General features: G+C 43.5%; 1 protein-coding gene and 2 non-coding genes across 3 annotated transcripts; 1 reads left to right on the forward strand and 2 right to left on the reverse strand.

The window, feature by feature from the left end:
• Nucleotides 1-11,652: 11,652 nt before the first annotated feature.
• Nucleotides 11,653-29,309, reverse strand: LOC116976486. Its single transcript, XM_033026380.1, has 6 exons — nucleotides 29,170-29,309; nucleotides 27,215-27,560; nucleotides 19,564-19,567; nucleotides 14,612-14,785; nucleotides 13,947-14,060; nucleotides 11,653-11,758 (listed from the first exon to the last, which is right to left on the reverse strand). Exons 1-6 carry the CDS (start codon nucleotides 29,266-29,268, stop codon nucleotides 11,653-11,655), a joined length of 843 nt encoding a protein of 280 aa, XP_032882271.1. The 5' UTR covers nucleotides 29,269-29,309.
• A 28,424-nt stretch (nucleotides 29,310-57,733) lies between these two features.
• On the forward strand, nucleotides 57,734-57,925 carry LOC116976558. The gene has a single exon (XR_004412976.1). It is a non-coding gene; the product is annotated as a U2 spliceosomal RNA (small nuclear RNA).
• Nucleotides 57,926-60,444: 2,519 nt separating this feature from the next.
• Nucleotides 60,445-60,537, reverse strand: trnai-uau. Its single transcript is given in 2 exon segments — nucleotides 60,445-60,480; nucleotides 60,500-60,537. It is a non-coding gene; the product is annotated as a tRNA-Ile (tRNA).
• Nucleotides 60,538-72,089: the final 11,552 nt, after the last annotated feature.

Genomic DNA, 72,089 nt, shown 5'->3' on the forward strand with positions numbered 1-72,089 from the left:
TAAACCTATGTCATCTAGCATTTGATATTGCCATCCTGGGAAAAAAGACCCAACCAACCTTCGCTATACCTTTCATTATTTTATATATTTCCATCTAGTTGCTCCTCAGCCTCCAACACTCCAAAAAAACAATCCAAGTTGGTTCAAACTCTCCAAATCGTCCATACACTCTACTCAAAGCACCATCCTGGTAAACCTCTTCGGCACCCTCTCCAAAAGACTCCACATCCTTCCTGTAATGGGGGGACCAGTACTGTACGCAATATTCCGTAAGTGGCCTAATCAAAGTTTAATACAGCTGCAACATGGATTCCCCACTTTTATACTCAATGCCCCGACCAATAAAGGCAAGCATGTTGCATGCTCTATGTCTTTTTTGCCACCCTATCCACTTGTGTTGTCACTTTCAGGGAGTTATGGGCATGTACCTCAAGATCCCCTTGTCCATCATTGCACCAAAGAGCTCTGTCATATACAGTGAGCTTTTCGCTTGCGTTTGACCTCCCAAAATCATAATTGTCTGGATTAAGCTCCACCTGCATCTCTCTACCCAAATTTCCAGTAATAATCTACACTTCGCCGTATGCTTGCCACCCCTTCTCGCTGTCCACATCTTTATTTTCCTGTCAACTGCAGACTTTTTAGTCGGACCTCCTGATTCATTAATTTTATATTGAAGTCACGTGAGTGACTACGTGAAGAGCCCGCCAGCCCGCATGCGCGTCAATACGTCGACGCCTGGCGCGGGAGTCGGAGCAGATCGAAACTGCTCTGGCAGGTAAATTAATTTTGTTTTCAGTGGGCCGCTGCGGTACAGCGGGCCTGGAGTAGCTAACGGGCGCAGCCTGTGCGGCTGCCGCCGTTGGAGCTCCAAACGGGAGCAGGCGACCGGATTTGGAGTCTGCCGTGGAGGCTCCATAAGGAGCTGAGATTCGATATTGCGGCTGCTGGCGCGGCCAGGTTAGCGATCGCTGCAAAAGATTAGCAGCAGCCGTTGGCTTAAAAATAGCTACGGCCAGGACAGCAACCACCAGGAAAGCTCAGCTACAGTAGCACCTAGCAATTTTAAACATAGATGCTGCCGGCTGAGGTCGGTTTAGCTTACGCTGGAGAGCAGCGTATGGTGTATGCTCTATTTATAGGGTGGCTATAAATAGAATTGGCAGGTTTTTTAATAGCAGTTGCCACTCGGTCACGTTTGGGACTATCCTAGCAGATAGGATACAAAGGTCATTTTTAATACTTGGGGAAGCGACGGAAAATGACGTCTCTCCGCACGTGCGCAGTGGGCCTGGGCGGGATCAGACTGGCATTTGTACTGCACCCATTCAGCTCGATGCCTCGCGTCTACTCCAGGTAAGTAGTTGCAGGAGGAGGAGTTGCAGGAGGGGAAGTCTGTAAGGGGGCCTAATCCGGCCTGCGGGTTGATTTAGTAACCCGTTTCTCTGGGCCCGAGGTGGGGGGGGGGTGGGGGTGTGGTGTCTGCCAGCCTGGTGACCAGGAGACCGTCCTCCCATCGCCGGGCGGGACTGGATGAATCTGAACCCAGCGGCTGTAACCCCAACACCAGATGCCGCTGCAGCGGGGCCCGCTCCCCTTGCCTCCCCCCGCCGCCAGGGCCCAAGCCATCTTCCGCCCACACCACCCCCGCTGACCCCTGCCAACCCCGCTGACACCCGCTAGGCCCACGCCACCCCCACTAACCCACGCCACCCCCACTGGGCCCACGCCAACCCCGCTGGGCCCACGCCACCCTCGCTGGGCCTACGCCACCCTGGCTGGGCCCACGCCACCCCCGCTGACCCACTTTGGGCCCACGCCAACCCCGCTGACCCCCGCTGGGTCCACGCCACCCCCGCTGACCCCTGCTGGGCCCATGCCTCCTTCATCTTCGCCCGCCCCCTCCCCCCGCCAGAAAGAGGGGGGAGAGAGAGAGGGGAAGAGAGGGGAGAGAGAGATGGGGGAGGGGAGAGGGAAAGGAGGATTATCTTTAGTGAGATTGCAAAATTAAGGTAGGTTTTAGAGCTATTATATTTTCTCCTCCATATGAATAATTTTAAACTATATCAAATAACATCAAACAATTGGAACTGCTTTCTTTTCCTTGATAACGATACTGAAAAATATGAATTCCATAGTTTGTGACATAAATATACATTTTAATGTGATCATTATATACAGATGTAACATTTCCATTTTGAGATGGGGGTGTGGAGGCAAATATGCGTCAAGCTGAAAGCCTAATCATTAAAGAGTTAAAAGATAGCCTAATCGATAAAGAGCTGAGAAGAGGAATCAGAGCTGCCAAGGAAAGGTACTCTGAGAAGTTGAGGAGCAAATTCTCAGCTAGTGACTCTTCTTCAGTTTGGAAGGGCATGCAAGAAATCACCAGCTATAAGAGGAAAGCCCCCCGCTCTTTAGACAATCGTCAGCTGACAAACGACCTGATTGAGTTTTACTGCACGTTTGAAAATCTGAAACGTAACCCTGAAACCCCCTCCCAACCAAGAGTGGAACTCGCTATCAAAACTTGGAGGGGACGGGGAACACAATATTTTGGTGGCCACGCGCGCATGCGCACACTCACACACACACGCGCGTTGCTTCAGAGGCTCAATCCAGCGCTAAATGCAGCTCAACTCTGCCTGTCCCGCCGGATCAACTACAGCCCTGTCTGGACTGATGGGATACCAGCGCTGCTTCTCCGCGCTGGCCATATTTTCCGCAAGTCCAGGGAGGCTGTAGGTTCACCTGGCGGGACAGGCAGAGTTGAGCTGGGTTTAGTGCTGTTTCTCTGTGCTGGTTGTGGGCCTGGGGGCACCGCTCCCGTGACTCCTGACCTCTCTGGCCACCCATGGGGGGGCAATCGGGACAGTGCCGGAGACCCGGCCGGGATCGATCCTGCCTGCGGATGAGGTGCAGGTCTGTGCCACGTCTCCCTCCTCCAATCACCGTGCTCTATCCTCAGTATAAAATCATGATTAGAATAGATATGATTGAGTCTTGCCCAGAGTAGGTGAATCGAGGAGCAGAGGATATATGTTTAAGGTGAAGGGCAAAAGATTTAATAGGAAACTGAGGGGTATATTTTTCACACAATGGGTGGTCAGTGTATGGAACAAGCTGCCAGAGGAGGTAGTTGAGGCAGGGACTATCGCAAAATTTAAGAAACAGTTAGACAGGTACATGGATAGGACAGGTTCGGAGGGATATGGATCAAACGTGGGCAGGTGGAACTAGTGTAAATGAGACATGCTGGGCCGAAGGGCCTGTTTCCACACTGTATCACTCTATGACTCAATTGGAGAAAAGCTAACTTCGAGGAGATGCGAAAGGATTTAAAAGGAGTGAATTGGGACATTTTGTTTTATGAGGATGTAGTACAGAAATGGAGGACATTTAAAGGTGAAATTTTACGAGTACAAAAACTTTATTGTTCTGTTCGGTTGAAAGGAAAGAGTAATAATTGGAAAGAGCCATGGTTTTCAAGGGAAATTGGACACGGTTTGGAAAAAGAGAGAGATCTACAATAATTATAGGCAGCATGGAGTAAATGAGGTGCTTGAGGAGTATAAAGAATGTAAAAAGAATCTTAAGAATAAAATTAGAAAAGCTAAAAGAAGATATGAGGTTGCTTTGGCAAGTAAGGTGAAAGTAAATCCAAAGGGTTTTACAGCTATATTAATAGAAAAAGAATAACGAGGGATAAAATTGGTCCATTAGACGATGTCAGTGTGGACAGCTATCTGCAGAGCCAAAAGAGATGGGGCAGATACAGAACAATTTCTGTTTTTCGGTATTCACCAAGGAGAAGGATATTGAATTATATGAGGTAAGGGAAACAAGTAGAGTAGCTATGGAAACTATGAGGATCAAAGAAGAGGAAGTACTGACACTTTTGAAAATAAGAGGATAAGTCTCCAGGTCCTGACAGGATATTCCCTAGGACATTGAGGGAAGTTAGTGTAGAAAAAGCAGGGGCTATGACAGAAATATTTCAAATGTCATTAGAAACGGGAATGGTGCCGGAGGATTGGCCTACTGCGCATGTTGTTCCATTGTTTAAAAAGGGTTCTAAGAGTAAACCTAGCAATGATAGACCTGTTAGTTTGACGTCAGTGGTGGGAAAATTAATGGAAAGGATACTTAGAGATAATATATATAATCATCTGGATAAACAGGGCCTGCTTAGGAACAGTCAACATGGATTTGTGCCTGGAAGGTCATGTTTGACTAATCTTTAAGTCAAGTGTTGACTTAAAGATTTATCGGGATGCTATGATGCATCCTGATAAAATGCTTTCAATGGCGCATATGTAAAGGTTGGTGAGAGTTGTTCGGGACATGTAGAACATCCTATTCTTCTAAGGAAGTAGTGTGTGCTTTCATGGCCATTGCTTCAATATGGGTGGTCCAGGAGAAGTTGTTGGTGATAGTTACTCCTCAGAATTTGATGCTTTTAACCATCTCCACTTCAACGCTGTCAATACAAACCGGAGTATGTGTACTTCTTCACTTCCTGAAGTCGATCACTATCTCCTTGGTCTTGCTGACATTGAGAGAAAGGTTGTTGTCTCGACACCAGGTCACATGGTTCTCAATCTCCTTTCTGTACGTCTCATCATGATTTGATAGCCGGCCCACAATGGTGGTGTCATCTGGGAATTTTGTAAATTGAATTAGATTTGTACATGGCTGCAGAGTCGTTGGTGTACAAGGAGTAAAGAATGGGGCTGAGAACGCATCCTTGAGGACTGGAGGGTAGCTAATGTAACCCCACTGTTTAAAAAGGGAGGGAGAGAGAAAACGGGGAATTACAGACCAGTTAGTCTAACATCGGTGGTGGGGAAAATTCTGGAGTCAGTTATTAAAGATGGGATAGCAGCACATTTGGAAAGTGGTGAGTTCATTGGACAAAGTCAGCATGGATTTACGAAAGGTAAATCATGTCTGACGAATCTTATAGAATTTTTCGAGGATGTAACTAGTAGAGTGCATAAGGGAGAACCAGTGGATGTGTTATATCTGGACTTTCAGAAGGCTTTCGACAAGGTCCCACACAAGATATTAGCATACAAACTTAAAGCACACGGTATTGGGGGTTCAGTATTGATGTGGATAGAGAACTGGCTGGCAGACAGGAAGCAAAGAGTAGGAGTAAACGGGTCCTTTTCACAATGGCAGGCAGTGACTAGTGGGGTACCGCAAGGCTCAGTGCTGGGACCCCAGCTATTTACAATATATATTAATGATTTGGATGAGGGAATTGAATGCAACATCTCCAAGTTTGCGGATTACACGAAGCTGGGGGGCAGTGTTAGCTGTGAGGAGGATGCTAGGAGGCTGCAAGGTGACTTGGATAGGTTGGGTGAGTGGGCAAAGGCATGGCAGATGCAGTATAATGTGGATAAATGTGAGGTTATCTTTGGTGGCAAAAACAGGAAAGTAGACTATTATCTGAATGGTGGCCGATTAGGAAAAGGGGAGATGCAACGAGACCTGGGTGTCATGGTACACCAGTCATTGAAAGTAGGAATGCAGGTGCAGCAGGCAGTGAAGAAAGCAAATGGTATGTTAGCATTCATAGCAAAAGGATTTGAGTATAAGAGCAGGGAGGTTCTACTGCAGTTGTACAGGGTCTTAGTGAGACCACACCTGGAGTATTGCGTACAGTTTTGGTCTCCTAATCTGAGGAAAGACATTCTTGCCATAGAGGGAGTACAGAGAAGGTTCACCAGACTGATTCCTGGGATGGCAGGACTTTCATATGAGGAAAGACTGGATAGACTCAGCTTGTACACGTTGGAATTCAGAAGACTGAGGGGGGATCTTATAGAAACTTACAAAATTCTTAAGGGGTTGGACAGGCTAGATGCAGGAAGATTATTCCCGATGTTGGGGAAGTCCAGAACTAGGGGTCACAGTTTAAGGATAAGAGGGAAGACTTTTAGGACCGAGATGAGGAAATCATTTTTTACATAGAATCTGTGGAATCTGTGGAATTCTCTGCCACAGAAGGTAGTTGAGGCCAGTTCATTGGCTATATTTAAGAGGGAGTTAGATGTGGCCCTTGTGGCTAAAGGGATCCGGGGGTATGGAGAGAAGGCAGGGATGGGATACTGAGTTGGATGATCAGCCATTATCATATCAAATGGCGGTGCAGGCTCGCAGGGCCGAATGGCCTACTCCTGCACTTATTTTCTATGTTTCTATGTATGTTTCTAAATATAAAATAAAAAAAGAAATTGCTGGAAATAGAATGATAATCTTTGACCTTATATGTTAACACTGCTGCTCTTTTTCATAGATGCTGTCTGATCTGCTGGATCATTCCAGAACTTCCTGTTTACCTTACAAAATAAACTTTATCTATGTGGGAGTTCCATAGGATTCCTCGGTCGTGAAAAATAATGGTGTGGAAGCTAACCATATGTTGTGCTCAGTAAAATTACCCTAGTCTTCATAAGGAACTACTTTGTCTTGCAACTCTCCCTCATTAACTCTCCTTAATTTGATCCTTATGGTCACTTATCATGCAATAAACACACCCATATTTGTGAGGGATGGCATTTGACTGAGATTCAAAAGATATGCTGATATTTGCCTTCCTATACTGAGATATAACTTTACTACCTCTACTTCAACAGGAAGAAGTTCTTTCCCCATATGCCTTCTACATCAGTGAAAATCTAACCACCCATCGTTCTTAGTTCAAAACTGGTACATTTAACACAAGATTTAAGAAATGCAAATTTACAATACTAATATAATTTGGGGTCGATCCAAAACATCAAAAGAACTGAGAGCTGAAGAGTGCAATGGATTTTGGATATGATCAATATTTATCTTCTCACATAAAATATTGTAAGCATATAATAGCTCATATGTCACAAAGAACATTCTGTTACATACCATTTACTAGAGTTTGTAAACAGGAATTTTATGCAATGCTAACATTTAACATACAAACTCATAGCAAGCAATGCATCTAAGCTGTATTTAATAAATAGTTGGGACTTTCTGAAGACAACAGGCTGAGTGATTGAGACATCCAGTACTATTTTAGTTATTTTTAAACTCCACACCATGAGTTCAGCATGTTTACTGCTCCAATGTGCAGATTAACAGCAAAACAATTTGGCCCCACCAAAGAACACTTGAGAATAACATTTTGTGGCATTAAACCACTGGAGGGGCTGCACCATTGAATAAGCTCTTTCATTGCAAGCTTTCGGCAGACAACTGGAAAAGTCAAACTATGATAACAAACTCAGGTCCCTTTTCGAACCAAAATTACTGAGGCTACAAAGGGTGGCACGGTGGCACAATGGTAGAATTGCTGCCTTACAGCGCCAGAGACCCGGGTTTGATTCTGACTACGAGTGCTGCCTGTACGGAGTTCGTGTTTTCTCCCCATGACCTGCATGGCTTTTCTCCGGGAGCTCTGGTTGCCTCCCACACTCCAAAGACATACAGGCTTGTAGGCTAATTGGCTTGGTAAAATTGTAAATAAGTGTGTGTAGGATAGACAATAGACAATAGGTGCAGGAGTAGGCCATTCGGCCCTTCGAGCCAGCACCGCCATTCAATGTGATCCATGGCTGATCATCCCCAATCAGTACCCCATTCCTGCCCTCTCCCCATATCCCCTGACTCCGCTATCTTTAAGAGCCCTATTTAGTTCTCTCTTGAAAGTATCCAGAGAACCGGCCTCTACCGTCCTCGAGGCAGAGAATTCCACAGACTCACAACTCTCTGTGAGAAAAAGTGTTTCCTCGTCTCCGTTCTAAAAGCCTCTCCCCTTATTCTTAAACAGTGGCCCCTGGTTCTGGACTCCCCCAACATCGGGAACATGTTTACTGCCTCTAGCATGTCCAAACCTTTAACAATCTTATATGTTTCAATAAGATCCCCTCTCAACCTTCTAAACTCCAGAGTGTACAAGCCCAGCCGCTCCATTCTCTCAGCATATGATAGTGCCGCCATCCCGGGAATTAACCTTGTAAACCTACGCTGCACTCCCTCAATAGCAATAATGTCCTTCCTCAAATTAGGGGTCCAAAACTGCACACAATACTCCAGGTGTGGTCTCACTAAGGCTCTGTACAACTGCAGAAGGACCTCTTTGCTCCTACACTCGACTCCTCTTGTTATAAGAGCCAACATGCCATTCGCTTTCTTCACTGCCTGCTGTACCTGCATGCTTACTTTCATAGACTGATGAACAAAAAAACCCAGATCCTGTTGTACTTCCCCTTTTCCCAATTTGACGCCATTTAGATAGTAATCTACCTTCCTGTTTTTGCTACCAAAGTTCACACTGCCACCCAGCTTTGTGTCATCTGCAAATTTGCTAATGTTACTTTGAATCCCTTCATGCAAATCATTGATGTATATTGTAAATAGCTGCGGTCCCAGCACCGAGCCTTGCGGTACCCCACTCGTCACTGCCTGCCATTCTGAAAGGGACCCGTTAATCCCATCTCTTTGTTTTCTGTCTGCCAACCAATTTTCTATCCATGTCAGCACTCTACCCCCAATACCATGTGCCCTAATTTTGCCCACTAATCTCCTATGTGGGACCTTACCAAATGCTTTCTGAAAGTCCAGGTACACTACATCCACTGACTCTCTCTTGTCCATTTTCCTAGTAACATCCTCAAAAAATTCCAGAAGATTAGTCAAGCATGATTTCCTCTTTGTTAATCCATGCTGATCAGACCAATCCTGTTACTGCTATCCAAATGTGTGGCTATTTCATCTTCTCCAGCATCTTCCCCACCACCGATGTCAGGCTAACTGGTCTATAAATCCCTGTTTTCTCTCTCCCGCCTTTCTTAAAAAGTGGGATAACATTAGCTACCCTCCAATCCACAGGAACTGATTCTGAGTATATAGAACATTGGGAAATTATCAATAGTGCTAGTGTACAGGTGATCGCTGATCGGTGCAGACTCCGTGGGCCGAAGAGCCTGTTTCCGTGCTGCATCTCTAAACTAAACAAAATCAAGTCAAGGTTTTCTATACAGTAATTCTCGACAGACTCAATAAATAAAATTTGCAGGAAATCCAGGAGATAGAATTAACCATTTTATAGTTCCACTGAATCATTTTGATAGAAGCCTCGAGAAAGATTTTCCATCTGTGTAAATGGGAAGAAATTACATATATATTATTTGACCTTAAAGTGAAATTATTCCAATTATCTTGAACTGAAGGAAATATTGTTGGGCTAGAATTTATTTTCCATCCCCAATTACCCTTAAAAGGGTAGTGGTGAGACACTTTCTTTAGTACTGCAGTCCTTGTAGTTAAGGAACTCCCACAGTGCTGTTGAGTAGGTATAACATATTTTCCATTGGACCTTGAAGTATGCAGCGATAATCTGAGTCCAGATATGCTCTGATCACCGTAATACTCAAAGGCACTAGGAGCTTTAAACAAAGGTAAGAACAATGGGAGACTTTGGCAGCTACATTAGCAAGAAGGTTTAATCTTACTGTGTATTGAGCTAACTACTTCCTATTGAAGTAGAGGTAGCAAGTAGAGGTAGAGATAATATAGGAAGGGGAAATGGGCATCCCTCACAAATATGGGTGGCTTTACTGCATTGTAAAAGGCCATAATTTCAATATGGATCAAATTAATGAGGGTTAACTAGAGGGAGTTGCAAGACAAACACATTCTAGTCTAACAACACATGGTGTTCGCAGCATATATATGCAAGATGATTTCATCACATTCTACAACCACATTAATTATTTATACATTCTACATAAATACACAACAATGCTTACCCTCTTTTATATATATTTATATATATATTTATATATATTTATTTATATATGTATAGTTATGTATATATATAAATGAGAGGCGTGGATAGGGTAGACAGTCACACCCATTTTCCCAGGATGGGAATATACTGGATATAGGATAGCTTTATGGGCAGAGGGGCAAAGTCTAAAGGAAATGTGTGGGGCAGGTTTTTTACACAGAGGGTGGTGAGTGCCTGGAACTTGTGCTCATGGTGGTGGAGGCAGATATGATATTGGCATTTAAGAGACATTTGGTTAGGCACATGGATATGCAGGGCATTGATGAAGTTGGATTATACGCAGGCCAATGAAAGTTAGTCATGACATTACATTGTGGGTCAATGGGCCTGTAGCTGTGCTGCACTGTTTGACATTCTGTTCTATGTTTTGTTCTATTTATTCAACGCTCGACCTCCGCAATCGCCTTTGACTTATGAGCAACTGGCAACCTCTTGGCTTAACTCACTGTGGTTCTGCGATTATTCACGTAGTCAACATCAGGAATGCATCCATCATCATGTTTCATCATAATAATCACAGGTATACTCTTCCTGCAATAATCTGACCAAAATGAACACCGCCTTACATTTAAAGACACAGAATTGTACTACCACATGGAGGTCTGGACAATGTATCGGATACCAATGTCCATTGTTGGACACTAACAACCTATACAGTATAATAACAACATTTAACATTTAAGATAGACAAAAATGCTGGAGAAACTCAGCGGGCCAGGCAGCATCTATGGAGCGAAGGAAATAGGCAACGTTTCGGGTCGAAACCCTTCTTCAGACATTTAACATTTAAGACATTTGGATGGGTACATGGATAGGAAAGAATTAGAGGGATGTGGGCCAAACGTGGGCAGTTGGAACTAGTATCCATGGGACATCTTGGTCGGTACGGGCAATTTGGGCCGAAGGATCTGTTTCTGTGCTGTGTTACTCTATGATTCTATAATCCATCATTATACATCATGTGCAGCAAAATTCCATTTCTACTCCTCAGTCATACCAGCTGCCATACAAGTACCTACATGCCTGACTTCAATCTATATTGAGTGCGAGTAGGGAAACCTGTTCTCTTTTAGACAAAAGTTGACATGGAACAGTTGAGTCACCCACTTTCCTAGTTGTAAGAGTGTCTGAGATTATATTCCTCTGCTCAGCTCCCAAACTGTACATTGACAGAAACGCATCTGAATCGTTATTGATATTTGGTTAAACTTTAGACTAGAGATACAGCTCGTTAACAGGCCAAGGGCCCACCGAGTCAAAAGGTCATAATGTCATAAGATCATAAGGTATAAGAGTAGAATTAGGCCATTCAGCCCATCAAGTCTACTCCGCCATTCAATCATGGCTGATCTATCTGTCCCTCCTAATCCCATTCTCCCCATAACCTCTGACACCTGTCCGTGCTGTTCACCAGCACTATCCTATGCACCTGGGACAATTTGCTATCTTTACCGAAGCCAATTAACCTACAAACCTGTACTTTGATGTGTGGGAGGAAACCGGAGCACCCAGAGTAAATGCACACAGTCACAGGGAGAACGTACAAACCCCCGGCAGATAGCACCCATAGTCAGGACCGTACACGGGTCGCTGCCGCTGTAAGGCAGCAATTCTACCGCTACCACTGTGCTGCGGTTAACACAAATGATCCCAGTACATTTCACATATAGTTCTTTTTAATCTGTTTCCTGAAAACATTTGAAGTGATGATTCGGTGCCCCATTTCGACTGCCTGGGTCTGTTTCCAGTTCTAACCTGTGTGTGTAGAATGATGAAAGACTTGATTTGCTACATGTTCAGACTGGTCCACTCTCTTAGAGTGCTTGTACATCAGGTTGACATCTTCCTGTATCATCTGCAGCTGTCAGTGGGGAATCCTTGTCTACAAGCTGCAACATCGACCAATATTCATTAGTACATCTGTGCAGTGAATCACAGATGTATCACAATTACATTTTGCTGTGCTGAATGATATTTCATTTTACAATCGTTATGCAGCAGTAATACTCAGCTTTGTCTTCAGAATCTACCAATGACTTTAGGCTTTAGACTTTAGAGATACAGCGCGGAAACAGGCCCTTTGCCCACCGAGTCCACACAGACCAGCGATCACCCCGTGCACGAGCATGATCCTACACATTGGGGACAATTTACAATTTTAACAAAGCCAATTAACCTACCTGTATTTAAGCTATTGGTCTAGTTAAGTGTAAATGCAAGGAACTGCAGATGCTGGTCTACAAACAAAGAACAAAGTGCTGGAGCAACTCAGCAGGTCAGGCAGCATATCTGGAGAATATAGATAGGTGGTCCTGTCTGAAGAAGGGTCTCGACCAGAAAAGTCACCTATCCATGTTCTCCAGAGGTGCTGCTTGACCCACTGAGTTACTCCAGCACTTTGTCTTTTTTTGGTCCAATTAGGAGTCTGGTCAGTGGTGATATTCAATGTATCGATGCTACTGGTGATGCTACTTAATACTACTTAAGGTCAGTAAAAATTATTATATTGTTTCCCTTGTAGGAGCAGGCCCCCTTCTTGAACGTGTACATCTTATTAAGATGCTGCTGTTACTATAGTGCTATGTAAGACTTTCTGGAGTTCCAGGTGAGTAATTATAATAATACAAACAAATCAGAATGGTGTACAAGTTTGTAGGAAGGAAGTGCAGATGCTGGTTTAAACTGAAGATAAACGCAAAAAATTGGAGTAGCTCAGCGGGACAGGCAGCATCTTAGGAGAGAAGGAATGGGTGAAGTAAAAGGTTATATTACTTCGGAGTCACGTGAGTGACTACGTGAAGACCCCGCCAGCACGCATGCATGACATATCGTCTCACGCATTGCACCAGCGACAGGCGGGGGAAGAGCTCTCCCGCGGCAAAATGGAAAAAACGGACCTACAGGTAAGAATTTTTATTCTAAGGTCGTATTTCTTGCCCTTGTTGTGCTTTGTCTTGTAGCACTATGGACAAGGGGAAGAAAAACGGGTCGCGTCTCGTATGGCTGCGGGGAACTGTGAAAGTTCCGACAGCCGGGGGCGACCAGCGGCACCTGGACCGCAGTCTTTGCGGTCCACAGTCACGTTAACTCTGCACAGCTGAGCCCAGCGCCACGAGCTGTACAGCCCGAGTCAGCGCAGCGGGCTGGAGGCAAAGCCTAGCAGAAGTCGGTCCGGCCGATAGACTCAGACGAGTCCGGCCAGGAGGATGCACTGCCCGAGTGCAGCAGAGGTGCCGCCTCACCCGCATGAAGCGGTTGATGGAGCAAATGCTCCAACGTGACTTGCTCCGGGAGATGGAGCAAGCTCACTATGGGAGTCCTCGCACTCCCATAACAGCACCTTATCCAGGGCTGTCCAATGCATCTCCCTCGACAGAGGGGAGCATTGCGGGCCAGGGCTGGTCTGGTCCTGAAGAAGGGGACGTGGCTGAAGAAAACGGCAGTGTGCTGGGGGTGCAGGATCCTAAGGAGCTACTGGAAGTGGTCACCAAATTTGCGGTACCACCGCAATCAGAAGTACCATTGCAGACCAAGCAACGGTGAAGTAAAAGGTTAATTTAGTTTAGAGATATAGCATAGAAACAGTCCCTTCAGCCCACCGAGTCTGTGCCAACCAGTAATCACCCATACACTAGTTCTATCCTATACACTAGGAACAAGTTACAGAAGCCAATTAACCTCCAAACCTGCACATCTTTGAGATGTGGAGGAAACTGGCGCGCCCAAAGGAAACCCAGGCGGTCACAGAGAGAACGTATAAACTCCATACAGACAACACCCATGGTCAGGATTGTAGCTGGGTATCTGACACTGTGAGGTAGCGACTCTACTGCTGTGCCACTGTGCCGCCACACAGACATTGGAAGCAATCTTGTCCATTTATTACTGTTGCTTTCGCTGTCCAGTCTGTTCAATAAATGCAAGCCAACCATTACAGTAACTGGCAAATGCCCACTTTAATCATGTCATTTTACAGCAATCATTTTTGGAGCAAATGAACACAGGGCTTTCATCAATTTGCCAATTGGGTTTATTCTGCTGACATGTTTACAATTCATGTACAGTCAGCCCATGACCACAACCTAAATGTAATAAAATAACATCTTACTTGTGTTCAGAATGCTGCCTATGATTCATGAACTCACTGGCATCCAGGACATCAGCAGCTTGGATAAAGCATTTCAAAAATTGTTTTGTCGTGGTCTTGTGAAACCTTGTGGTGCTAAATGATGGATACAGAATCAGTTTTTGCAACTTTGCCAATAGTGGAAACTAGGTTTGCTCAGCCGATGTATAAATCCATTATTTAGAGAAAGTTCAGTTCACCAAATTAGGCCTTAGCCTAATAGACAGAAAGATCTAGTCACTTTGAGATAAAGGAGTCAAGAGACAAGAATCAAGACCATTTAATTGTCACATATACCAACCATGGAATAATAAAATTATTTCTTCCTGCAGCATGACAGGCCTGCAGATGCAATAACACATAGATAATATATAATGAACAAAAACACAATAAATTAACACGGTTACTTTCTCCAAAGTGCGCGTAACATGAATCGGACTTCTCAAAATCAATTTGTTCATGGTGATTACAAAGATGATTAATAATGATAGGTGCAATGCCTTTTATGAAAATCGTTGAAGTCATTACATTTTGACTGCTCCAACAGATTATGTGTCCAATGACTTATCCCAAAGCCTTGCCAGATTCCCCCCCCCCCCCACCCCCCCTCATCCCACTTCTCCCAATAGACTCCAGGAAAATCTTACAGTATGCACAAATTAGCTTTAGCTGAAGTCTGGTCATGGCTGTAACATAGGAAACTTGGAAGTAAATCTATGCACGGTAATTCTGAGAAATTTCCATGAAAAAATGTAACTGGCCAATCTATTGTACAGGTGGAGGAATAATTGGTGGCTAGGAAAGTGAGATTAAAATCATCAGTATTTATCATGGTATAGGTGTTGTTTATTATTGTCACATGTATTGAGATACAGTGCTTGCAATGTGCTTATTTTATAGACAATAGACAATAAGCGAAGGAGTAGAGTAGGCCATTCGGCCCTTCGAGCCCATTCAATGTGATCATGGCTGATTATCCCCAATCAGTACCCCAATAGACAATAGACATTAGATAATTTTGACTGCTATCCATTCATATCAGATAACCTGATTAGAGCCTTGTTCTATTGACCATCCTGTATGATAGCACATCTAGGGTGGCACAGTAGCGCAGTGGTAGAGTTGCTGCCTTGCAGCACCAGAGTCCCGGGTTCGATCCTGACTGTGGGCGCTGACTGTACGGAGTTTGTACGTTCTCCCTGTGAGCTCTGGTTTCCTTCTACACTCCAAAGAGGTGGAGGCTTGTAGTTTAGTTGACTTGGGTAAAAATGAGCCTAGAGTGTAGGATAGAACGAGTGTACGGGGATCGCTGATCGACGCGGACTTGGTGGGCTGAAGGGCCTCTTTCCGTGCTATATCTCTAAAAGTAAAGTCTAAAGTTTAAATCTAGCTCTGCCGTAAGTCTTTAGAATTTTGTAAAATTCAAACCCAAGTCTTGCATTGGAGCTTAAGCCAATAACCCACTGAGTTAGAGAACCAACTGAATCAAAACTGACTGAACCAGGCATGCAGTATGTGATCACTAATTTTGGCTTCTCTTGCTTCCTTCCTGCCATGGTTACATATAAGATGCTGCTGGAATGGGAGATGCATAGATGAGCCATCAAATCAGCACAAAAGAAGGAAAAAGATATGGAAAAAATAAAGAATTTTGTACTGAAATGTAATCACACAGTTTGTTTGCTCGAGGGGCTATGGAGAGGACCTGGGAATTAATTCAGTCACTCCATTAGGAATGCAAAAAGTAGTGAACACTGTCCAGTCTGTCACGGGTACTGACCTCCCCACCATGGAAGGGATCGCTGCCTCAGAAAGACAGCCAGCAACGTCAGATACCGACGCCAACCTGGCCACGCTCTCATTTCACTTGTGCCATCTGGAAGAAGATATAGGAGCCTGAAATCTGTAACATCCAGGTTCAGGAACAGCTTCTTCCCTACACACATCAGGCTATTAAACACTGCAACCACCAAATAACCTCCAAACTACATAGATTTGGGACATTGGTTTGGTCTTTGCACTGTTAATGTTAGTTGTTTATATATACTGATTTTTGTTGTTGTTATGGTGATTAAAACGTACTATGCTTACATACCTATTGTGCTGCTACAAGTAAGAATTTCAGTGTTCTGTTTCGGGACATATGACAATAAAACACTCTTGACTTGACTCTCTCTCTTGGACAAATGAATATACTTTACTTTACCTTAGCTTGCATTAGAGATACAGCACAGAAACAGGCCCTTCAGCCCACTGAGTCTGCTCCGACCAGAGGCTGCCCCGTACACTCATACCATACTCCACACTTGGGACAATTTACAATTTACAGAAGCCTATTAACCTACAAACCTGCATGTCTTTGGAGAACGGATCAGAAACCCCCGTGGTCACAGGGAGAACGTATAAATTCTGTACAGACAGTACCCAGAGTCAGGATCGAACCCAGGTCTCTGGCGTGTAAGGCAGCAACTTTACCTTTGCACCACTGTGCATGGCACTGTGTGAATGACAAAGACAGATCAGCAGGAACACTTCGAAGTTCAGTGCGTTCTTGTTGACTCCACAAGTTCCATTGGATTTCTATACCAGAGATTCTGAGTAAATGTCAAACTGTATGCCTCTCCATCTGATATCACTCTCGGCATGCTGAAAAGTCATGATTTGCCAAGAATTGGCTGAAAGACCAAAAGAAAATATAGGCCATATTTCACTCTGGAAATCCTGCAACAAATCTTTGCCACAGTAACTCAAACTAAATAAAGTACTGTCTGTGGTTGGTGGATATTATTAAATCATTCCCAATAAATTAAGAACTCTGCAAACCAGTGACATAAGTGATTTAATCAACAAGCCCATATGGCCATTACACTTTTTTTTATTGCCGCTTTCTCTGTAGCTACAGCACCATATTTTGCACTGTTTCTTTTCACTTTTGCACTAATTGATGCACTCATGTACAGTATGATATGCCGGCAGAGCACGCAAAACAAACCCGGCAACGTCTGTGATGTTCCACAAGTTTCGGGCATTTTCTTTATTCTGCTTTTGGTGATTGAGTTTGGGCAGCACAGTGGCGCGGCGGTATAGTTGCGGCGTTACAGCGCCAGAGACCCGGATTTGATCCTGACTACCGGTTCTGTCTGTACAGAGTTTGTACGTTCTCTCTCTGACCATGTGGGTTTTGACCGGTTGCTCCTGTTTCCTCCCACACTCCAATGATGTACAGGTTTGTAGGATAATTGCCTTCGGTAAAATTATAAATTGTCCCTAGTGCATAGGATAGTGCTGGTGAACAGGGTGATCGCTAGTCTGCACTGACAGGTGTCAGAGGTTATGGGGAGAAGGCAGGAAAATGGGGTTAGGAGGGAGAAATAGATCAGCCATGATTGAATGGCGGAATAGACTTGATGTGCTTGACTCCTGTTCCTTATGACCTTATGACATGGTGGACCCTAGGCCTGTTTCCTAGCTGTACCTCTAAAGTCTAAACTTTAACCAAATATCAATAGCGAGTGTATGATAGTGCTGGTGTACGAGGATCACTGGTCGATGCAGACTCCATTGGCCGAAGGGCCTGTTTCCATGCTGTATCGCTAAACTAAACTAAACTAAACTCTACAAACGTTCTTAGCTATATGCCTTGACATTCTTCCCCTACTCTTCCTGCTTTACCTTTTTATGCAATTCCTTGCAATTCATCACCCAGATCAAGCATATGGTCTCATGGCTTAATATGGCCTTTGTTACCAGCTTGTTATTATTAGTAAATATCAAAGGGCAGCACGGTGGCACAGTTGTAGAGTTGCTGCTTTACAGCACCAGTAGACCCAGGTTTGATCCTGACTACGGTGCAATCTGCACAGAGTTTGTACCTTCTCCCCATGACTGCATGGGTTTTCTCCGAGCGCTTCAGTTTCCTCCCACACTCCAAAGACGTACAGGTTTGTAGGTTAATTGGCTGGGCATATGTGTAAATTGTCTCTAATGTGTGTATGATATTGTTAATGTGCGGGGATCATTGATCGGTGTGGACTCAGTGAGCCGACGGGCCTGTTTCCGCGATGTGTCTCCAACTTGAAACTAAATCATTTTCCGATGCAAGGCTTTCTCTAGTGTTGAAACCATCTACCACACTACACAAATGGAATCAAAGTATGGTCTCCTGGGCAGATTTAACCCCTGTGATGAACACATTCATTCATGTAGGCCAAAGATGACTTGTCTAACAGAAAATAGGTATTGGTTTGCAGGACTCAGGACTGAATACCCTTTGAGATTTATGGAGCATTATTTTAATCTAACCTAGTTGAGAAGCTGATTGGGTGCAATAATAGTTTTACATTCCAAATTATATTTGTGTAAAGTCTGTGTAGGTTTCTATTGGTCTAGTTAGACTACAATCTGAAGTAGTTCACTCATCTGTATTCATACAGGGGTCAAATAAGACTGATTCCCATCAACAAGTAGAAAGCTCTTTCAAAGATTACTGATTATACTGATAGACAACTGAGGAATGATAGGAACTGGTGTCATTTTGAGTCAGGCAGCATCCCCGGAGAAAAGGAATAGGTGACATTTCAGGTTGAGACCCTTCTTCAAACTTTGCAGCATTCAAACTTTGTAGCTGTTCTTTCCTACCCATTTATTCGCTTCATATTGTTATCAATTCCCCCCTGATTCTAACACTGATCTACATAGTTCGGCAATTTACCTACAAATACGCACATCTTTCAGATGTTGGGAGAAACCGGAGCACCTGGAGGAAACCCACATAGTCACAGGGACAACGTGCAAACACCACACAGACTGCATCCGAGGTCGGGATTGAACCCGGGTCTTCGGCACGGCGAGGCAGCAGTTCCACCAGGTGCGTCACTGTGCTGGCTGCTAAATTTTGTAAATGCTTCCAAGGATAACCCCCAATTGGCTTCAGGAATCTGCTCACTGAGAACCAGGTGACTGCATGAGCAAGGAGTTCCAATATCCCAGCAGGAAGGATGTACCATCAGCCACCCATATCACCTCCTCCTCTCACATTATAATGCAATGAAGGAGCATGTTAACGGCAATGGAAGGTACAAAGTACTTTGCATGAGCCAGCCAAGCAGCAGGTCAAAACACGTTGCCCATTCCTTTACATAATGCAAGGGGAAAACTTTTGAAGGAGTTCTAAAAGAACCCCAAGGATGAATCAGGTTCAATTAATCATCTGGTTTTGTTGAGGCATTTGATTTATGGCTGATCATTGCAGTTCTATTTGGCAAGAGTATCAAACTAATGCGCAGATACAGTAAATACAGTGATTTGGATGTTTCAAGCAAGTGACTCATGTGTCCTGCATATTTTCTTCCTTCCAGTCCCCCCCTCTCCTCTCATCCCCCTCCCCAACCCCCCCACCCCCACTACAATCAGTCCGAAGAAGGGTCACCTGTCCATTTTCTCCAGAGATGCTGCCCCGAATGGTTGGATTACCCTAGTATTTGTATTTGTGGCATGTGTAAGGAATGGGCAGGAGGAGGAATACCGGAACTTGACCAGTGCCTTTTGTGCCTGGAGTGAAGAGAACTGTCTCATCCTGAACACAACTAAGACTAAAGAGATGGTGGTTAACTTTGGCAGGTCCAAGCTCCACCTTCAGCCGGTCAACGCTGCAGGGGCTGACATTGAGGTGGTGCAGACATATAAATACCTTGGAGTGCACCTTGATAACAAACTGGACTGGTCTGTCAACTCTGACTCCCTCTACAAAAAAGGCCAGAGCAGACTCTTTTTCCTCAGAAGGCTCAAATCCTTCAATGTGTGTAATGATATGCTGCACATGTTTTACAACACTGTGGTCGCAAGTGTTATTTTCTACGCTGTTGTCTGCTGGGGCAACAGCATTAGTGCAAAAAACAACAAGAAGCTGGTCAAACTGGTTAAACGAGCTAGCTCAGTGCTGGAGGGGGGAGTAGACTCTGGGATGGATGTGCTTGAGAGGCGTATGAGGCACAAGGTGCAGGCCACCCTGAAAAACCCCGGGCATCCCCTCCATGTAATTCTGGAGAGTCAAAAGAGCACTCGGAACAACAACCGGCTCGTCTCCCTGCCCTGTAGAACGGAGCGGTTCAGGAGATCCTTCACCCCTGCAGCCATTAGATTTTATAATTCGGACCGCTAGGCTGTAGGGGGATGCATTTTGTAATTTTTAATTGTTAATTATTGGTCTTTTAAAGTATTTATTGCTCTCAGGTAGTGTCCACATTGCATTCTATGTATGTTCTGTCTGCGTTAGTTTTGAATCTGTGGGTTTGTTGGTTGGGGGCTTCTGGACATCTGAATTTCCCTGAGGGGATCAATAAAGTATTTATTATTATTATTATTATTATTATTATTATTTTGTGTATCTTTGACTAATGTCTTGTCTATTTCAACCTGCTATATGAGTGTTATGACTGTATTTAAGATACAGCATGGAAACAGGCCCATCGTCCCACTGAGTCCATGCTGATCATTGTTCATCCATCACACTAGTTCTATGTTATTCCACATTTACACCCACTCCCTTAATACCAGGGATAATTTACAGAGGCTGATTAAACTACAATCATTCATGCCTTCGGGTTGTGGGAGAAAATCGGAGCACCCGGAAGAAACCCACATAGTCACAGGGACAACGAGCAAACTCCACACAGACTGCACCCGAGGTCAAGTTTGAACCCGGGTGTCCAGCATGGTGAGGCAGCAGCGCTATCAGGTGCGTCACTGCTAAATGTTGTAAATGCTTCCCAGCATAAAGCCCACGGCTTCAGAAGTCTGCCCACTGAGAACCTGCTGACTGCATGAACAAGGAGTTCCAATATCCCAGCAGAAAGGTTGCACCATCAGCCACCCATATCACCTCCTCCTCTCACATCATAATGCATGGAAGGAGCATGTTAACAGCAACGGAAGGCACAAAGTATTTTGTATGAGCCGGCCAAGCAGCAGGTCAAAGCACGTTGTCAATTCCTTCACATAATGCAAGAGGAAAACTTTTTAAGGCGTTCTACAAAGAACCCCAAGCATGAATCAGGTTCAATTAATCATGGATAAAGATCAGTTTTACTTAAGGCTTTTGATTTTTGGCCAATTGTTGCAAGATCTATTTTATTTGGCAAGAGCATCAAACTAATGCACAGATACTGTAAATACAGTTAGTGGCTTGGATGTTTCAAGTGACTGATTTCTCCTGGGTTTTTTTCTCACTCCCAGTTCCCCCCCACCCCCCACTACAATCAGTATTAAGAAGGGACCCGACCCGAAATGTCACCTGAACATTTTTTCCAGAGATGCTGCCCAAATGGTTGGGTTACTCCAGCATTTTGTTTCCATCTTTGATAACATATATTGTCTATTCCAATCTGCTACAGTATATGAGTGTGACAAATGTCTTTTTAGTTTTGTTTAAAGATACAGCAGGGAATTTTGGCCCATTGAGTCCATTCGATCATTGATCATATGTTCACATTAATTCTCTGTTATCCCACTTTCTCATTCGCTCCCTACCAACGAGGAACAATTTACAGAGGCCAATTAACCTACAAACACTCACACCATTGGGATGTGGGAGGAAACCGGAGCACCCAGAGGAAGACCACAGAGTTCAGGGAGAACATGCAACCTCAGATCTCTAGTGTTGTGAGGCAGCAGCTCAACCAGCTATGCCACCATGTTGCATCAATGGACATTATATCACAGCTGGAGTTCCTTCAGCCATTCCTGCTTTTCCTCTGTCCGTTCAATGCTTAAGAACAACATGGAAAGAATAACACAGTAAGGTTCAGCAGGTACAAAAAATTGGACACATTGGTCACATTGTACGTTCCCTTCTCTGCTCAGCTGATAGAGGGAGTTAGGCTTCAGGATGCCCATAGATACTACAAAGGCAGGGCTGAAATGCAGCTCCATCAGTTAATACAGCACTTGATAAATGGGGTGCACTATTAAGAAAGTTCAAATAGCTCTATCAGAAAGCAACTGCATCACAAAATGTCAAGAGTGTTTAATTGTCATATGTACTGAATATGCACACACACACTCACACACACTCACACTCACACTCACACACACACACACACACACACACACACACACACACACTCACACACACACACACACACACACACACACACACACACACACACACACACACTCACACACACAGACACACATACACACTCACAAACACACTTACACACATACACTCACACTCTCGCTCACACAGACAGACACACACATACACTCCCACACACTCACACACACATACACTCACACACACACACTGTACTGTATATATAAAACAAACAAACAGACGAATAAATAATAGTGCAAAATCAAAATTAATGTCCAAAAGACCATGCAGTTTGGCACTTATTTGGAGGTTGTTGTGTTTCATCGCCTCATGGCTGTAGGGAAGAAGCTGCCCATGAACCTGGATGTTACAATTTTCAGGCTCCTATATCTTCTTCCCAATGGCAGTGAAATGAGAGCATGGCCAGGGTGGTGTGTGTCTCTAATGATGCTGGCTGCCTTTTGACGCAGCGATTCTTGGAGATCCCTTGGACGGTGGGGAGTCAGTATCCATGATGGACTGGGCCCTTGGATGGTGGGGAGTCAGTATCCATGATGGACTGGGCAGTGTTCACCACTTTTTGCTGGGAATTTGAGTTGCAGAACCAGAACGTGATGGAACCAGTCAATATGCTCTCTACTGTGCACCAGAAGAAGTTCAAGAGTGTATTCGCTGGCATACCGAAATTCCGCAATCTTCTAAGGAATTAGAGGCGTTGATGGGCTTTCTTTGTGATTGCATCAATGTGCTGGGTAAATTAACATGTGAAAATACATCTATCTTCTCCAATTCCATTTGAATAGGAAAGGCGTCGAGGGATATGGGTAGAACACAGGCAGATGGGACTAGTGTAGATGGGGCATCGTGGTCGGCATGGGCAAGTTGGGCTGAAGGGCCTATTTCCGTGCTGCCTCTATTGGCTGCAACCTTCCCCCCATTGATGAACTGTACACTGCAAGGGCCAGGAAGCGAGTGGGTAAGATCATCTCTGACCCCACTTACCCTGGCCACAAACTCTTTGAAGCACTTCACTCTGGAAGGCGACTCCGAATTATCAAAGCCGTCACAGCCAGACATTAAAAAACAGCTTTTTTTCCACGAGCTCTACTCAATAACCAAACGTCTGTAGGCTCATTTTGCTCTGGTATTTTGTTTCATTCACACGTTTAAACTATAATGTTTTATTATTAAGGTTTAATGTTTTATGTGTCATTCTTAATTGTTACTGTATGCTGTGTTGTTATTTGCGAGCGGAGCACCAAGGCAAATTCCTTGTAGGTGTACATACTTGGCTAATAAACTTATTCATTCATTCATTCAACTCTATGACTCTATGACTTCCAGCTTTATAAATACCTACCAATTCTTACCACTTACCTTTCTAACAGTGGAATTGAACTACTGAAACACCAATGGGTATTTGAAGACACTGCCGTATTCTTCGGCAGAGTTAATGTTTCTAGTTGTGATTTTTAGGAGCTATAGACCAATTTTCATAAAGAGAGCAATATTTCTTAATAAAGATCTAAAATAGCCAAACAATAAAATCTCACATAAGGGACAGCAATTGCTTGGGTCAAGGAAGATGGTGGCCATTGGAAATTACCTCAATCATTGTTGGTTTACAGATGGCAATTGTTGCCCTCTTTATTCCTACAATAGTTCCTACAATCTGATTTCAAGAGAGAGTTCGATTTAGCTCTTAGGGCTAATGGAATCAAGGGATATGGGGAAAAAGCAGGAACGGGGAACTGATTTTGGTTGATCAGCCATGATCATATTGAATGGCTCGAAGGGCCGAGTGGCCTACTCCCGCACCTATTTTCTATGTTTCTATGTATCTAATAATCTAATATATATTTTTTGTGTGTACATATGTGTGCTTGTGTATATATACACACGCACACAATACAATACAATCAGTTTTATTCGTCACGTGCACATAAAGTGCAAGTGAATTGAATTTGCCAGCAGTGGTACAATGAAAATGAACACACAGAAACACACTAAAAATGTAACACAAACATCCACCACAGCATTCATCACTGTGGTGGAAGGCACAACATTTGGCCAGTCCTCCTCCATTTTCCCCCGTGGTCGAGACCTCAACCCTCCGCAGCCGTCGCTGCGGGCATCCTGATGTGCAGAGAAGGTAAAAAGTCCAGGTATGTCCTGAATCAATGCCTCCCCACCGGAGACCGTGGCTTCAGGTTGGTGTAGGCCGCAGGCCGGCTATCGGAGATTTAATGTTCCCGCCGCGATGCACCCAGAAGCACCGCAGACTGCAGGGCCGGCACTCGAAGCTCCTCTCCAGGAATCCCCAGTGAGGGACCCCGCTCCTGATGGTAAGTCCATGCCGTGCCCGCAGTAGAAGTTGGCTGCGGGCCGGCAGTCCTGGGATCCCAGGCTGCGGATGCCACGTTGACCGGAGCTTCAGGCTGTTGCGGACCAGAAAACAGAGTGCTCCACTCCGGTGAGCCCTGGTGAGGGCTCGCCCGCTCCACGCCGAGACTCCACGCTGTGCCCGCCGCTGAAGTCCATGTTTGATAGTCCCTCCAGAAGGGGCATGGCCTACAGGAGAGAGAATCTCAACATTTTTTAAACACTAATAACTCTTTTATTTTTCATCGATTGGAAAAATCCTCTTGTCCTGCGCAGCAGAGGGTCACTCTGAGCAAGATGGCCAAAAATCACAGCCGTAAGTGGCAGCATTTTTTTCTAAAAGCAATATAGAGAACAACAGGAAGTGGTCAAGATCAGACTTTTAGTAATATAGATATACACACATATATACATGCACACGCACACATACACACATATATGTACATGATATATGATCTATATATACGTGTATTTGTATGTAGGTATATACATACACAACTGAACTTTTATTTTCTCTCTCATTTATTATATTGTTTACAGTGTACTATGTTTACATATTCTGTTGTGTGCTGCAAGTAAGAATTTCATTGTTCTATCTGGGATATTTGACAATAAAACAATCTTGACTTGAATATAAAACAAAGCAGTAAAACCTATCAGACATTTGGTCAGCCAAAATCCATTGTAAATACAAAGGCAGTTTCAGCTTAAGGTTTCAGGACAGTGATTCAGCACAAAAGCAATCTACTGTAGCATAAAAGCACCAGTCATCCAGATGAATTGCAGCCTATGAAGTGATTTCCAACAAGGAGGTTAAGTAATTCAGAACACTCCCAAATGTAAAATAAAAAGAAAACACCACCAGGAATGCCAGCGACCCAGTGTTATTGTTCAACACCTGTTTGGAGTGGAGCTAATTCCACTTCAGATTGGACCGTGCTCAGTAGGTTTCTAATTTAGCGGGAAGCACGTTTTACTTTAGAAGATCTTGATTTTGCCGTTAGATTGCTACAGAAACAAGAAAAATAGAACAATCTGACTATTTGTAATGGAAGGCTTTCCAATCCTTCAAAGTACTGCCATAGGTTGAGATGTATTTGTCTGGAGAGAAGGGGGGGGGGGGGGGGGGAGATCACAGGACCATCATGGGTACTGACCTCCCCACCATCGGAGGGATCTATCAGGTGCTAGCATCATCAAGGACCCACAAAACCAGGAGCTCTCATTTCACTCCTACCATCGGGAGGATGGTATAGGAGTCTGATATTTGTGACTTCCAGGTTCAGGAACAGCTTCTAGTCAACAACATTTTGAACACTACAAAATACTAACTAAACTAAGAACTAGTATCTGCCTTGGTTGCACTATGAACTCTTTTTGCACAAATGTTAAGGTTTTTAACATTTTGTTTGGTTTATTATGTTATGTATGAGCACTGCAAGTATTACAGTATGAGTATTACAGCGCCAGAAACCTGGGTTCAACCCTGACTACATGGAGTTTGTACATTTGCCCTGTAACTGCATGGGTTTTCTCCAGGTGCTCCATTTTCCTCCCACAATCCAAAGATGTACAGTTGGTAGGTTAAATGGCTTAGGTAAAGTTGTCTCTATTGTGCAGGATAGTGTTAGTGTAAGGGGTGATCGCTGGTTGGTGCGGATTCAGTGGGCCGAATGGCCTGTTTTGGCGCTGTAGGTCTCAAGTGCAGTGTTTACAGGCTGGTTATGCTACTGTAAAGAAGAATTTCATTGTTCCATTGTTGATACATATGACAATTGAACACTCTTTACTCTCTTGACTCTTAATGAAGCAAAGACCAGATGGGCAGTCAGGTTACCACAGGAGGCAAGAATGAAAATGAATCTGTTGAAGGTTTACTGTATTTTTGGCCCATAACTAGAGCCAGGACGTTTAGGCACTAAAAAACTCTGAAATAGGCAAGCAAATAGTCATAATAAAATTACAAAAAAGGCACAAAAAAAGGCACAAAAAAGGCAATTATTGACAAAAAAGGCATTTATTTCCATCACCAAAATATGGTTAAAAATGATAATATAAAGATATGCTACATTAAATGACCAGCTGCCTGGTTGCACATGATTACTTGCATTTTTATCAAATTATCTGGTATTATCTTATTAATATTAACGTGTGCGGACAGGACGTCGAAGGACGAGAAGCCAAAGCCAAGAAGCCTAAGCCAAGATGCCGAACGGACATCATGCCGAAAGACCAAGGTACCAAATGGACACGAGGCCGAAAGGACACGAAGCCGACGGACATGACGCCGAAAGGATATGAAGCCAAACGGACACAACGCCAAATGGACACGGGGGTCTGGACCAATCGCTGACCTTTGTTGCTGACTGACAAGGTGTTGGACCAATCCCGTCCGTGGAGACGTCATGTCCGTTCAGCGGCTTTTCGATGTCATGTCTGTTCGGCATCGTGTCTGTTCAGCTTTGTGATCTTTCGGCGTCGTGTCCGTTCAGTTTCGTGTCCTATCGGCGGCATGCCTGTTCGGCTTCGTGTCCGTTCAGCTTTGTGATCTTTCGGCATCGTGTCCATTCGGCATCGTGTCCGTTCAGTTTCGTGTCCTTTCGGCGTCGTGTCTGTTTAGCATTGTGTCCGTTCGGATTCTCGGCTTTTCGGCCTCATGTCCATTTCGGCTTCTTGGCTTTTCGACGTGGTGTCCGTTCGGCATCTTGGCTTCGACTTCTTGGCTTCGGCTTCTCGTCCTTCGGCGTCCCCTCTGGGTAAAACGGCCACATCTTACCAATAGATTCTTCTTTGCATACTTCTACTTTAGCCTTCACCTGCCCCAGGGCTCCTGCTGCAATGATTCCACCCAAGGCTTCTCGTTCTTCCAAGGATTTAGAGTTCATTGCCCCTGAGCTACTGAGAGATACTGAATTAGTGACAGAGTTTTGCTCAGTGGCAGTGCAGTCTGTTTCCTCAATTATTTCTACAGCAGCATTCTGAACTTTGTCTGGGGACAAATCTCCATTCATGGTCACTTTGGTTACCTCACCATTGCTGGCCGCCATATTCTGCTCTTGCTCTTGGTCTCTCATCTTTAAATAGTGTAGACAGGGAATGCTGCTCTGGGGAGGATCGTGCTTCTGCATGAAACCATATAACCATATAACCATATAACAATTACAGCACGGAAACAGGCCATCTCGACCCCTCTAGTCCGTGCCGAACACATAATCTCCCCTAGTCCCATATACCTGCGCTCAGACCATAACCCTCCATTCCTTTCCCATCCATATAACTATCCAATTTATTTTTAAATGATAAAATATAACCAAGAAAGAAACAAGAAAGAAATTTACAAAACACTGATCTGCAAGGATGGTACAAGACATGTGGTAAATACAACACAATGCAAGATATGAAGAAGAGAGAGCTGTTGCATGAAAGCCAGGGCTTCAAGTACTGAAAAGACACAAAGGTGGGACATCGTTTCATCTCTGGAGACACAAGGAAATGCAGATACTGATGTAACCAATACAGAAACTAAATACCAGAGTAACTCAGCTGGTCAGGTAGCATTTCTGGAAAACATGGATAGGTGACATTTCAGGACATGACCCTTTATCAGAGTCTGAAGACGAGTCCTGATCCATAACATCATCTATCCATGTTCTCCACAGATGCTGGCTGACAATACTGAGACTCCAGCATTTGGGTGTCCCTTTTCATCATTTCAAGACTATCTGACTGCACATCGATCAACAGCGAATTAAGAGCCAAACCTGCAGACTATACGTTCATACAAAAAAGTGTAATTTTCTGGCCAAAAGCGACACAAATTATAACAGAAAACCTCACAGAAGTAACACACGATCTCTATAAGCAAATTACGCGCTAGTTTTAAGATAATGAAAAGGAGAAACATCAGGAATCAAAATTAGCATCAGTGTGGACTAATAATGGATTGAAGAAACAAATAAAAATTGTATTAGGAATGTCTGTAAAATATGTTGGTTGCTCAATTGATAATTCTAGTGGATAAGAGCATGCACACATACATGATTTTATAACTAGCAATATCAAGAGAACAAACCAAGTTGTTTACAAACCGATCCACTGCCTTCAAAATGATTACTTTTAAGTTTGTAGAACAATTTATTTTCCCACGATTGGCAGGGTGTGAAACACAAAAGGAATGCTTCGCCTTCTCCATCAGATTGATATAATACCAATGTTAGAACACAACTTGGGAAACTTAACATATCAGTCTGATTTTTCAGTATTTAAATGCCCATGGCTTTATAGGGAAACAGAGTCAAACAATGCTGGCTAAAAATATAGGATTCAAACCAAAACCCATGTGGTGACAAGCTAGCCTTTTATGCCATCTCATTTACTTTTCTAACTAGGTGATTGTAGGGGAACAAAATGAGGGATCGACTGTAATCTACTTCACTTATGATCAAAATTACCAAGGTGCAAGAACTACTGACTAACACTTATCGAATTAACCCAAACAAGAATACTTTAGCATATGAAGTAAATACTTCAGCAGGTTTGCAGAGACTGAACATCCATCATCACCATTTCATGAGCAACAACTTTTGGCTTTGTCATTCATGCTACTAACCCAAGAATGAATTTCTAAAAAAGACCTCCATGTATTCATGGAACTGTTTTTAAATCGTTACCGACCTCAACAACATAAAATAAGTGTAATAGTGTACAACATTATTATTTAGTTCATCTTACCCTGATGCTTCCCGTTCCTAAAAAATAAGGTCGTGACCAGGTAACTACTCTAGTTTCTCTGTGCAGGTAAACGGGAATACCGGAATTATGGAATGTCATGATCCAGCCGTCAGGAAGGGGTTCAGTCGGTGGACGCCCACTGATTTAGGCATTCGATCGTGAAAAACGCAATATCTTGGTGAAATCGTCAAAAAAAGCTATGAAAAGGCACGGCAAAATCCTGGCTCTACCCATAACTCATTTCAGTATAAGAGAAACACATTGGCTGCTATTTTTTTTGACTAACTCTCTGTAACTTAAAACAGTTCCCTCAGTCATTGTTTTTTTTTCAAAGTCAAGGAGGTTTTAGTGTACAAATATAATTCACTCCCAGCTTGCATTAAGAAATACAGATTTCTTCTTTCAGCTTATGGAATTGTGTGCCTCTTATTTTCTGCTTCCAGGTCCTCGTTTTAGCTTGCATTAGCAAATATTTGCAATAGCAAAAAGCTTATAGGTGATTAACTATCAGGAATGGGATTGGTCATTCTATAGTTTCAAAACAAAACATCATTATAATCTGAACAATAATCTACCAAAGTGTATGGACTATAGGATTACAGCTGCAAAGGGTATTTTAAATAATCAGATATTTCAGTCCTGAACATTTTTAGGTTATTTGTCCAATGTGCGGTATTTCTATGGATTGTTATTCACATAACACTGATGTTTTCTAGGTGCAGTGACATTGGATTATCCGGGTAGGATGATGGTGGCTTAAGTGATTGGAGCCCGGGGGAATAACTTCTCCTAAACTCTGACACCAACAGGGATAATGTTTAGGAAAAAATACCAGAGACATACCCCACTGTTTGAATGACCCTGCATCAAAACAGGCCGTCACACCTCCTGTGCTCACTAATCGTTTAATGGGACTTCATTAACAATGTGAAATTCCTTTCTTGCATACAATTCAGTAAAAATCATACGATACATAGGCACAATCACACTTATGCACATGTGTGTAAGATTAGTAGATCACACTCAGGCAGTACACAAGACTCGCCACATTTCTGGTGCCATCTTTAGACTTTAGACTGTAGAGATACAGTGCAGAAACAGGTCCTTTGGCCCACCGAGTCCTCGCTGACCAGTGATCACCCCGTACACTGGCACTATCCTACACACTAGGGACAATTTACAATTGTTTTACCGAAGTCAATTAACCTAGAAGCCTGCACGTCTTTGGAATGTGGGGGGAAATCGGAGCACCTGGAGAATACTCACATGGTCACAGGGAGAACATACAAACTCCATACAGACAGCACCCGTAGTCAGGATCGAACCCAGGTCTCCCTGCGACCATGTGGTTTTTCTCCCGGTGCTCCGTTTTCCTCCCGCATTGCAACGACATGCAGGTTTGTAGGTTAATTGGCTTCTGTAAATTATCCCTAGTGTGTAGAGTAGAACTAAGATATGAGCAATCATTGATCAGCCTGGACTCAATGGGCCAAAGGGCCTGTTGTCACACTGTATCTTTGAAACTAAACCTATTGTTACCCCGAGAGCCTGCAACATTCTACACTACTGGCCTTTGGCGAGCTCCATTTGAAAGATGTATTAGAGGGTGCATGCACTGTCAGAGCAGGCTGCCGTCTGCAGAAGTTCACATTTCCCCTTGGACCACAAACAAAAATACACAAGGAATGAAGGGTGAGCAGTTATTCATAGATGATGAAACCCTGCTGTGTTTTTTAGAATTTGAAAGTGACCCTAATACAAACAAAGGATTTGAGTTATAATATTAGGTTTTCCATTTGTGTCAGATGGTGGAAATGGTAAGGGGCACATCTCAGCAAAACATGATGGAGAAGTACATCCTGCTGCAAGTGGCAAATGAAAAACTTAACCTCACATTATGTTCTTCATAGTTATCCCATTATTTGAGTTTCCACCTTTAACAATATCAGAAGGAAATAGTTGTGATCAGTTCCTGTTGCTGTCAATTTGTCTCTATTGTCTCTATCCACTGTGCCTTCTGTTTCAGGCTGGCTGTTGTTGATTGTCAGAGACAAGTGGTGATCAGGTTATCGAGTCATAAAGTCCTACTGCATAGTAACAGGCCCTTCGACCCAACGTCCATCCCGATGAAGATGCCCCATCTACACCAGTCCCACCCACTCATGTTTAGCCCATATCCCTCTAAACCTTTCCTATCCATGTACCAGTCCGAATGTCTTTTAAATGTTGTTACAGCACCTGTCTCAACTACCTACTCAGGCAGCTCGTTCCATATACCCATCATCCTTTCTGTGAAAGTGTTTCCCCTCAGGTACCAATTAAACCTTTTCCCTCATACTCTAAAACTATGTCCTCTGGTTCTTGATTCCTCTAGCGGTATTCCAAGATAGGTTTATGTTTTAGGAGCAGAATTTCACCATTCGGCCCATCAAGTCCATTCCGCCATTCAATCATGGCTGATCTATCTTTCCCTCTCAATCTCATTCTCCTGCCTTCTGCCTATAACCCTTGACACCCTTACTAATCAAGATCCTGCAACAATCTACATAAGGGTGTGTGCTAATGATTTTGCTGAAGATGGAAACAAGTTCCTCTTTGGACTGCAATAGTAAATGAGAGATACACAGCATGCATTTTGTTTGACTCTCAGTCTGAAGAAGGGTCTCGACCCACAACGTCACGCATTCCTTCTATCCAGAGATGCTGCCTTTCCCGTTGAGTTACTCTAGCATTTTGCGTCTATCTTCGGTGTAAACCATCAACTGCAGTTCATTCCTACACATGCATTCTTTTTTGCTTATTTTTGCAACTGGCAGAACCCTTCTATTAGAATCCAAAATATGTGCTCTGGCAGTGTCTCAGCACAGATCACTGTTTTGTTGTTAGTAATCGGTGCTTGATTCTCTAATACTAGCTCAAGATGTCAATGATCGTAGTTTTAATTGCATGGATCCTTTCTACCATCCTTCGGAAAAATCTTTGATGTACTTATTTATGTTGGTATTGAGGATTTGTTTTCATCTGAGCCATGATGCATCGAGTTTTCTTCATACATCAGGAAGGATGTGGAGAGGGTGCAGAAGAGGTTTACCACAAATGGTGGCATGGAGACACAAGAACTGCAGGTGCTGGAATCTTGAGGAAAAATAAACTGCAGGAGAAACTTGATGCTTCATGCTTGAACAAACTGGTTAGTATTTTGGAGGTTGGAAACCAAAGCAGAAGATGCTAGAATGAAGGAGCAGAATGCATTGCAGTCTAACTGTGTTGATAGTGCTGGTAAAAAGGTACTGACCTGAAAAGATTAGTTTATTTTATTTTAGTTTAGTTTATTATTGTCACATGCACCGAGGCACAATGAAAATATTTATCTCTTTCTCTCAACACTGATGCTGCCTGACCTGCTGACTATTTCTCAGATATTCTATTGTATTCTACACTGCAAAGGCCATCAACATGAGCAACGATAAATCCTACATGCAAAGGAGAAGATTTAATGATTCAATGATACTTTATTGTCACATGTACCAAGGTACTGTGAAATTCGTTGTTTTTGCATACAAGCCGGCAATATCATGCAGCAGACTTCACCAAGGCAGTACACAAAGAGTCGCCACGTTTCTGGCACTGACCAAGTTACAAAAAGTTACAAAAAGTTTATAAGGAAGAAATTAAAAAATCAATTACAACTAGTAAGCAAAACACAAGTGTACAAAATACTGAATTGCATACCGAAAATTCACTTTGGAGAAATCAAAATAAATGCAAATACGTTTATAAGAGGATTGACGATTTACCAGGTAGTGCAAGTACAACTCCTCAAGGTTTTCGATAGTTAACAACAGATACTGTATGATATTAGAGAAAAGATGTTTAAACATTTTAAAGCATTGAGTTGATTTCAAAATCTATTCGAGTAATGATGTAGAAACAAGGAACTGCAGATGCTGATTTACTAAATAAGGACTCAAAGTGCTGGAGTAACTCAGCAGGTCGGGCAGCATCTTGGGAGCACATGGATAGGTGACGTTTTGGGTTGATGCCTATCTTCAGACTCCTCTCCATGACATTAGAGTTACTGTATGTGCTCAAGAGCGATGACTGTTCTTTACTGAATGTAGTTTTTTTAGTCTCCAGTGCTTTCTGAAGGTTTGCTGAAAAACCTTTGTTCCCCTTGTAGCTTGCACAAACAGTGCTCGAGTTCAAAAAACAACAGAGAAATTTCGCAACACAAAATTGAAGTTACAGACACTAATATGGAAAATCTTAAATGTCTTCAATGGAATGTTTGAGGGTTTGACATAAAGACGCACTGGGTGCTATAGCTGGATATTTTAGCAATTCTGAGTATCATACGTGAAAGTTCAGAATAGGTCTCCAAAGACTGGGATGTAAAAAGGGGAAAGCAAACAGCTGTGTGAAAAATTGCTGCTAGATGAGTATTTTCCTTTCCCATCGTTCAGTGGTTGAACTTTCAGGAGATGAATGGAGCTGCAGACCTTTGAGAAATACCACAGGTGCAGGCAAACTTACAGGCATATCTCACTGAACTTTTACATCCTTCACTGCAGTTACTCTAGACGCTGCATCTTGAAGCTTGCCAAGTCTGTAATGCCAGCACGTGCCAAAAAAAAGCCTTCTCTAGCTCCAAATATTTGCTCTCTGGGTGACTTTCTTTATGCAGCTGTAATCCTATAGTCTCTAACATATTGGTGGTGAACAACTCTGCTCATAAATTACTGATTCAAAAAGAACAGAAATTTGCTCAGAATATCTGCCCAAAAATATTTTGCTTGAAATCAATCCAAATTTTGCAGCATTTTGTCTAAAGTCAGTGAGTGATGTGAAAAATGCTACAGGTTGCAAAAAATAAATAAAAATCTCAGCTTTGTTTTATTTAATGAGTGTCTTCCCTTCTGTACCAAAAGGTGGTGATGCATTCTGATCTCCAAATACATTGTGGCAGTTTCCCTTTGGATTTGTGGACAAAGTCCAGCTGGTGTTTTAGCCCAGGAAGATGAGAACATTGAAGAGGAAGTAAACTAGGATGATGGGCAGGGAGTAAAGAGAAATAGTAAGATTAAACGAGAACTTACCAGTTTGAAGTTTGATCTGTATTTTATGAGGAGTTACGATGAGGGATTACGTGAAGAGCCCGCTTAGCACGCATGCGCGGCATACTTCAAAACAGCGGTGTGGAATCACAGATAGACACAGTTATTGAAATATACATAGTAAAGAAAAGGAGACATCAGTTATCAGTTTGACCCATATTATTGAGGGTGGGAGCGGAGGGCACATAATCCCTCATCGTAACTCCACATAAAATACAGATCAAACTTCAAACTGGCAAGTTCTCGTTTAATCTTACTATTTTACTTTGGAGTCACGTGAGTGACTACGTGAAGACTTCAAAGCTCTGTGATTTCAAACGGTGTAACAGTTATTACTTCACTCACTGCCGAAGTCCTTGAGGGAGGAAGTGTGTTATCGTAATCAACCAATGAATTTGTTTGTAGAAAAACACAATGGTATTTTTTAACAATAACAACAAAGAAATTAAATTGCTCCCCAGGGCTTAAATTATATATTTGCAGTCTGTAAAAAAATTTCTGCAAATAAAGCAGGTTTTGCCAACGGCTTATTATAAAATTTCTGAACGGTCTTTCCCCCGACCATCCTGCTGTAGCCAGGATGTGGTCTATAGGCACGTCAATTCTTTTGGCCGTCGACGTGGATGCTGCCCTGGTGGAGTGAGATTTGTACATGTTAGTGTTTATCCCAGCAGCTTTTGGCACCTGCTTGAGCCATCTCGAAATGGTTTGGCTTGTCACCCGGCCATAAGGTTTTTTATGACTGACCCACAAGGCTTTTCATCTCCCTCTAATATTTTTGGTTGTGTCTATGTAGGACAGTAGGTGGGTCATGGCACATAACCGTGGTTCTGGCGGGTAAGCCCGGAATTCCACGACTGGATTAGGTGTTCCTGGTCTGCTCTGTTTGATCAGTCCCTGGATAACGACAGAGATCTGGGCTGGAGCTGTGAGCATGGTGTCCAGTCGCAATAGGTGTAGTGACTAGACCCTCTGTGCAGATACAAGTGCCATCAACATGAGTGTTTTGAGCATAGATTGTTCCAGGTTGAGGGATCTGGCTGGTGGCCATCCCCTGAGGTATGTCAGGACCACACTGACATCCCATATATGGGTGTACCTTGGTCTAGGGGGTTAGAATTGTAAATACACTTCATTAGTTTGACCACCAGCGGGTGGGACCCCATGGCCTGTTGTCCTGGAGCTGGTTTTAAATAGACAGACAGGGCACTTCTAGCTGTGTTGATGGCTCTGTAGCTGAGTCCTTCATCGTGGTGAAGGTTCGCCAGGAATTCCAGTACGTTGGTAACTGTAGCGGTTGAGTAGGTGGTCCCTGTATCCAAGCAGTGCTTCTCCCATTTTTTGATGCTGGACAAATGCTGTTTTTTAGTGGGTGTTCGGAGGGATGCTGACATGGTGTTGACGGTTTGTTCTGATAATCCCAGTCCCAGAAGTGGTTTGTGCAGAATCTGCAACCCAGGTGTTTGATTTTTTCATGGCACGGGTGGCTTATGCCCGACACTGGGTGTTAATAACTCTGGGTCACTGGGGAATACCATCGGAGTTTCAACAACCATGTCATGGAGTATTGGGAACCATGGCTGCGTAGGCCAGTCGGGTGCTATCAAAATACCTGAAGCAGAGTCCATTTGTATTGTGCGTAGTCCCCGACTGATGAGGCAGAAGGGAGGAAATGCATAGAAGAAAAATTTCCCCAATCCAGCACTACCGCTGCTGCCTCAGGGTCTGGTTCCCAAGCGACATACATAGGTACCTGGTGATTTAGCCTTGATGCAAATAAATCGATATCTGGCGTGCCATATTGCTTGATAACTTTTGCAAATTTTTTGGGGTTTAACATCCATTCGATGTTGTCATTAAATTTACGTGACCTGGTGTCTGCCACTGTATTTAGCTTACCTGGCAGGTAAGCTGCTGATAGCCAAATATGTCTTTCAACACACCATTGCCAAATTGTGTTGACCAACTTGTCGCATGATACCGATTTTATGCCGCCCATATGGTTAATGTAGGCCACCACCGTAGTATTATCTATTTGTAACCGTACATGCAAGTGATGCATATTTGATGCATATGCTTTTAAACCATAAAAGTCACCCAACATCTCTAGATAACTAATGCCCAGTGTAAGTGGTAATGATGACTCTGGGTTAGTCCATCTACCACCTGTGCTGGATATGGAGTTAGTTGCTCCCCAGCCTTGAGCCTGAGGCATCTGTTTGGATAACTAACGTAGGGTTAGTGATGATAATAGGGCTGAAAACTATGCCAAACATTTTTTGCCCACCATTGTAGTTCTGATATTGCTTCAGTGGGTAACTTCATGACACGATCATAATGACCTGTATGTCGTTTTGGTGCCTGTACCTTTGCTCTTTGTAAGTTTTGACAGTGCAAAGGTCCGAATTGTGTAGCCGGAAATGCTGCTACCATTTTCCCAATTACTCTGCTACTTGTCGAATAGTTGGTCGTTCGTTGACCATTAAATTGTTGCATGATTGTGCCAATTCAACTATTTTGTCTCTTGGCAATGTTACAGTCACGTAGACTGAATTAATTATGAAGCCCAAGTAGTTCATGATTGTGGATGGCTTCAACTTAGATTTATCTGGATGTAAGACAATCCCAGGGTTTTGAACAACTGTTTGGTAGCTGATACAGCTAACATAGTCAATTCCATGGTCTTGCCTACTATTAAGATATCATCAAGATATGCCATGACAATATGTTTTTGTCTTCTTAATAATGCCAGAGCTGGTTTTAGTGTCTTGGTGAATAATCTTGGGCTGATGTGAACCCATTGGGTAACGTTTTAAACTGCCATAGCTGCCCCATCCAGGTAAATTTCAGGTATCTGCGATGATCCTTGTGAATGGTATTGAATAGTAAACATCTTTAAGATCAATGCTTGCCATGAAGTATCCTTTGGAAATTAGTTGTTTGGCAGTAACAACCGTTTCCATTTTGAAATGTATATACTTAACAAACATATTTAGTGAAGTTAAGTCAATGATGATGCGACATCCACCATCTTTTTGGGGTTTAGTGAATATATTTGATATGAATTCCAAGGGTTCATGTTTTGTTTCCCCATGATACCCTTTGTAATTAGTCTCACCAGTTCAGCTTGTCCCTCTCGTTTCTTTAACGGAGAGGGGAAAAATACCCTCTGGGGTGAATGTTGAACTGGTGGCAATTTTTCTAGTATGAATTGTATTTTGTATCCACTAATGCCATTGAGTATATACTGATCACTCATGATAGACTCCCGTGCTTCTTTAAACAGGTGTAATCTCCCCCCTGTTAGTATTAAGCCCCTATTTCTATACGCTGGTAGGAACCAGTCCCACCTCCCTCCATGGTTATGGGTATCCTTCTGTTTCCTGCCGGTCCAACGAGTCTTGCACGTTGTCTGACGTGGCGGTGATGTTGGGGGGTGGCGCATTTTCCATGGGGTCCGCTCTGGGCCCTGGTCTAAAGAAGACTTCCGGTGATAGAATGCGGACCCCGAGCTTTCACCAGTCCCATATGGTAGACGTCGACTGATCGACGCGATGGGGTGCTGCTGCTTAGGAATTATTGTTTTTGGTTTGCTCATCATGCCTGCCCTCATGAGACCGAAAGTTTTTTAAGGCCTCTTCCATATCCTTCATATGCTTTGTGAGGTTTTTGCCAAAGAGCAGTGGGTCTGGCTCAGTAGCTGGGGTATGCACAACCCCGCAAATTTAGGATTTTATGGCAGGTTTTATGATTTGTTTACGAAGGTTGTGGTCGTCTCCGTATTTATCCACGGAACGAGCAAACGATGTGACTACGTTGTGACTACCCAGAGTCATCATTACCACTTACACGGAGCCTGAGGATCCGCTGCAGTTTTAGCTCCTGGTTCCGAATATTTGCCCCAACGTGCCCCCAGTTTTGGCTGTTTACAGCCGGCACTTTAAGGGACTCACAGTTCTCTGGAGCTGTATACGTTTCTAAGGCCTTATTGACCACCTCTCCTGTAGGGGCCTGTTGGAGAGGTGGTTAATGCTGGCCGCTGGTTTGGCCACTAACGGCCTTCCTGCACGTGGGGCTGCCACGTAGCGGTCCACCACACCTAGCAGCGCTTCCTGTTCCTGCACCCCTTGCATACTCCCGACATCTTCAGCCATCGTCCCCTCTTCTAGCGGGACTGGGCTCGGCACGGTGTCGGGGATGGCGGAGCGCCCGGTAAGCAGTCCTACCGCCTTGTTGCTGCCCCCCCAGATGGAATGCTCCTCCATTGACAGGTTTGTCCAAGAGCCTTTCTTCTCTGCCTGAAATAAAGCAGAATGCTCCCTGTGAAAGAAAACCCGACCTCAGAGCTTACCTGACGGTCCGTTCTTTCACCCTGTAGCGGGAGTGCCTGACTACCGATGCGGCCGCTGTTGCACTGCTGAACGCAATGCCGCGCATGCGTGCTGAGCGGGCTCTTCACGTAGTCACTCACGTGACTCCGAAGTAAAATTAGCAAGTAAAGAAGAAGAAAATGCACCACGAGAAAAATATATCTACATATTAAATTTGTTGGCAGCATTTTTTTTGAAGTGCGAGAAGTGCATGCCATAGTGGCACAGCTGGTAGAGCTGCTGCCTCACCACGCTGGAGAGCTGGCTTTGATCCTGACCTCAGGTGCTGTCTGTGTGGAGTTTGCACCTTCTTCCTGTGACCGCATGGGTTTCTTTCGGTTGCTCTGGTTTCCTTCCACATTCCAAAGATGTGCTGATTTGTAGGTTAATTGGCCTCCATAAACTGCCCCTAATGTGTAGAGGGAATGGATGCAAAAATGGGATGACATAGAATTAGTATTTAGTTTAATTTAGTTTGGTTTATTGTCACGTGTACCAAGGTACAATGAAAAGCTTTAGCTGCGTGTTAACCAGTCAGTAGAAAGACAATTCATGATTACAATCAAGTCATCCACAATGTTCACATCTGTTGGAGTAGATATTTAAAATCGTGGAGTGATTGTAATGCGTGATTGTAGATCCACTTTGTGACAAACACACAAAGAGTCGCCTGGCTTGAGCGCCACCTTGGATCATCTATAACAAGGGTGACGGGTGATCGATGGCTGGCGTGGACTCGGTGGGCCAAAACGCCTGTTTCCATGCTTTCAATCAAAGAGCTTTAACCTGGTTTATATTATTGTGGCAATACTTTCTGTGTAAAATAAAATCTTCAGGAAATTGACATTGTTCAGATAAGTGTATCTGATGTGCATGGCGTGACACTACTGTATGCATATTGGCCATCTGCACACTAACTGACAAAAACTGCAGTGTTTGAATAGTATCTGTGACGATTACGGAACCATCATGGCATATCCAGGAGCACATCACGTTGCCCATTGCAATTATCTTCAGTTAAAGGGACATCTGAGTGACACGCCTGGGCAACTTCAGAACTCAATGGTTCAATGGTTCAATGGTGCTTTATTTGTCACCTCTGCAACTGCACAGTGAAATTATTTTTTAATATATAACACATGCGGGCACCACCATTTTTGGCGCCATTATTCAAAGTCCGAAGTCCGGCTGGACCACGCGCTCGGAGTACTGGAGCAGTTGCCGCGGACCGACGTCCATCTCCTCTCGTGGTCCGGCCATCTTGGTGTCCCGGAGGGGTCTTCTGTGAAGGCGCTGGATGTATTACCTGGTCTTCTTAAAGAGAAAATAATTGAATCTGAGTGGGCAGCACCCATTTTGCCTTGGCCAATTTATCAAGATTTGTACAGGTTACAGACTGACTCTTAATAAAGCTTCACCCTTAGAAGACCATGCCATTCTTGGAATAAAGTCAGTATTTGCACTTTTGTTTGGAGGAGAGCAGTTCACTGAATTGGACACGAGTTGTGCACATCAATAAATAGTTTAGTTTATATGTGGTGGAACTGCAGGTGCTGGTTTATACTGGAGATAGACACAAAATGCTAGAGTAACTCAGTGGGTCAGGCAGCATCTCTGGAGAAAAAGAATAGGTGACATTTCGAGTCAGAAACCTTCTTCAGTCAGCTTGACAACATCTTTCCTATAATATGGTGAGCAAAACTGAACGCAATACCCTAAATGTGGCCTCACCAAGAGATACAAGATGCATTTATTTGTCACATGTACCAATTGGTACAGTGAAATGTGTGGTCACCATACATCAACATCTTATTTAACCGCAGCATGACCTCCCAACTTCTATACTCATTAATCTGACACTTGTCTCTTGACTACAGGGCCATGCGTTGATGCTGGATCATCTGGCTACTATGCCTGTGACTACCCTGTCAGGGGACAACAGAAGATCTTGTGCTGCCTCTGGATTGTGAGTAGATCATGAACGAGTGGCTCACACAAAAAGAACCAGCGGTAGAGTTGCAGAGTTGCTGTCTTACAGCGCTTGCAGCGCCGGTGACCCGGGTTCGATTCTGACTATGGGTGCTGTCTGTACGGAGTTTTACGTTCTCACCGTGGGTTTTCTCCGAGATCTTTGGTTTCCTCCCACACTCCAAAGACGTACATGTATGTAGGTCAATTGGCTTGGTGTATGTGTAAATTGCCCCCAGTGTGTGTGGGATAGTGTTAATGAGCGTGGACGCTGGTCGGAGCGGACGTGGTGGGCTAAAGGGCCTGTTGCCGCACTGTATCTATAAACTAAACCACGATTGATGCCTGTTACAAGGGAACAGGTTCAAGGATCTGACTAGTAGAACAGAAAAAGGCTCACTCATGTGGTTAGTTAAAAATCTGTTTTATTGGCAAGGGAGGACAAAAACAATACTTGTCTCGGTATGTGCGGGGTCCAGTTTACAGCAGCACACCTCTCTCTCTCTCTCTCTCTCTCTCTCTTTCTCTCTCTCTCTCTCTTTCTCTCTCTCTCTCTCTCCCTCTCTCTCTCTCTCTCTCTCTCCCTCTCTCCCTCTCTCCCTCTCCCCCTCTCTCTGCCTCCGTCCGCGGCACTGATCGCGACTCAGCCGGTCGGTGAATCCCTCTCGTACATGAACTAACTTCTGGCTTACTGGCGCCTGCCTTTATACAGGTAAGAAATCAGCTGTTGAAATAACCACCGGTAAGTCCTGGCCTGTACCCAAATTAAATCTATAACCAATGGCAGGGGACCGCATCCCAACCAGCCCCCCCCCCCCCTCTCCTTTGGGAACAAAGTGCTATCTGCCGCAGACTGGCGCGTAAAGCAATACACACGGCGTTACAGACTTGGCGCGTAAAGATAATACACACAGCGCTGCTGGTTTGGCGTGCAAAGGTTTAAACAAAGAGCTGTCGGCTTAATGCGTGGGAATTTAAACAAAGAGCTGTTGGCTGCAGCGCTATGGTTTTTGAATATAGTGCTACCGGCCACAGCGCTCTGGGCTTTAAACATAGCGCTATGGCCACAGCGCTGTGGGTCACACACTGTTCACGAACATTTTTGTATAACAATGCCCCACCATTCTAAAAGGTTAGAGCTGATGTAAGTGAAGATGTTTGGGTGGTGAGCTACCTCCTAAGGCTGGTGATACCAAGCGTAATTTGTTCCGCTGATGGAGAATGTGCCTTTTAAGACTAATGGCTTATACCAGAATCCTGCATGGTAAAGTATTGGAAGCTGCTTTCAATTAAGCCTCATCCAGTCAGGAATAATACAGGCATTATTTCAATTCATGTTTCTGGACGAAATGATGTTTTAAATAACTCTTTGGCCAACTTCATGTTTTTTGGGGGGGAAAGGTCAAGTGCAGATTTAAGTGCCAAAAATAAAATGAATTACAACTTCTTGACAATGGTGAGGATGAAATCTATTAATGTTACTGATAAGACCTTTCTCGGCTTGTTTCTTTCCGGGTTTCAATGAATATCAAATTCCTTACTCGGTCTAAAATTATCACTCATACAAGTATTCAAGAATAACTTTGTGAAGTATGTTTGAAATGGAATTTGTTCTGAGAGGGAGTTTCAATTTTAAGGCCTTTGAATGTATGCACTAACATTGCAGTAGAAAATGATGGAAATAGTCAGTGGTTCAAATGACATTTTATGGAGCAAGACACAGGGCTTGTGTTTTAGGTCAATGACTTACAGCAATTTTGACTTCTAACATGGCTTTAAGGTGAGAGAGGAAAAGTTTAAAGGAGATGTGCGGGGCAAGTTGTAGGGTATATGGAACCTCACTCTGTCTGTAGGGAGTTTGCACGTTTTCCCTGCGACTGGGTGTGTTTTCTCCAGGTGCTCCGGTTTCATTCCACACTCCAAAGGTTTTGGTAAAATTGTAAATTGTCCCTGGAGTGTAGGATAGTGCTAGTGTACAGGGTGAATGCTGGTCGGGGTGGACTAGGTGGGCCAAATGGTCTGTTTCCAACCTGTAGATAGACACAAAAAGGTGGAGTAACTCAGCGGAACAGGCAGCATTTCTGGAGAGAAGGAATGGGTGACGTTTCGGGTTGAGATAATCTGTATCTCCAAAGTCTAAAATCTAAACTCTAAATGCAAATGAGTGGTTCAGACCACAGCAACTAAGTATTAATAAAAGTCAACATATTAATTTTTGCTGATTGGGAAAATGTAATCTGGTCAAGACCACTGATCAATGGAAGATAGAATTGACAGATTAGGGACTACAAGCAAAAAACCCATCATTCAATGGAATGGGTTCCTCGGGCTCCCACATCTGAAAAATAGCGATTCCATAACCTGAAATGGATACGCTAAATACGTTCGGCAAGAGAACATCCATAGAGCCAGCATCGGCATCATTGGTATGTGATATGTGGCAGCATTGGGAACTGAGCTGACTTGGCAGCCCCACTCCCTGTGTGTTTGCTTAGCTTAGTGTCAGGTCTCATTGCTTGACAGTAGCTCCCTTTCTCCCACACTGGTCCTGTGTTCCTGTGAAGAGTTGGTGCTGGTTTGCTAAAGTGAGGAGGGACTTGCAAGAATTTGTGCAGAATGAAAGGCCCACTGCAAAGTGCAAGCGCTTGTTCAAACTTGTGGAGACAGTCGGGCTTTCAGACTGCCGAGAAATATGTTTTGGGAATAAATTTAAAAGAGAAGCATTTGAAGAAGAAAATCTGCAACGTTTTTATTTTTTAGTTATGGCTTTAGATTGAGGCATCTTGTTTAAGAAACATTTGGAAAGGTACCTGGTGACAGAGGTTATGGGGAGAAGGCAGGAGAATGGGGTTGAGAGGGAAAGATAGATCAGCCATGATAGAATGGTGGAGTAGACTTGATAGGCCAAATAGCCTAATTATAGTCATAGTCATAGTCATACACTGTGGAAACAGGCCCTTATCAACATGTCCCATCAACACTAGTCCCACTTGCCTGCGTTTGCCCCATATTCCTCTCAACCTGTCCTATCCATGTACCTGTCTAATTGCTTCTTAAACATTGCGATAGTTCCCGCCTCAACTACCTCAACTAAACTACCTCAACTTGTTCCATACACTCACCACCCTTTGCAGAAAAAGTTACCCTTCAGATTCCTATAAAATCTTTCCCCTTTCACCTTAAACCTATGCCCTCTAGTTCTTGATTCCCCCACTCTGGGCAAGAGACTGTGCATCCACCTGATCTTTTCCTCTAATGTACTTATGAACAATGAGCTTACATGGATAGGACGTGTTTAGAGGGATATGGGCCAATGTAACAGGGGAAACTAGTGTAGTTGGGGTATGTTGGTTGGTGTGGACAAGTCGGGCTGAAGGGCCTGTTTCGTGGCTCTGTGACTATGACTGTGTTTCTATCTAGCGAGATTAATGAGTGTTAGCTATTTGTAAGTAATTTCTCCAGCTAGCGGTATTCCAAATCCTAAGATATATTAACAGCACATTTCTTTCAATGTCAAGGGTAACTGATAAATTACCTTGTTTCAATGCTATGTCAAGCAGTCTGGCCATTTGTTGCATCATCACTGCCTATATATGTTACTCTTGTCACAATGCAAGGTCAGGCACAATAAATAGTTCATCAATAGTTCTCCATTTAAAAAAACACAGCCTCCATTTACTCAATAAATGGGACAAATTGTTCCATCACTATGTAATATTTCTGGCTGGGTCACCAGTGGTAGAGATATTTGAAGATAAAAAGCAAGGCTGGTCAATAAAGTGTCACTAAGGTAAGAAGATAAAAATACACGTAATTACACAACACAATACCTCATTTTAAGCTTGCACTTCAATTTCATCTTCTCAAATAGATTGATCGGAAGAGATTCCAGTTTTAGGGCTGCAGCCTAGGTTGGGGAAAGTTAGCTAGCATTCTTACCAATTGGCTAACAACTCGGTTTGAAGGTCCTGCTATTTCAGTCTCCAGGTATTGGAATTTCAAGGGGGAAATATCATCCTCACTCTTCACCATTCCTGACCTAATTTCCCAATGCCGTCACTTATTAACTCATTCACACATTTCCTTATGACATAGAAGGAGACCTTTTGGCCCATCAAGCCCATGTTGGCTTCTTTCCCATCAGTCTCTTCCTCTGTGGCCCTATCTTGGCGCTCCAACCAAATGCACACCCTGGTGGTAGTTTATCATTTCTTTATGAAATGGAACTCAAGTTTATACTGGCAATCCCATCTCCCCATTATTTTTTCCAGGCATTCTTTCCTCTCTCATGAGCTCTCACCATCCCAATAAACCACCATCCCATTCTCTATATATCCCATTCTGTAACCATCCCAATCTCTAACCATCCTAATTCCAGGTTCGATCCTGACTATGGGTGCTGTCTGTACGGAGTTTATACATTCTCCCCGTGACTGCATGGGTTTCCTTCTGGTGTCCGGTTTCCTCCCACATTCCAAGATGTGCATGTTTGTAGGTAAATGGCTTTGGTAGCATTCTAAAATGTCCCTAGTATATTAGTGTATGGGGTGATCACTGGTCAGCGCAGACTCGGTGGACCGAAGGGCTTGTTTCCGCACTGTATCTCTAAAGTCTAAAGTCTAATGTTCCACTATCCCAATTTCTCACCATCCCAATCTCCCACCGTCCCATTCTCCGACCAGTACCTACACAGTAACCTATCAATTGTACAACCTGTACATGTTTGTGATGTGGGAGGAAACCAGAGTACCCAGGGCAAGTTAATGTGGTCACAGGGCAAACGTGCCAACTCCACACTGATAGCATTGGAGGTCAGGATTAAACCCAGGCCACTGGAGCTGTGAGGCAGCTCACGACCTGTAATGCTTTTCTGTGTGCAATATGAAGAATGACTACTTGAATGACTACTTGAATACTATTATTTGATGCCCTAGTTGGTCCAACGGAATTTATCTCAATCATTTATCAATCATTATTAAGTATGTGCTTGATGGATTAGAGGCAAAAACTGGGAATTTCCAACCCCTTAATTTTTCCATTCTCTCCTGATGCTGGAAAAAGATTATCAAAAAGGTTGCCTCAAAAACTATTGTAACAATCATCAATAGATTAGTTTAGTTTAGTTTAGAGATACAGCACGGAAAAAGGCCCTTCAGCCCACCGAGACCACGCCGACCAGCGATCCCGCACACTAGTGCAATTATACCGTTAATTAGCCTACAAACCCTGTCCGTCTTTGGAGTATGGGAGAAAAGCGGTGATCACGCAGGTCACGGGGAGAACATACAAAGCCCATACAGACAGCACCCGTAGTCAGGATTGAACCCGGATCTCCGGTGCTGTAAGGCAGCAACTCTACCGCTGCGCCACCGTGCCGCCCACTTTTAATGTTAACCTGTCACATTTTAATCCAGTCATGCACATTTGAGGCTGAGCTCTGACAGAGACATCTGACAATTGTTGCTGTGACTGCTAATTGAAAGTGTTGAGAGAAAGCCTCAGCTGTAATGCTGTAACCATATCCCATAGGTCAAATTGAATATTTAACTAATAAGTGATAAAATGTGTTCATGACTTCATTTCAAATGACTTGTGAAATTTATTCTAGTCTGAGATTTGACTAAGTGCTAATGAAAGACTCAATAAGTAGCAGTGTTTCTGAGGAATAGAGTCAATCAGAAAAACCAAGTCTTATTCATGGGAAGTATCTCTAGATCGAGTTATCATTAATTTCAGTGCACAGTTAAGTAAACATTTTTTTTCTCTTTTGCAAAATGAGGCTCAGGGAGAAAAAACACAATTAATTTGCAACTCATAGACAGAGCTTCCTCAATCTCTAGTGGGATATTCACCAATACCAGCTATAGATATTAAAAAGTCACTGATACAGGAGGTTCAAGGGTGGAATATTATCTCCAGCATTGGTTATGCTGGGGGAGTGTTTTGACGAATGTTAGCCCCACTACAGGAAAATTACATTGCAGAAATGAAAATAAAAATAATCTGTGAAAGCTGGCAGTCTGAAGTGAAAATAGAAAATGCTGGAAGCACTCAGCAGATCAGATAGTGGAAAAAGAATAAAGGGATCATGGCACCTCGGTTGGAGTAGGTGTTTAACATTGAAACATTAACTCTGTTTTTCGTTCCACATATGCTGCCTGTGATTTCAACATTTTCTGTTTTTGGTTTTGTTACAGAGATCAGTGGTGACAGTAAGATTGTGCCTATGAAAACATTATGATGGCACCAAGGGATTTACAGCCAATAATATATTTTGGAAAGCCAGTCACTTTTGTAATATAAGATACTGGCAAATGAATTTGGTGCACCAAAATCAAGCACATAGCAAAATGGTGATCAATAATACATATTTTAGTGATGGTAGCCAAGGTGTAAATATTGATTAGAGTATTAATTAGAATATTATTTTTTTCATAGTAGCCAAGGTGTATGTATAAATTAGAGTATTAATTAGAAAATTAATCTTTTCATAGTCATAGTCATACAGTGTGTAAACAGGCCCTTCGCCCAACTTGCCCACACCGACCAACATGCCCCATCTACACTAGTCCCACCTGTCTACTTTTGACCCATATCCCTCTAAACCTATCCTATCCATTTACCTGTTTAAATGTTTCTTAAACTTTGCAATAAATGTAAGCTGATAGTATTCCCTTCCTAGAATAGTGCCATGGGATAGAAGATAGTTCACTGAAAATTCAGCAAGGAAAGAGGCCCTTTGGTCCACGCGTCTGAATATAATACCATGATAAACTAATCTCCTCTGCCTGAACATGATCCATGTCCTTCCATTCCGTGCATCTCCATGAGCCAACCTCAAACCTTCTTAAACAGGATTCCTTAAAGGATAGAGCAGATGGAATCACAGTTCCATTTTCAGCTGAGGGGCAATATATTCAAACGTGTCATTCCCACAATATGGAACTGAAATGGCAAGTTGTTTTGTTTTATTTCTGGAGTGGAACCCATAAGTGTACTCGTAAACCCATAAGATGTCGACTTTACACGTTAGAAGTGGCAACTGAACATGTAGATTTACACATAACCATTTCCAAACCCCAAATGCTGAAAATCTATCACGCATAGTCTGAAGAAGCATCTCGACGCAATAAATCACCTATTCCTTTTCTCCAGAGATGCTGCCTGACTCCAGCAAGTTGTATCTATCTTCAGTATAAACCAGCATCTGCAGTTCCTTCCTACATATATAGCCTTTCTCCCTTACTGCAACCTACCTGGTGTTAAGCTCAGGTTTAGTGTATTTTATTCTAAATTGTGTGTACTCTTACTCTCTGCAACCTTGGGGGGGGGGGGGGGGGGGGGGGGGTCCCACACCATGAGCTTTCACACTTGTCTCATCATTTGAAGTAAAATTGACAAATGGCACAGAGGTGAAGGAAAACTTGGAACCATCCTTGGTTTTAGGTTGTCTAGATTATTATTGTCACGTGTATCAAAGTACAGTGAAAAGCTTTGTTTTGCATGCTAACCAAACAGATGAGATATGCCAAACATAAGTCCAATCGTCAAACTCAAGTGCAAATGGCAGAGCAAGGGGGGAAGATATCGTGCAGAATATAATTCTCAGCTTTGTAGCACATCAGTTCCATAGACAAAGTCCAATGCCTGCATTGGGGTCGAGGGGCATCGGACAGTACTCTAACTTATGGAGGGACTGTTCAGAAGCCCGATAACAGAGGGGAAGAAACTGTTCCTAAGTCTGGTGGTGCGTGCTTGCAAGCTTCTGTATCTTGTGCCAGATGGGAGCAGGTAAAAGAAGGAATCACCACGGTGTGACAAATTTTTGATTATTCCGAGGTTGCTTTTCCGAGGCAGCTTGAAGTATTGATAGAGTCAAGGGTGGGACGTTTGGTCTGTGTGACTGTTTGGGCTGCATCTACAACTGCAATTTCTTGCGCTCTTGGCCAGAGCTGTTCCCTAACCAAGCTATGATGCAACTTGACAGTATCCTGGCACCCAATCAATTTATCTTTAAACAACAATGGGATCCTACAAATTTCATGAAAAGCCTTTAATGTAAACAACGGGATAGCAAAGGTTGAAGGGAGCAGGATAAACATTCTGAATCTGGTGAACTCCAGTCAGTCAGAAAGCCATTTCTGCTTCTTTTGAGTATGGTTAAGATGTTCATGACAGAACCAAAGTGAGCTGTATATCTTTAAACAGGAAATAACATTTTTTTTGGATGAAGAATGAGACATCAGGGCAAAGGTTGATGTCAGATGTGCTACAAAAAGGGAAATCACAGTCTGTAGTTTAAAGTCTGTATATGACATTGTAAGTTATCCAAACCAGAAATAATTCCCCTTCAAGCAGATTTTATGAACCATCTGGACTGAATATACTTATAGGCTAGGGATCCTAACATTGTTATACATTTCTCAGACTGTTGGGCATCTTCATATTTTTTTAAATAATACAGCATTTTAGAGCAAGTTTCCAATGAAGATTAACTGTTGGAGGACTGCTTCACAATTTCCATATACAAACTCATTTTAAAGAAGATGTTAGCAGACTGCAAACATACCTTCAACCAAGCAGTGTCATAGAGCATTACAGCATGAAAACAGGCCCTTCGGTCCAACAAATCCATGTGGCCAAGCAGCCCTATCTAACGTAATCACATTTGCCTGTGTTTGGCCTATAAGACCATAAGACCAGAAGACATAGGAGCAGAATAAGGCCATTCAGCCCATTGAGTCTGCTCCACCATTCAATTGTGGCTGATATATTTTTCCTTCTCAACCTCAATCTCCTGTTTTCTCCCCATAACCATTGACACCCTTGTTAAGGGTTGACCTCTACCGCCATCTGTGGCAATGAAAACCACAGATTCACTACTCTGGTGAAGGAAATTGCTCCTCATCTCTATTCTTAAGGTATGCCCTTTTATTCTGAGGCTGTGCTCTCGGGTCCTCGACTCCCCCACTAGTGGAAACATAACCCTCCAAACTTTCCTATCGAAGTGCCAGTCCAAGTGCATTTTAAATGCTGTTTTAGTACCTACCTCAACAATCTCTTCCGGCAGCTCGTTACATATGCCCACCATTTCATGAATGAAAATGTTGCCCCTCAGATCATGATCTAAGTTGACTGGTCAGTGAGACCAGTAGCAATCAATGCCCCAGTCTGTTTTCTTTAAGTGATGGAGATTAATCAAAAACATGGGACAAAGAAACTTGTATGAAACTTTTTTCTCTTATGGGACAAAGTCCACAATTCCGATGGCATTATGTGCACCCACATAACAACAGGTGTGGCCAACCCAATAATGTCAGATCAAGTCAGTTTGTTTACTTTTAGTCCTTGGATAGCAAACAGGATTGGGCACAAAAGCTTGAACATTGTTTAGGCATGTTTTGTTTGTTGCATTCCTTCGTGACATTGAAAAACTTTGCCCAAAGTAAGTCCTGGACTCCATATTGTAAACATCAGAAGCTATTGAACTCTTGATGCTTCCTATGACTAGAAACCATAACCTCAGAATAAAAGAATGTTACTTTAGAAAGGAGTGAAGAGGAATTTCTTTAGTCAGGGGGTGGTGAATCTGTGGAGTTCATTGCCACAGAGGGCTGTGGAGTCAAGGGATATTTTGTAAGGTGGAGATTGAAAGATTTTTGATTAGTAAGGGTTGTGGGGAGAAGGCAGGAGAATGGGGTTGAGAGGGAAAGATAGATCAGCCATGATTGAATGGCAGATTAGAATTCATGGGCCGCACGACCTAAAGGGCCTGTTCCACTTGGGCGTTATTTGCGCGTCACGCAGATGGCGAGCGAAGATTTTAAACATCCTAAAATCCTGGGGCGTCGCACGCAACCGCGCGTCACTACCTACGTCACCATGCACCATGCGCGTGTAATGCCCACTATGCGCACATCGCGTCGTGACGGGTAAATGATGTTGCGTAAATTACGCGCAAATGACGCCCAAGTGGGACAGGCCCTTAATTCTACTCCTATTACTTATGAACTTAGGAACTATGAACTTATGAACTTCCCTTAAAAGATTTCCTTGCTAAAAATGATGTTAATTGTACGGCACACAAAATTCCCTATTAGTCATCGGCTAGGGTCAGGGTCCCAAGATTTACTTTTCGAAGGGGAAACTGATAGACATGTGATAGATGGGAAGATGTTGAATGTCTGGATGTAGCTCGGGTGCAGCACAATAGGGCTCATGCCTCCTTTAAATGAAGTCTGGGAACAGCAATTGCCTTGTGTTCCATCAGGCTGCAAGTTGTTGATGGGAGAAGTTCAGATGCCAAGGGATCTATTATCTCTCTCAGCAAGATTAGGGACATTTCACCTGCTTGCTATTCCTGATACAATTGATGGAAGACTTTTGTCAAACTGTCAGAAGAGTTTCAGCCGAGGGGTGGGCAGATTGATGGGAGAAACTCCTGACCCTGGAATAATATAAATAGCGCAATGCATCACAATGATGCCAGAGGAGGTGGAGAGCTGAGTTACCGTGCTTGCCAGACTTGCTGCAGTTAGGTGCTTTGCCTTGCAATCACAAATGAATTCAGATTGACGCAACGTCCTTGGGATCTGTCAGTGGCTGAGGTATCGAGGGTACAATGCAAGATTTCAGTTGCGGCCTTGGGGATGTCTTTCATCTGCGTCTTTCTAGATTGCAGCTTTATAAAAACTTCAAGTAACCATCCAAGTGAAACACCCCAGGACATACACTTGAGCTTTAAAAAAAAAACTATTCCCTCAATTACAGTAATTTCACAGTTTTTGAGAAAGGCGCTCAGTGCAGTTCTGACGCTAGAAGCCATCTGTGAATAACCTTAGTTTAGTTTAGTTTAGTTTAGTTTAGAGATACAGCATGGAAACAGGCCCTTTGGCCCACAAAGGCCATGCCAACCAGCAATCACACATGCACTAGTTCTATCCTACACACGGGACAATTTTCAGAGGCCAATTAACCCACACACAACTTCTATGTTACACACACTTATACACACTAATTCTATGTTATCCCACATTCGCATCCAATCCCTACACATTAGGGGCAATTTACAGAGGCTAATTGACATACAAACCTGTATGTCTTTGCAATGTGGGTGGAAAGCGGAACACCCTGAGAAAATCCACGCTGTCACAGGGAGAATGTACAAACTCCATACAGACAGCATTTGCTGTCAGGATCGAACCCAGATCTCTGGTGCTGTAACTGTGCCGCTCTAAACGGCCGTACTGGTAGAAAATGTCACATCGCAGGTCCAAGCCAGAGAAACATATAGTCAGATAGTGAGGTTTGTTAACTAGTGACATTGTGGTTAGAAAGCCACCTTGTTCATGCTCCAGCCCTGTTAATTGTAGTGAATAAGAAGATAAGTGGTCGAATTTGTACATTACTTTAAATCGTGATGCAAGGAACTGCAAATGCTGAATCCTGAGCAAAACACAAATTGCTGGAAGAAGTCAGTGGACCAGGCAGCATATGTGGAAAGAACGTACAAGGGACTTTTCACATCAGGACCCTTTTTCAGACTTTATATGGGACAATAACAATAATAATAATAATAATAATAATAATAATAATAATAATAATAATAATAATAATAATAATAATAATAATAATAATAATAATAATAATATAATAATAATAATAATAATAATACTAATAATAATAATAATATTAATAATAATATATGTTATTGTCACTGCACATATGTGCAACAAGATTTGGTATGCAGCTTCCATCCGATGTCATAACTTAAATAACTAATACAATTTAGATTTAGATACCCTGAGAACATGGTTTATAAAAAGAACAGTAAAACAGTAAAACAGTCAAAACAGTCTAAAGTGCAAATGTGTCTGTGCGACGTGACCATCCGAGGGAGACAGTTCATGAGGGTGGGGGGCACTCAGCAAGGCTGGTTCAGAGCAACTATAGCTCTGGGGATGAAGCTGTTCCTGAGTCTGGAGGTGCGGGCGTAGAAGGCCTTGTAACGTTTGCCGGAAGGTAGGTTCGAACAGTCCATTACAAGGGTGTGCGGAGTCTTTATGGATGCTGACGGCCTTCCTGAGGCACCGTGTGTGGTAGATGCCCTCCAAGGCTGGTAGCTGTGTCCCAATAATCTTCTGCGCTCTGTGGACGACGCGCTGAAGAGCTCTCCTTTCCGCCTCCGTGCAGGTGAGACACCACTCAGAGATGCCATACGTTAATATGCTCTCTGTGGTGCAGCGGTAGAAGGTCATCAGCAGCTGTTGGGGCAGACCAGTCTTTTTCATGATGACCACAGAGTGGGTACAACTGGAAGAACTATAGAAGCTTTACCAACAATTCACTCAGCTGCTGTTCTCATTTGCTCTTGTAATAGTGTTTTGGCTTCATATTCCAAGAGTGAATTACAAGTACTTTCAAAAAGAACAACATCTTAGTAGAACATAGGAAATTGCCTGCTGCTTTTAGGATATCACATGGTGACCAGAAGAAAATTTTCCCCCAATTAGCAACCAATTATTCTGTTGAAAGTTTGCTTTGAACATAAAGTTATGGCCATAGGAATTAAGATTTCTATTGATACTGAGTGCCTGATTTCTGGGCAGTAATGAGAATAGCAAGCCCAATACTTTGTTATACAATGTGCTTCCCATATTATGCATCAAAGTGCATTAAGGCAGACTTATCAAAATGTGGTGAGACATTCCTGAAACTTAAATGTTCTTGCTGGTTGAGATACAGTGTAGACAAGATTGAGCTTGCCTCTGTTCCCAAGAGGTTACTACCAAGGAATGACCTCTTGAGTCTTGGAGCAATACAAATTATAACAGAGAGAGCCCTGACTTTAAACTCACTCACTAATTGCTCAGAGGCTATAGGATGCTGAGAGATTCACATTCTTCTCCACTTTACCGCACTTCCAAATTCTCGCCGCAGAAAATGATTTAAAACTATTTTAATAAAAAAGGACCAGGCAGCAGCTTACCTTAACTTTGTAAATTGATCCACAAATAAAGAAAGCAAGTGTTCAAATGTTTAAACGCAGAAAGGAATTTTTAATGCAATAACAAGGAAAGCAGATGCTGGTCCATACCAAAGATAGACACAAAATGCTGGAGTAACTCAACGGGTCAGGCAGCATCCCTGGAGAACATGGCTAGGTGATGGTTGTCGGAACCCTTATTAAATGTAAAAGAGGGTTCCAACCCAAAATGTTGCCTGCTCTTGGTTTCCAGGAAGTCTAAAGAAAGATTCCAACCCAAAATGTCACCTATTCTATTCTCTAGGGATGCTGCCTGACCCACTGAGTTACTCCGGCATTTTGTGTTTATCTAAGGATTTTTTAATGCTGGATTTTGTCTTGAACTGAATGAAAGGATTGTGATCAAGGCTCAGATCACCAGGCCAGTTCTGGAGTACTCTACTGTGGGTCTCCTGGTGTTCCTCCAATTGTCAGGGGCAGGAAATATAGGCCTTGTGGGGTGTTGTATATATAGAAAATTCTCATTGCTTGATTTAAATTGACCTAAATATTAGCCAAAATAGTAATGGAGCTTTGCGCCAGTAGGCTAGTCAGAGGGAAAGAAAGAATCATCAATGTTAGCAATGTACAGCACAGAAACAGGTATTTTTGGACCATCACATCCTTGCAGGCCATAATGCCAAACTATGCTAAATCTATTTGTCTGCAAAAACCCAACATCTAGCAATGTTACAACATTTTGAGATTTTGAAAATCAAGTCTGCAATTTATTCCATCAGATAAAGCATAAAAATAAGTTTAATTTGACACCTAATTCACTTTCATATCTTCAGTATTAAAAATGTTATGGCCATTTTCATACTCTGAAATTAGCATCTTGTTCCCTATTGCTTTTCCATTGACTTAACTCAAAAGCTGTGATCAAGGGCAGTCAAAAGCCCATAACTTTCTTAAAAAATAAGAGAATTGAATGAAATTTTCAGCTATTATAGATTGAAGCATTCTGAAACAAATATGAAACAATCTTACTTGGATGACCTGAAATTTAAGCATATAATTAGTTAGTTACCCAATTGTAGCTAATTACAAAATTAGATCTAAACATCTATCCATTTCTTAAGAAAAAGTTAACATTTTTAAATAGCCTAAGTGTTCAAATAACATTCACACAATAATACACAATATAACATGATTTTAAAATCTCATGGTCATGAATTTATAGGCCAAATGGAAGGAATTTAGTGTTTAATTCCTGTAAATTAATGGGCATTTTAATCATCTTGCAAGTGGGTTTTTGTGGAACGCGCTGGTTTGGAACGTTGCATTTGCGGTGAATTTAAACCTCATATCGGCAGGAAAAATACTGCAGGTTCATATATTTACATAATTACATTTTCGCAACGTGAAATTTTGATTAAAGGCATCCTTAGAAGCAAGTTTATATATAAAATAAACGGCTTTCCTTTACCTGTCCCGTACATGAAATCTGTCCCCGTTGTCGGCGTTGAGGGCTTTAGAAGATTATTTTTAATTTACTCCTGTTAGTAAAATATTCAGTGCAGTTTAAAAGAAACTTAATAAAACGGCAGTCGAAGCGATTATTCTTTAGCAGCTAAACAGCCTGACAGAAATCGATTTGATCAGGCTGGAGAAACAAGGCATTTTAAACCAGCCCCCCTCTCAAAGGCGTCAAAGTCGCATACACGGGCAGCGACAGATCTGCAGCGCCGCTGAAGGTAAGTTTTGTAACATACCTACAACATCTCTTTACTCCATTCCTATCCAGTACCAGTCAAAATGCCATTTCAAAGATATAATTATATCAGCCTCCATCACTTCTTTAGCAGCTCATTCCTACACCAGCCTGTGTGAAACACGTACCTTAAGATGTTTTAGTTTTAGTTTAGAGATACAGCGTGGAAACAGGCCCTTCGGCCCACCGAGTCCACACCAACCAACGATAACCCATACGCTAATTTTACTTTGGAGTCACATGAGTGACTACGTGAAGAACCCGCTCAGTGCGCAGGCGCGGCATTACGCCAGCAGTGCAACAGCGGCCTGCAACGGGAGTTAGGCTCTCCCGCTAAAGAATGAACCGGACCGTCAGGTGAGTACCCTGAGGTCGGGTTTTCTTTTACAGGTGAGCCTTTTTCTGCTTGTGTTTTTTACAGGCAGAGAAAAAGGCTCTGGAACAAAACTGTCCCCCGTTCAAGGAGGAACGTATTCCCGTCGGGGAGGGGGGCAGCAACAGGCGGTAGGAGCGTTACCCGGTGTTCCGTAATTCCCCGACACCGTGCCGAGGCCAGCCCGCTAGTACCTGAGCAGCGGGCTGGATGCATAGCCACTCGAGAGGCATCCGGCAGGTGTTCCCGATGTCGGACGGGACGTCTCTCCACCCGCACGGGGGGAGAGAGAGCCGCCTGAGCCGCTGGAGCGGCTCACGGAGCAGGTGCCTGCGAGACGCGCTGCTAGAGGGGCGCTCTCGCTACTACAAGGCACAAAAGCTCCGGAAGAAGGCGGTAGGAACAATTACCGGGCGCCCCGCTATCCCCATCACCGCGCCGAGCCCAGTCCCGCTAGTGCCTGAGCTGCGGGCTGGATGTTCAGCCATCCGAAGAGGCATCCGGCCGGTGGCTTCCGACTTGTCGGAGGGGACGTATCTCCACCCGCATGGGAGAGAGACAGCCGCCTGAGCCGCTGGAGCGGCTCCTGGAGCAGGAGCTCCTGCGAGACACGCTACGTGAGGGGCAGTCTCGCTGGAGGGTTCAGGCATACCCTCCACAGTGCCTAGGCACTGCCCATCGCTTCCTCCTTAGTGTGGTTAGCTTTGGGGTGACCAGTGGCTGGGCTGGTCATGAAGAGGGGTCACTGGCTGAACAATATCGGGAGTATGCTTGAGGTACAGGATCAGGAAGAGCTGCTGGGTGTGGCCGCTATGTGGCTCCACCACTAGCGAGATGGCTTTTCAGTCTCAACTGATGGCCAGCTTACTACCTGTCTTTTCCAAAAAACCTCTCCAAGACAGGTAGCCATGAGGCGTTGGTTTTATCACGCCTCCCCTAAATTGCATTTACTCAAAGTGCCCGCCATTATTGGGGGATACATTGAGCAGCGCATTTAACCTAAATATTTTTAAAATGCATTTGGTACCCTGACGTCGGCTATCATGTCCACCTGCTCATTCCAGAAGGGCAGGGTAGTATGGCAAAACACCTGACCCTACTGTTCAACGGTATACCTCATAACTTCTCAAATGAACTCACAAACCTGCCCTCAATCTATGAAATTAACAGGACTATGAGAACGCCGACCTCACAAGCACAGATCCTGCTACCTGGCACTTACCAAACCAGTCCTAAAAAACTGGACGAAGTGTTCAAACTATTCGGCACAAGAGGGCAGAGTCTGGAATGAGCACCACACTAAACCAGACAGCAATACCTCTACGTGTCCACCAGGTGCGTCTACCTCATGGTACTGGTGAAAGCTCGGGGCCTGCATGCCAAACCCGTAGCATTTTAGGCCACGGCCCAGAGCAGGCCCCAGGGAAAATGCGCCACCCCCAACAAACATCGTCCCTACAAGAACAAGGAACCAGAAACCGAAGAAAACAACAATGAAGACAGATAAGTATGGTTCCTACCATCACATAAAGGTTAAGGGTTGTACTAACAAGGGGTGGGTGAATCACGCCTGGTTAGGAAGCTATCACTCTTGGTAGTTATATACCAAAAAATAAATACAAGGGGAATAGAATTAATATCTTGCCACCAATTCAGCAAGCACCCCAAGGGGTCTACCCTCCCACGATGGTGAATGTCGCACCATCGTTGATAACCACTTGAGTATTTCACCAGGTATACCCATTCATGGGATTTGTAACTACTACCATGGATCCAAGGATACTTTATGGTAGACATCGACCTTGAAGATGCACACTATTCAGTACCTTCTCATATAAGTTTCGGATATACCGCAATTACCTGGATGGAGTAACCATGATGAGCGTTGCGGCATTTAAGTCAAAGTTATCCAGAATCAACTAGCCCTGACACTTAGAAACATTCCGTCATGGCATGTCTATATATTAACGACAAACTATCCTTGGATACAGCTTTAGCTGCATCGCTTCTCGGCCTTTTGGCTAAGATTAAGTGTAGTATCTGTTCTTATCAGTTTAATAATCTGATACGTCCCTTATCTAGGGACCATATATTAAATTGAATTTTGGAACAGGGAGATGGAATAGGGGATTGCTCCGTCCACTCTACGCATCGACCCAGTATTGCAGTGCCTCTGGGAACGGTGCACAAAATATATATCCAGATATTTACGTTGACCATCCACAACTTTGTTATCTGGTATTCATTAAGACATGGTACATCAGTCATGGTACATTAACCGCCAATCAACTACGTGGCAAAGTAATTGGGATATAGCAGCATTACCAGCTACTGAACTTTGTACCTTTCCTATGAGCTGAGATACTAGTGTTCAAAACTATCTCCATACCTGTAATATGGGGGCAAATGGATTAATCTGTAGTGTTATCATGGAATTTATCGGCAGGAAGGATTATGGTTGTACACTTCCACCTGTTTTTGAGTAACATCTTATGTGTCCTGATGTGTTACTGAGCTTGTAATACTTAATGCCAATATGAATTGACTTAAACATGTTATATATTAACTTACTTAATTCTAGTGAAGCATTTGCTCAGTAATCCACCAAATTTGCATGTTCGTTTATAAGATAACAACATCACAGTGGTGGCATATACCAAACCACTTGGGCGGAGAACATCGATATTAGGTGACAATTTATTAACAATTGGAAACCGTATGTCGTCAAACATGTTTGACCATCAGTAACTCACCTATCAGGTGAGCTAAATACTGTAAACATACATTTAAACCAAAAATATTTGCTGAAATTACTAAGCAATATGGACACCAGATATCGATTCCTTATATCCAATTAAATCACCACGTACTAACTTACGTCACATGAAACCAATCTCAAGGCAGCGGCAATGGAGACATTCCCGCGTATTGAGGGGTGGGGGGAACCTAATCTCTATGTTTTCCTTTCCTTCTACCTCTTCAATAGGTACTATGGCTTCATCAGTCGGGTACTACGCAAATTACAGTGGACCAAGTCCACAAGCATGGTTCCCAGTGATCCTCGACATGGTCATTAAAAGAATTGCCGAATTGGGAAGACCATTGCTGTGCTTGGATCAGCAGCACTATCAACCTGATGACAGCATTCCGTCGCATATCCTAGGGAACATACCTGAGGAGCATCAAGAAATGGTACACTGTTTTCCAAAACAGGAATTACACATTCAACTATAACAAAAAACTGTACTGGAGCTCCTGGCAGGTCTTCACCACAATGAAGGACATGTTCTGTTAGCCTACTCAACTTGGGTACCGCTCACTGGTGATCAGATACAGGAGAGGTATATCAATCCATTCCCCAGAAATAGGTACACCCAAATTGGGATGTCAGTGAAATCTTGACATACCTTAGGGGATGATCACCAGCCAGGTCACTCACCCTGGAACAGCCTACCCTGAAGATGGACATGCTGGTGGCCTTACATCAACACAAAGAGCCAGCTCTCCCATCTACTGCGATGGGACAACATGGTTATAACACCAGATAGTGTCACATGCCCATTCAAGTGTTGGCCAAACAGAACAGACCAGGAACATCAGGTCCAGTCATGAAATTCCGGGCATACCCACCTGAACCACGTTTTATGTGTCATGACCCACTTAGAGATCGACACAATAAGGAATACCGAGGGAGAGGAAAAAGCCTTATGGGTCAGCCACAGGAAACCTCATGGTCGGGTGACGAGCTAAACTATCTCTAGTGGCTCAAGCAGGTACTGGGAGTTGCTGGAGTAAATACTAACGTGTATAAAATCTTATTCCACCAGGACAGCTTCCACGTCAGTAACTAAGAGGATGGACGAGCCTATGGACCACATCCTGGCTACTGCAGGGTGGTCTAGGGAGTATACGTTCCAAACTTTTATAACAAACCACTGACAGAACCTGTATCGTTTGCAGAAAAAGAATCTGCAAAAAATATATAATTTAAGCCCGGGGGAGCAATTGGTCTTGTTGTTGTTAATAACACCATTATTGTTTTTACAAACAGATTCATGGTTGATTACGATAACATACTTCCTCCCTCGAATGACTTCGGCAGCGAGTGAAGTATGAACTGTTACACGGTTTGAAATCACAGAGCTTTGAAGTCTTCACGTAGTCACTCACGTGACTCCGAAGTAAAATAGTAAGATTAAACGAGAACTTACCAGTTTGAAGTTTGATCTGTATTTTATGAGGAGTTACGATGAGGGATTACGTGCCCTCCGCTCCCACCCTCATTATATGGATCAAACTAATAAATTGATGTCTCCTTATCTTTACTATGTTTACTTCAAATAACTGTGTCTATCTGTGATTCCACACCGCTGCTTGGAAGTATGCCGCGCCTGCGCACTGAGCGGGTTCTTCACGTAATCCCTCATCGTAACTCCTCATAAAATACAGATCAAACTTCAAACTGGTAAGTTCTCGTTTAATCTTACTATTCTATCCTACACACTAAGGGAAATGAACAGATGCCAATAAACCTACAAACCTCCACAACTTTGGAACCTGGGAGGAAACCGGCACATCCGGAAAAAACTCGGTCACAGGGAGAATGTGCAAACTCTGTACAGACAGCACCCATAGTCAGGATCGGACCTGGGTCTCTGGCACTATCAGGGCAGCAGCTCTACCAGCTGCACCACAATCTGCCCTAAAACATGTGCTCCAGGTGAGGCTCGAACTCACAACCTCGGCATTGCTCACTGTGTACTGCTGTATAAGTACCGTGCGCTAACCGATTGCGCCACTGGAGCTCTTGTAAATTTCTCCCATCTAAAATCAAGTTGTAGATTTGGCTGCCTTAGCAAAACAAGGTCTGACTCTATCCACTCAAACATTCACCATTCCAGAGAGAATACACCCTGTCTACGATATCTCCCTTTATAATTGCAGCCCACTGTTTCTGGCAACATCCCGGTGAATCTCTTCTGTACTTTTGCTGCTAGATTTTTCCTGTAGTGTTGTAATCAGAACCGTACACAACTGCAAGTACAGTCCATTCAATCTTTGGAACAGCTGTTTCGTGACAGTACAACCTTTAAACTTGATGTCTCTGCCAATTAAGTGTAGCTCACCAAATGCCGTTTCACTCCCCTATCTACCTATATCATCACTTTCAGGCAGCTATGGACTTTCAACTTAAGGTCCGTCTACATCAACATTCCTAAGGAAGACACAAAATGCTGGAGTAACTCAGTGGGACAGGGAGCATCTCTGGAGAGAAAGAATGGGTGACGTTTCGGGTCGAGACCCTTCTTTAGACTCCGTTTCGGGTCGAGCATCCAGCATCTCATAAGTCATAGAGTCATAGAGTGATCTGCAGTTCCTTCCTAAACACTCCGAAGGTCCCTGCAATGTACCTGCCATCCTACCAGAATATAACTTCCCAAAGTGCATTATAGTTGTCTCGATAGAGTCATAGCATCTTACAGCATGGAAACAGGCCCTTTGGCCCAACTTGCTCACATCGGCCAACATCTCCCATCTACACTAGTTCCACCTGCCTGCATTTGGCCCATATTTGAATCAGAATCAGAATCTCTAAACTAAACTTAGATCGATTCTGATTCTGATTCTGATGTCCCATCTACACTAGTTCCACCTGTCTGCATTTGGCCCATATCCCTCTAAACCTGTCCTATCCATGTACATGTCTAAATGTTTCTTAAACGTTGCAATAGTATCTGCCTCAACTACCTCCTGTAGCAGCTTGTTCCTTACACCCACCACCCTTTGTGTGAAAAAGTTACCCCTTAGTTCCTATTAAATCTTCCCCCCCTCACCATAAGCCTATGTCCTCTGGTTCTCAGTTCCCCTACTCTGGGCAATAAATTCATGGATTGTTGGGAGGCAAGATCATGACTTAGTTGGATAGCCTTACCTGTTCAAAACCCAATTAGAGAAGGCTCGGGACAGAAATTGTTTTAAATTAAAGGTTTGTTTGATCAGGGTCAGGCAATCTGTGATGAGAGGGGTAAATGACAATGTGGGAAGAGGGAGAAGAAGAAATAAAATATTGAAAACATGATGATAGAAAGGCTCCATGATTCAGTAAGTTTTTCCAAGTGAGCAGCAGAAACCAGACAGATCATTTATTGGGACCACAGGATGCACTGAGGTGACGGCAACTGTTGCATTACAATTCATCTCAAGTACTCTAGAGATGGGGTGGCACAGTGGCGCAGCAGTAGAGTTTCTACCTTACAGCACCAGAGTCCAGGGTTTGATCCTGACTACGGGTGCTGTCTGTATGGAGTTTGTACGTTCTCCCTGTGGCCACATGGGTTTTCTCCGGGTGCTCCGGTTCCCTCCCACAGTCCAAAGACGTGCAGGCTTGTAGCTGAACTGGCTTCTGTAAATTGTCCCTAGTGTGTAGGATAGAACTAGTGTATGGGTGATCACTGGTCAGCACGGATATGGTGGGCCAAATGGCCTGTTTCCATGCTGTATCTCTAAACTAAACTTAGATAGAGAAGGAGCATTGGCACCAGGACAACTTGAGATGACAGTGAAATATTTCCACAAAATAATATTTTATAATATATGGAGGATAAAACCCCAGTCAGAGTCACCCCTATTTCTTGGTGATCAAACTCAAGATCCATAATTGTGACTTAACCATGACAGAGTATTTGGGATTAAATTAAAGAAGTAAGAGATGTAATTTTCTTTACAAAATACAATTTTACGATAGCTGTCATACCAATGCTGATTGAGAACAGATTGGTGCAAGGCTCCTCTTGACCTAAGCCTTTTACAAATAAATATAATAATTTACAAATATACAAATCCAGGAGGGACAAATAGTTTCCGAGGCTAATTCCAGCATTTGACAGATGACATACACATCTTTCTCTCTAACCTTTAATACTTTCCCTCTAAGATGCCCATTCACATCCGTCTGATCTGCTCTTCCTAGCCAGCTGCACTGTTTCCTTGGGAATTCTATTAAATTTATGCCATACATGTCATGTAAGCTAGCGGACCCATAAACAGTCGTTCATCTGCCTGTTGACCTGTTAACGTTGTTCTTGTCGAACTTGGTTGGGGAGGAACGCAGTCTTATCCGGTTTTCATGCAACAGACTTGTCTTCAAAGAGACTTTATATGATATTGAGTTATTTGTTATTAGATTTAACGTTGCTGGCACTTTTAGACAACAATACAGCTGTGAATAATTACCGGAGAGTTCAGGGGCAAGGTTACAGATCTTGGCGTTAGATGACAGAGAAACCAAATGGGAATATCAAGAGTTATCTGCAAAAAATGGCTTAGGATACACCCAGCAAGGACTAGCCTTCACATCACAGACTTGTAAGCTTTAGACATCCATCCTTTATTTTCACTCACTTAGAACATAGAAAAGTACAGCACAGGAACAGGCCCTTCAGCCCGCAATGTCAATGCTTCATGGGCCTGTCCCACTTAGGTGATTTTTTCGGCGACTGCTGGCGACTGTCATAGTCGTAGCAGGCGGCCGAAAAAATGGCGACTGGACCCCCCCTACGACAATGTCTATGACAATGTTCACAACAACCTACCTCCTAGTCGACGTCAAGCTACGGCAAACTACCGACAACCGGCGGCCATTAGGACATCCACCTACGACCACACCTACGACCACACCTACGACAACCTATGGCCACAAGCTACGACATGATAAGACAATTCAGTCGCCTGTACGTGTAGCCGGTTGACGTAGGTAGTCACCAATGGAATTCACCAAAGTCAGCGCCGGCCCCAACCTACGCCATCCTGGCGACAACCTACGTTAACCTGGCGACAACCTACTATAGCACCCACATCAAACCCAATGTCGCCAAAAATGTTTAAACGTTGAAAATCTTGCGGCGACCAGAAAGACTCTACGACTCTTTGTGCGACTGAGGAGACGACTCACGACCATACAGGCAACACCCTGGCGACCACCGGCGAACATGTGGCGACAGCCAAGTCGCCTGTAGTCGCCTAAAAAATCGCCTAAGTGGGACAGGCCTATAACATGTTGCCAAGCTAAACTAATCTCCTCTGCCTGCATGTGATCCATATCCCTCCATTCCCTGCATATACCTGTGACTAGCTAAAAGCCTCTTAAATGCTGCTATCATATTTGCCACCACCACTACCACCACACCTAGGCAGTGCGTTCCAGGCACTCACATCCTCTGTATAATAATAAGATTTGTATTGTTTATGAAATTTAAAGTGGCGCATCATATGTGTTTTGTGAGGAGTTAGCTGGAACTGATATGGTGATTTCAGTTTATGGAGTCAGAGAATTATGTAGCATGGGAAACAGGCCCTTTGATCCACTACCCCCAGACCAGTTAGCACTCATTCATTCTAATCCTGTGCTCATTCCATTTTCTTTTCTTAGTTTAGTTTAGAGACACAGCGTGGGAACAGGCCCTTCAGCCCACCAAGTCCATGCTATCCATTGATCACCCGTACACTAATTCTATCTGACAAATTTGTGACAATTTACAGAAGGCAATTAACCTACAAACCTGCACATCTTTGGAATGTGGAAGAAACTCGAAGAAAACTCATGCAGTGACAGGGAGAACATACAAACTCCATACAGACAGCACCCGTAGTCAGGATCGAACTGGGGTCTCTGGCGCTGTAAGACAGCAACTCTACCGCTGCGCCACTGTGCTGCCAAAACATTCCCTTGAATTTCCCCTCCTCATTTTAGATTCTACCACTCACCTACACATACAGGGTGCATTTTAAAGAGGCTAATGAACCCACCAACCCGAGTTGGGTTGAGATGTGGGAGGAAACTGGAGTATCCAATCATGCTGTCATCGGGAGTTTAGCTTATTTTAGTTTAGAGATACAGAATGGAAACAAGCCATTTGGTCAACCAAGTCTGCGCTGATCTGTGATCCCGTACATTAGCACTATCCCACACACAAGGGACAAAGTACAATTTTGTACCGAAGCCAATTATCCCACAAACCCATATATCTTTGGAGGGAGGGGGGAAACCAGAGTACCTGGAGAAAACCCACGCGGTCACGGGGAGAACGTACACACTCCACACAGACAGCACCCGTAGTCATGATTGAACCCGGGTTTCAGGTACTGTGAGGCAACAACTCTACCGCTGCGCCACCGTGCCTCCCCTGAGGAGGCTGTGGAAGCTCACACAGACAGTTGTGGATCTCAATATTGATGGTGGACCGTGAGTCTCACTGCTATCACTTCACCGATTTTCTGCACTGTTAACATAAATTAGGGCAAAGTTGACAGGGCACCTGGAATGTTTCAACAAGTTAAAAGGTGTGATGGTCAGGGCTTGGATGTTTATCCCGTTTTTGAATGCGTTAGGTTTGAGAACAATGAGGATACCTCTGAATTTTTTCTGTGTGTTCATTTGGAAGCAAAGACTGCTGGAGAAAGCAATTGATTCTACAGTTTAATCAAATAAACCAACCCAACCTATAATCCAACATCCACATGCTTTCAGGGAACATCACTGCTTAGAGGTTCGGGTAGCTTGTAATCCTGTTCAAATTTTATCAGTCAAAAGTGAAGGGCAGTTCAGTTCACCTTGCTCATATTCATAACATTATGCAACTATCCAGGAATTCAAAGACCAGGCTGTGCCCAGCATCATTCCAACATGATTCTTCACTTTACCGTTCAAGAATCAAAAGCCAAGAGTCAAGGATCAAGAGTGTTTTATTGTCATATGTCCTGAAATGGAACAATGAAGTTCTTACTTGCAGCCTCACAACAGATATGTGAACATAGTACTCTGTTACCACCCATAATAAACAACAGATTATTAGGAGGTTGTAGTGTTTAATAGTAAGATTAAACGAGAACTTACCAGTTCGAAGTTTGATCTGTATTTTATGAGGAGTTACGATGAGGGATTACGTGAAGAACCCGTCCAGCACGCATGCGCGACATACTTCAAAGCAGCGGTGTGGAATCACAGAAGACACAATAATTGAAATAAACATAGTAAAGAAAAGGAGAACTTAAATACCAGATGATCTCTATAATTGAAGGTGGGAGCGGAGGGCACGTAATCCCTCATCGTAACTCCTCATAAAATACAAATCAAATTTCGAACTGGTAAGTTCTCGTTTAATCTTACTATTTTACTTCGGAGTCACGTGAGTGACTACATGAAGATTTTAAAGCTCTGTGATTTCAAACCGTGTAACAGTTCATACTTCACTCGCTGCCGAAGTCATTCAAGGGAGGAAGTATGTTATCGTAATCAACCATGAATCTGTTTGTAAAACAATAATGGTGTTATTAACAATAACAAGACCAAAATGCTCCCCCGGGCTTAAATTATATATTTGCAGATTCTATTACTTTTTCTGCAAATGATACAGGTCCTGCCAGCGGCTTGATATAAAAGTTTGGAACGTATACTCCCTAGACCACCCTGCTGTAGCCAGGATGTGGTCCATAGGCACGCCCATCCTCTTAGTCACCGATGTGGATGCTGCCCTGGTGGAGTAAGATTTATACACGTTAGTATTTACTCCAGCAACTCCCAGTACCTGCTTGAGCCACTTGAGATAGTTTGGCTCGTCACCCGACCATGAGGTTTCTTGTAGCTGACCCATAAGGCTTTTTCTCTCCCTCGGGGATTTCTTATTGTGTCGATGTAATTCAATAAGTGGGTCATGACACATAACCGTGGTTCAGGTGGGTATGCCCGGAATTCCATGACTGGACCTGATGTTCCTGGTCTGCTCTGTTTGGCCAGCCCCTGAATGGTAAATGTGACACGGTCTGGTGTTATAACCATATTGTCCAATCGTAGTAGATGGAGGAACTGGACTCTTTGTGCTGAGACAAGGCCATCAGCATGACCGTCTTCAGGGTAGGCTGTTCCAGGGTGAGGGACCTGGCTGGTGACCATCCCCTAAGGTACGTCAGGACCACACTGACATCCCAGATTTGGATGTACCTAGGTCTGGGGATTAGAGTTGAAAATGCGTCTCCTGAATTTGATCACCAGTGGGTGGTACCCTATGGCCTGTTGTCCTGGAGCCTGAGTTAAGTAGGCTGACAGAGCACTTCTGGCTGTATTAATGGCGCAGTAGCTGAGTCCTTCATTGTGGTGAAGACCTGCCAGGAACTCCAGTACAGGTTTTGTTGTAGTTGAATATGTAGTTCTTGTATTTGAACAGTTTCTTCCCACTCTTGATGTTCGCCAAGTATGTTCCCTTGTGGATATGCGATGGGATGCTGTCATTGTGTCGATAGTGCTGACTGACAATCCAGGCCCAGCAGTGGTATTCCCAATTCTGCAACCCAGGCCCAGCAGTGGTCTTTTCAAATCTGCAACCCAGTAGTTTAATTTATCGTGGCATGGGTGTCTTATGCCTGAAACTGGGTGAGTTGATAAGTCTGGGCTACTGGGAAAATCATTAGGGTTTTAATGACCATGTCGAGGACCACTGGGAACCATGACTGTGGGTTTAGTCGGGTACTATCAAAATACCTGAAGCAGAGTCCATCCGTATTTTGTGTAGTACCCGACTGATGAGGCCGTAGTACCTGACTGATGAGGTAGAAAAGGGGAGAACATAGAGATTAGATTCCCCCCCCCAGTTCAGCGGGAATGTATCCATTGCCGCTGCCTCAAAGTCTGGTTTCATGCGACATACATCGGTACGTGGTGATTCAATTGGAATACAAGGAAATCGATGGTGTTCCATATTGCTTTGTAATTTCAGCAAATACTTTGGTTTAATATGTCTGTTTACAGTATTTAGCTCACCTGGTAGGTATGTTGCTGATGGTCAAATATGTTTGACGACATACGGTTACCAATTGTTGAATAAATTGTCACATGATATCGATTTTATTCCGCCCAAGTGGTTTGGTATATGCCACCACTGTGATGTTAATTTATAAACGAACATGCAAAATGGTGCACTACTGAACAATATGCTTTTACCCATAGAACGTACTCAATATTTCCAACTAGGTTTTATGCCCAGTGTCTATAGTGATGACGACTCCAGATTAGTCCATTTGCCACCTGTTCTGGGTATGGGTTATTTTGTTTAAACACTAGCATCTTAGCTCTAATGGAAAGGTTCAAGTTAAGTAGCTGGTAATGCTGCTACTAATTCCCAATTACTCTTGCCACTTGTTGAATGGTTGGTTGATTGTTACCATTAATTGTTACAGGTTGTGCCATACGCTGACTCTCCTTTTGGCAATGTTATAGATAAGTGGATAGAGTTAATTGAATACTAGATAGTCAATAGTTGTGGATGGTGTCAACGTAGATTTATCTGGATTATATGACAGAGCCCAGGCTAAATAACTTTTAGTAGCTAATGCTGCTGATTAGCTATTTCCATGGATTTGTCTGTCGTTAATATCAAAGAGACATGCCATGACGATATGTTCCTTAATAGTGTCAGGGCTGGTTTGAATATCTTGGAAACAGTTTTGGCTCATATTTAGCTATTGTCAATAATTTATACTGCCATAGTTACCCCATCCAGGTAATTGTGTTATCTCCGAAGATCTTTTATGAATGGGTACTGAATAGTATGCATCTTTTGTCGATGTCTACCATAAAGTATCCTAGGAAATCCACGGTTAGCAGTGGCAAGTTTCCATAAAGTGTGTATACCTGGTGAAATACTCAAGTGGTTAAGCCAATGATGGTGCGACATTCACCATCTTTGGGTTTTTTGGTACCAAAGGTTCATATTAGACTTCTTTATGACCCCTTTGTATATCTTCTCCAGTTAGCTAGTCCCTCATGTTCTTTTTTAGTGGGAGGGTAGACCCCTTTGGGGTGCATGCTGAACTGGTGGCAAGTTTCTTAATTCAATTTTTATCCTTGAATACTTTTGGTATATAACTACCAAGTGTGATAGTTCTTCATGCTTCCAACCCAGGTGTGATCCCCCCCGTTAGTACAAACCCTTCACCTTTTATGTGATGGTAGGAACCATACTTATCTGTCTTCACTGTTGTTTAGTGGTGTGTTCATTTCTTCGGTTTCTGGTTCCTTGTCTGTAGGGATGGTTTTGTTGGGGGGGGCGCATTTTCCATGGGGCCCGCTCTGGACCTTGGCCTGAAAAGGCTTACGGGGGCTGGCATGCGGGCCCCGAGCTTTCACCAGTACCATTAAGTAGACGCCTACTGGTGGACGCGTGGAGGTACTGTTGTCTGGTTTTGTGTAGTTTGCTCATTCCAGGCCCTGCCCTCTTGATGCCGAATATCTTGGACACTTCGTCCAGTTTTTAGGCTTGGTTTGGTAACTTTGCCAGATAGCAGGATCTGTGGTTGTGAGGTCGGCGTTCTCACAGTCCTGTGAATTTTTAGGTTGAGGGCAGGTTTTATGACTTCCTTCGAGAAGTTGCGGAGCATACTGTGTTGAACAGTAGGGTTAGGTGTTTTGCCATACTACCCTGCCCCTCTGGATGAGCATGCGAAAATGATAGCCGACATCAGGGGTATCAAATGCAATTTAAGATATTTGGGTTTTTAAATGCCCTGCTCAATGTACCCCCAATAATGGTAGGCACTTTGAGTAAATGCAATTTTGGGGAGGCGTGATAAAATCCAACGCCTCATGACTACCTGTCTTGGAGAGGTTTTTTGGAAAAACAGGTAGTAAGCTGGCCGTCAGTTTAGACTGAAAGGGCCATCTTGCTCGTGGTGTAGCCACGTAGCGGTATCTCATACCCAGCAGCTCTTCCTGATCCTGTACCTCAAGCATACTCCCGATGTTGTTCAGCCAGTGACCCCTCTTCTTGACCAGCCCAGCCCTGGTCGCCATCAATCCCTCGATAAGGGAGATGGCCAGTGCTGTTAGTGCACTGGAGCGGGAGTGTTATGCTCCCTTGGCGAGCTTGCCCCAGCTCCCGAGGCAAGTCTCGCTGAAATTTTTTACTCCATGACCTTACTCTAGGCTTGGAGAACAGACACTTACTTCCTCTCGGGCGGTAGTTTGAAGTGCCGGTTCCATCTTCCGTGTCTGTCTCCAGCCCGAGGTTTGGTTGCTGACTTTGCTCTAGAGGCTGCCTGCTGTTTTTGGGCGGCATTTCCGTTCTCGGGCGGCGAGTCTCCTTGTCGGAAGTATGCAGGGATTACTGGCCGTTTTTTGAGTTTCCCTCCAGTCCGCTGCTGTTGGTCAGACAGCTGTTAGCGGACTGGGCATCGGCTCAGTACCCTGACTGTGGACCGCAGCGTGTGCGGTCCAGGTGCCGCCTCTCCCCCCTCCACTGACGGAACGCTCCTTCCCTGGAGTCGAACGGGGGCCATTTCCCTCTGTGCTGCTTTGCTCTCTCCAGTTTCCCCTGGAGCAACAAAGAGGAGCAAAGTTGTAAATTCGAACCTGTGGATAAGTACTTACCTAACGGTCCGTTCTTTCAAGCTTGTAGCGCGAGCGCCCGTGCTCCCGTTCGTCGCTGTTGCATCTGCGTGAACGCTCATGTCGCGCATGCGTGCTGGACGGGTTCTTTATGTAGTCACTCACGTGTCTCCGAAGTAAAATAGTCTGATAGGTGTAGGGATGAAACTGCTCCTGAACCTAGACGTTACAGTTTTCAGGCTCCTAAACCTTCTTCCTAATGGTAGGAGTTAATGAAAGCATGGCCAGGGTGGTGTGGGTCTCTAATTATGTTGGCTGCCTCTTTGAGGCAGCGACTCTTGTAGATCCCTTTGATGGTGGGGAAGTTAGTATCCGTGATGAACCAGACAGTGTTCACAATATTTTGCAATCTTCTTAATTCCTGGCCATTTGAGTTGCCGAACCAGGCTGTGAAGCAACAAGTCAATATGCTCTCTACTGTACACCTGCAGAAGTTCAGGAAAGTATTAGTTGACATACTGAATCTCCTCAATCTTCTAAGAAAGATTGATGAGCTTTCTTTATGCTTGCATCAATGTGCTAGGTCCAGGACAGATCTTCAGAGATATGCACGCCCAGGAATTTGAAACCTTTTGCTCTTTCTACCACCATCCCGTCGATGAAGACATGTTTGTGGATCCTCGTCTTTCCTCTTCCAGACAACAATCAGTTCCTTAGTCTTACTGACATTGAGAACAAGGTTGTTGTTCTAGCACCATTTCATCAGTCGATCAATCTTCTTCGACTCATCGTCATCTGCAATTCGTCCAACAACAGTGGTGTCATCGGTGAACTTGAAGATGGAGTTACTTACTGGAGTTAACTTACAAAATTCTTAAGGGGTTGGACAGGCTAGATGCAGGGAGATTGTTCCCGATGTTGGGGAAGTCCAGAACTAGGGGTCACAGTTTAAGGATAAGAGGGATGTCTTTTAGGACCGAGATGAGAAAATCATTTTTCACACAGAGAGTGGTGAATCTGTGGAACTCTCTGCCACAGAAGGTAGTTGAGGCCATTTCATTGGCTATATTTAAGAGGGAGTTAGATGTGGCCCTTGTGGCTAAAGGGGTCAGGGGGTATGGAGAGAAGGCAGGGATGGGATACTATTGGATGATCAGCCATGATCATATTGAATGGCGGTGCAGGCTCGAAGGGCCGAATGGCCTACTCCTGCACCTATTTTCTATGTTTCTACGTTTCTATGAGTTCGTACTATGTCCGACTACACAGTCGTGAGTATAGAGTGCGTAGAGCAGTTGGCTCAGCACGCAGCCTTGAGGTACTCCCATGCAGATGGTTATTGAGGAAGTTATAAAAATCCCTTCTTCTATTGCATTACTGTGACCCTATCTTTTCTACTTTTTCTCTTTTTTTCTCACAGACATTAAACCAGATTTTTTTTTAAACACAACGTGCTGGTGTAACTCAGCAGGTCAGGCAGCATCTCTGGAGATCATGGAGAGATGGCATATCAGGTTGGGACCATACTTCAGACCAGATTAAGATGCTTTTGCCTCACCAACGGCTCAATTCATTCTGCTCAGAAGTAATTTTATTTTTAAAGATTTAACTGCTAATAAATAGAAGAAACATTCATCCCATCTGTCTTGAGCAGGATATTATTCCAAGTCCTTGAGATCCAAAGCACAGGTCAACTAAGCACACTGTGCCTTCCAGTCCTCCCACATTTAAGCCTATTTCAATGATTTGGGTAAATGACAAGGAATACATCATTTTAATGAGCATTTTGAACTTATGAGTAGGTGTGCATATGAGTGTACATATTTGCTTGTGTAAGCATGTGACTCTGTCTTATCCTCATATATCAATAAAGCATACAACTATAATCAGTCTACTCAATTGGCAACAGTTTCTTCACAGCTGAATGTCTAAACCAGGTATGACATGTAGTATAAATTCTCCAAAGAAATATCACAGCAGAAT

Source organism: Amblyraja radiata, chromosome 8 (assembly GCF_010909765.2).
Source record: "Amblyraja radiata isolate CabotCenter1 chromosome 8, sAmbRad1.1.pri, whole genome shotgun sequence".
Classification (NCBI taxonomy): Eukaryota; Metazoa; Chordata; class Chondrichthyes; order Rajiformes; family Rajidae; genus Amblyraja; species Amblyraja radiata.

Excerpts from the sequence above, each read along its gene's own strand:
- LOC116976486 (XM_033026380.1), bottom strand. The coding sequence starts at position 29,268 with ATGACATTCCATAATTCCGGTATTCCCGTTTACCTGCACAGAGAAACT. Across the intron at positions 14,061-14,611 it reads AAAGCTAATTTGTGCATACT|CACCACAAGGTTTCACAAGA; the intron begins GTAAGATTTTCC and ends TCCATCATTTAG. Across the intron at positions 11,759-13,946 it reads AGGCAGCATTCTGAACACAA|ATGTACTAATGAATATTGGT; the intron begins GTAAGATGTTAT and ends TTCACTGCACAG.